Source organism: Pseudoliparis swirei, chromosome 6, assembly GCF_029220125.1.
Source record: "Pseudoliparis swirei isolate HS2019 ecotype Mariana Trench chromosome 6, NWPU_hadal_v1, whole genome shotgun sequence".
Taxonomy (NCBI): Eukaryota; Metazoa; Chordata; class Actinopteri; order Perciformes; family Liparidae; genus Pseudoliparis; species Pseudoliparis swirei.
Window position 1 is genome coordinate 7047542 of NC_079393.1, and position 72089 is coordinate 7119630.

General features: G+C 42.2%; 2 protein-coding genes across 3 annotated transcripts in view; both read left to right on the plus strand.

The window, feature by feature from the left end:
* Positions 1-23304: 23304 nt before the first annotated feature.
* Positions 23305-26881, plus strand: avpr1aa (arginine vasopressin receptor 1Aa). The gene is made up of 2 exons (XM_056416664.1): positions 23305-24603; positions 25288-26881. Exons 1-2 carry the CDS (start codon positions 23652-23654, stop codon positions 25569-25571), a joined length of 1236 nt encoding a protein of 411 aa, XP_056272639.1. The 5' UTR covers positions 23305-23651; the 3' UTR covers positions 25572-26881.
* A 23367-nt stretch (positions 26882-50248) lies between these two features.
* ppm1h (protein phosphatase, Mg2+/Mn2+ dependent, 1H) overlaps positions 50249-72089 on the plus strand; it is a 30186-nt gene continuing 8345 nt past the window's right edge. Inside the window, exons 1-7 of one of the 2 annotated variants that reach the window (XM_056416949.1) lie at positions 50249-50803; positions 56479-56644; positions 58444-58470; positions 59799-60155; positions 65966-66078; positions 66209-66293; positions 66473-66591. In XM_056416949.1, coding sequence (XP_056272924.1) covers positions 50571-50803; positions 56479-56644; positions 58444-58470; positions 59799-60155; positions 65966-66078; positions 66209-66293; positions 66473-66591 — 1100 coding nt within the window. In that variant the 5' untranslated portion in view covers positions 50249-50570. The remainder of the gene's footprint in view (positions 50804-56478; positions 56645-58443; positions 58471-59798; positions 60156-65965; positions 66079-66208; positions 66294-66472; positions 66592-72089) is intronic. The other variant, XM_056416950.1, reaches the window with a different exon arrangement.

Sequence of the window (72089 nt, forward strand, 5' to 3'; positions counted from 1 at the left end):
ATCTGATAACCTATCAACAGCGAGGTCCTGACCACTGATACAGTGTGATGGGCTATAACGACACACCTTACGTGGTGGCGACATTATGTGAACAAACACAGTTGAAACAAAGAAAAAAACACCGTTGAAACAAAGAAATACTACATTAGACAGTTATAGCGTAGTAAAAAAAAATTAAAAAATTAAAAAATGGAAGCAAAAAATATATATATATAAAAAATAAAACAACTGTGGCTCCCCCCTGTGGAGGTGTATGGTATAACACGGCAGCAGTCTACAGCTGTTCAAACAGGATTGTATTTTGTGGTTATTAGAGCACAAGTGATGGCGTTGTTGACATTGTATATAAAAATAAAAACAACTGTGGCTCCCCCCTGTGGATGTGGATGGTATAACACGGCAGAAGTCTACATCTGTTCAAACAGGATTGTGTTTTGTGGTTATTAGAGCACGAGTGATGGTGTTGTTGACATTGCTTCTGCGGACTAACTGTTGTGCAATTCTGCCGAGAGTTACACCGAGGGTATTTACCACATCGATAGTGGTTTTATTCTCGACACGGTAGTAGGCAGACAGACCAACCCCAAGGGCATTGATAGCCTCTAAAAGCTTCGTACTCACGACGGCCGATGCTTTATCCTCAGCCCTGTGACGGGCAGATAGGGCGGAGCCTAAAGTATTGAGTGATGTGTGTAGTGCACTAATCCCCCTGTGTATGTCGGCAGACAGACCAACACCGTGTGCATTGATGGCCTCTAAAAGTGTAGTGTTAAAGTCGGCCACCGTTTTATCCTCAGACCTGTGACGGTCAGATAGGACGGCTCCCAGGTTAATGTGTGATGTGTTTAGCGTACTAATGCCCCCCTGTATGTCGCCAAGCAAACCTCTCAATTCTGTATACTGATTATCGACAACACCTTTGGAACAAACACCCCTCCCATCAAACAGTTGCTCTGGGTAGACGGTGTCTAAAAGATCTTGCACATCGGTTGGTATATCATAGGCATTTAAATATAGATCTTGTGATGCCTGAACCAGTGTTAAATCATAGTCATTTAAACATAGAGCTGTTGATGTATGAACCATAGGTTGTATCACAATCTGTGGGGACGGAGCGTCAAAACCTGAATTTATCGCAATGTCATCGACGAGGATGTCGTTGGGTGTATTGTTGATGAAGCTGCTGCTGCTGCTGCTGCTGCTGATGTCTGTACGGGTAATGGAGGCTTTCACAGATCTGTGGAACAACAACAATAAGTTATTATTATTACATTTTCATTTTGAAAAAAAATAAATAAAAAAAACATGTCAGCAAGATAACTAAAAACACACCTTTTAACGGCTTTCTTGGGGACGGTTTGAATCCACGGCTTTGTCTGTGTAGCAATTGTTGTCGTTGGCTCCTGCGAGGCTTTCACGGATCTGTGGAACAGCAATAATAATAATAAGTTATATTATTACATTTTCATTTTGAAAAAAAAATATATATAATACAATGTCAACAAGATAACTAAAAACACACCTTTTACGGTTTTGAATACACTGCTTTGTCTGTGTAGCAAGTGTTCTCGTCGTTGGCGCCCGAGGTGTTTGTGTCTCAGAAGAGCATGTATTATCAATGGTCTGCGTTTCGACACATAGTGTAGATGCCTCCCTTGATAATGGAATCGCCGCTCTAGGGGTGAAATAGCATATATATTTTATAGACTGTTTATAAACAAATATGACATGTCATTATGTCTACCCATAACAGACCTGTTATTTATCAGCTTCTTCTGCTTCTTCTTCTTTGGCTTTGGTGATGAGAGTGTGTACAATTGAGCACAGCTAAGGGGGTCATCATCTGATGAGGGGGTGGCTGATGCTAGGTCTGGTCTGCTCTGAAAATCCTCTGAGAAAACACATATCTACATCTCTCTCTCTATATATATATATATATATGGCAGTAATAATAACAATAATACAGTAACAGTATATTACCTGATAGCTGTGTGCAGTTGTCCTGACTGTATGCCACTGGATGTGTCAATATTTTAACACCAGCATGTCTCAAAGGAGTCTTTAAAGCCTCTGAGAAAACACATATATATCTACATCTCTACATCTCTATATATATATATATATATACGGAGGTAATAATACAGAAGCAATATATTACCTGATAGCTGTGCACAGATGTCCTGACTGTATGCAACAGGATGTGTCAATATTTTAACACCAGCAGTTCTCATAGGAGTCTTGAAAGCTGAAGAAAACAAGATAATGCCACGTTTTTAACATTTTAATTTTTGCACCATACTACACAATATTAACGTATGGATAATTAGACAGCCATCATGTAATTAAAACAAATACTCACCGACAACCCCAGGTATACCAGCTATTGCCGCAGCTAGTTCTGATGCGTTGTCATTGATCGGTGGGAGGGTCGAACAGCTGTTGCGCACATGTCTTTGGGGGGGATGACTTTACGACTGTGGGCGGTCGCCTACGTTTCAGCCTGTCTAAAACAAGATAAATCATACATATAGACCGTAACAAAACGCTATTAGCCCATATCATCATTACTATAATTATTTAATACTCACTACCGGAACATACAGCAGCTGACGGCAGCATATTTTCGATGTTACCAATATTTATATTAGCCATGATCTGCTAATTAATAAAAACACGGCGTCAGTGTATGTTTTATACTAAAGAGTGATTGAATATATATTTATATAAAGATGAATTACAATCGAAATATTATACAACAGCATAGGGTCCACGTGTGTCCCTGTAGCCCATGGGGATAGCTGCACGGTGGCTAGCGGCTCTAGACTGATGTGCACCGTCCCAGACACACAGACAACGCCATGCGGTACCCTCGCTAGCAAGTTCACAATACTATTATACAACAGCACCGGGGCTAACGACACTAGACTGCTGCTCCCCCGCCATGCGGAACACTATTACAAGCTAAACATTATACAGCAGCCTAGGGACCACGTGTGTTCATATAGCACCGGAGAGGCTAACGGGCCGGAGGTTAACGGCTCTAGACTACTGAGCACGGCACAGAACACGCAACCAGTACCATGCGGAACCATCGCTAGCCAGTACACAACACTATTACAAGCTAAACATTATACACCAGCCTTGGGTCCACGTGTGTTCATATAGCTCCGGAGAGGCTAACGGCTCTAGACTACTGAGCACGGCACTGGACACACAGCCACCATGCGGCACCCTCGCTATCAAGTACACAACCATATTTAAACTCTCTTCACCTGCCTCTGATCACTCCCTCGTTAGTCCCTCATTCCCTTCACCTGGCTCTCACGCCCTTCTCACCTGCAGCCCATCCCCTCATTAGTCCCTCACTATTTAGCTCCCTCACTTCCACTTGTCCTCTGCCAGATTGTTTTGTGTTCTCAGACCAAGCCCTTGAGAGGTCCACTGTTTGTTTGTTTCTTCAGTCTGTTCCATTCTTGACAGAGACTAAGTAAAAGATCTTTAAGAGTATTATCTGTCTCCTGAGTCGTGCATTTGGGTCCACCCTACATCCCGTCGTGACAAGAGGACTTCTGTTGGCCTACCAGAGAGGACTTTTGTGGGGTTACTAAAGAGGACTTTTGTAGGCTTACCAGAGAGGACTTCTGTGGGGTTACCAGAGAGGACTTCTGTGGGGTTACCAGAGAGGACTTCTGTGGGGTTACCAGGAACATCAACAGTCGTCCTCTTGACTCTGAGAGCTTTAACGTGCTGTTAAACTGTTCCACACTGCGCCACTGGAAACACTCGGGTGGATTAGCCACTTCGTGCTGGAGGAATGAGAAAAGTGATTTAGTAACAGAAACTTCTTGTCAGTGTCTCCAGCTGGCTGACGAGGATGTGAAAGTAGAGAAATGAATGGTCTGCATGTGAGTTTCATTTACTCATATTTCAGATATCTAAACCCTTCCATTTTGTAGCTCTCATCTCAACTTGATTTATTTGCATATTCGTCATTTATATAATGTCCACATGTTTAAAAAGAGACATCTCACCTCAATAAATATGTCCTCTTACCTGTCGTGCTATTTAACAATCCTGTTTGTTTTTGTGTGAGTTGCCTAGTTTTTGGGGATACAGTAATTCACCGACCATCATGAGTTCTGGAAAGAGATAGTTGTTGTTGTCACCTTTAGTGCCTTGAGCAGTGCGCTATACGGTACCATTATATGTGAGATTGCAGACCCCTCTACTGCCAATATCTCCAAGGCAAATCTATTTAGTTTGATAAAAGGCACTGGAGGCAAAATAGTGGTCCAATTGTTTGTTCTTAGGACCAAATAATCACGTCTGTGCCTCAGTTCAGCCTCACAGAGCTGCTAACGCGAGTGTCCCATATAGCTTATTGCTGTGAAAGAGAATGAGCGTCTCCTCCGAGGATATTGTGTGATTGCAGAGCAGTTTCCTCTGTGAACCGGATCTCTGGGTCGCCCGAGGGGGTCGGCACTCGGCAGCCAGCTTTTTCTTTCACTGTGACCAGAATGGCTAATCCAGTCCACCTTGTACCGGCATGTTCACTTGTTCTGCTTCATTTTCTGTATCGGCAAAGCATGTATGTGCATGAATCAGAACACATAGATTAGTCTTGTTTTTACAGGCATGAAGAAAAAGCGATGGTGAGCTACCGTGATTGGTTGGGAACATCATCGGGCGAAGAGGGGTCCCGGGGCGCTGTTCGATCCAGATAAAAGAAAGGCCAGTAAAAGGACAGACCTGTGACACTTCTAATGATAAATATTTTAAAAAGTGATTAGGAGCTGAGCCAGTGGATTAAAACATCAGAGTCACCAAAGGCCCAGTGGGAGCTCGAGATGATACGACCGCCTCATGTGTGGGACAGATGTACGAAGAGCAAATGGGGAGGAAAACTTGCTCGGGAGATTGTTTTCCTTTTGCCGAATAGAGAAAGACCAGACGGAAGAGAAACAAACACGGTCTCTGTGTCGACACCATATGTTTCTGAATGGGAGACTTTAAAACTATTGCTTTATTCAGTTAAAGTAGTTGATCCCCCCCCCAACAAAATTCAAAAGATGAACATACACCCTTAAAGATGCTTTAAATGTGTGCCTTACTTTCTAAAGCTATGAACTTTTTTGGAAATTCCCTTTGGAGGTGGTACACCACTTTTTATCTAAATACAAGGCTACAGTGTTTCTTCTTATTCTTATTTTGGAAGCATCCACCAACTCGCAAAATTTATAGTAGAGAAATCTCCAATTGAGACTTCTTCACGAGAGATTTTTGTGGGTTTCCTCTTTCTGACTGTAGAAATCATTAAAGGAACTGATTTAACTGTCGGATTTATTAAGGTTTACCTATTTTGCTTATGGTTAGGGATATATATTTTTTCATATTTTAATTTTTTTGTATGCACTTATTGTACAAAGGTGTCCAGAAATTACAGTACATATGGGGATGTGAAGGTAATGTAAAGGTTGTCAGTGAAGACATTAAAACAATTCGTAGTACTGGAGTGACCAATCAATTCAATTTCAATTCAGTTTATTTGTATAGCCCAATTTCACAAATTACAAATTTGTCTCGGAGTGCTTTACAATCTGTACACATAGACATCCCTGCCCCAAAACCTCACATCGGACCAGGAAAAACTCCCAAATAACCCTTCAGGGGGAAACAAATGGAAGAAACCTTCAGGAGAGCAACAGAGGAGGATCCCTCTCCAGGATGGACAGAACAATAGATGTAATGTGTACAGAAGGACAGATTTAGAGTTTAAATACATTCAATGAATATGACAGAGTGTATGAATAGTTCATAGTAGGCATATTCCACGATGGAGACCTCCACGATCCATCAGGCAGATGGCGGTGGGGAGGAGGAGTGGGCGGAGTCTCAACAGTGGGCGGAGTCTCAACAGGACAGTGGCGTAGTCATGAGCAGGAATTCCACGACCCAGACGATCCATCAGGCAGATAGGATCTATGCCGTCTCATAGGGTCCGATGACCCCATGAGACGTGAAGTCAAAAGGACTCCGGGGAGAAAGCAGAGTTAGTAACGTGTGATTGAGAATCAAAGGCCATATAGGAAGGAACACCACAACAATACATTTTTTATTTTCATATGACACTGAATGTCACTTGCAATGTCCAGACCCTTCCAAAATGTCAAGATATCATGAGAAAAAAAACCTGATTTATAGGATTGAACCAACATCTTTCCGTGCCCTTAACCATACTATATTTACGTTATTCTAGAACGTATGATTTAATAAAGCATTTGCATGGGATGTTCAAAAAACAAACCTTTGACTGGTCCAATATTGATCTTTTTTGTTTGTTTACATGTGATGACATCTTTGATCAACGGGCCACGATCCTTACCGCTAGGAATTCTGGGGAACAAACAGTCCAGCCAGCGTTTCTGAGATTCTTCAACTCCATGTAGGACTCCAACTTTTAACATTTTTCCCTGTATCCAAACCCGGATTAGTTTCATATGAGCGTGCGTATAAATACTTCCAGATGTACTGAGGGAATAAACACTCGGTCATTCTGTTGGTACGCAAAACCAGTCCGATATCGACCTTAGCTATGCAGTCGTAAACACAGTGAGCCAATGGCGCACAATATACAGCGAAAAGGAAAGAGGGAGGACTGTAATTGGGTAAAAGGCCAAGCTGGAGTGCTTTTATGTGTCCTTATCAGCAAGGTGGCCCCAAACTTAAACAAGTCTATTTCTGTTTGCCCTTCAGCTTTCTCTTCAGGGAATGATCGTACGATAATGTTGAGAACACGAACTCGTGAGGTCTTGTCCATACATCTCACAATGAGTCTAGTCTAATTGTTGTGACAGGCCTAATTATAATGCTGCAAGGTTTTTGGTGTGGTAATTTCCCACCAGTTTGCAATCATATAGATGAATGTGCACATCATAATATCCAGAAGTATTGTAGCTCTTGGGTCCGTTTCGCCACTATAAAAAAAAATTGAGATTGAGGCTGAAATTCACATATTTGTAACCTCTGTTACTCCTTTGGAGTCTGACCAAAAGAAAGATACGATAATATGAACTGGTATTCTTATTTAATTTTAATTTTCGAAGGTTACACAATTTTACTTCATGCAGCTATTCAACTATAAGTAAATTGAAACCCTTACACCTGTGTGCCCAATCAATCAATCAAGACAATATATATATATAAATATATAGATCTTTGTGGCTTATTTTTATTCTTATTATTATTACCCCCCAGGGCTACACAGGTGTCTGCATTGGTGGCAATGTATACGCAGTGTGTGTGTGTGTGTGTGTGTGTGTGTATCTGTGTGGGATGCATGGACCCATCTGTTGCCACTAAACATAATAATTGTGAGAAAATAAACACAATCTGGGAGGTTTAATGGAGGTTTAATGGAGGTTTAATAGTGCTCCAGCCCAAATCTATTTTGAGTCTGAACATTTATTTTTAATTTCTAAATGAATCCTTTCCTATAAAAGTAAGGAAAGGATTCAAAATAAACTTAGTCGCAATGATTTCACACAAAACAAAAAAAGAGGGTAGAGTGGGATGTACAAAGAGAGGACTATAATCTCGAAATGATCAAAAGATAATTGATCTATCTCGTCTTTTTGTTGTACGTAACGACTCAATAGTCAAGTTGCCTGCATGCTCCCCAGAGGGTTGGTCTCATTAGGTCACAGTGTGGGGATTCAAAGCAGTGAGAACATTGCTGTCTCGCTCTCCTGATGAATGTTAAGTCGTGTTGATGCCTTTGGAGGTTCCCATAAACTCTTATTAGAGGACATGCATGCACACGCAGGAACCATCACATGAGCGCAGAAAAAAATGACCCACAAGCGCCTCTGAAATGTCAACTCACATAATCTATGTTCATATAAATATAATCGTGTTAATTTAACCCTTTGTAATAGATGTAACCTTTTCATCAGAAAAGCATGAAACGTTGACGAATCATAGTCATGACTCATGAGTGACAAAATTCCAACCTATATATGAGGGGTCACATGCTGCAGAATTAATTAAAAATTCACATTTTGCTTTAAAAAAATCAAATTTATGTTTATTCTTCCTGTTCAACAATATAATTATTCAACACAAACCTTTTAATTAAACAGCCGTAGCTTTTTGACAGCTTTTTCTTTCCTAAATATTTTCCTGGGAAATATGAAAAGGTTGTTTTATTCACGCAGAGAACAACGTGATGGGACCTCAAAACAGACGTTCGCAATAAAAAGTGAAAATGACTCGACCTCATAGCTTCACAGAAGAAAACCTCTCTTTCTTATCCGTCTGCTGCACTAATGTGGCGGCGGGTCAAGCACCCGTATCAGACTATTATTCACTTGAAGGAGCAGCCACTCTAGATTACTGTCGTGGTTTTCCTGTAACAGTTAATCAGATTTAGTACTTAAGTTTGCCCTGGTGAGCTACAGTAAATCTAACATAAGATAAACATTTCAGAGAGATGGCTGTACGCTATATACCACATTTATACTCTTTAGTTTCATTGCTCCTTCCGTCTCTTACATTGCCACACTCACATTTTCTAAGTGGTTTTAAAGTATAAACACTCACATTTGAGATGCTTTTCTCTCTTTAACTCCATATTTCCTATAGAAGAAGCTTTACATTGACGTCCTCATGGGGTTGTGAGGTGCACTAAAGTTGTCGCTCGTAGTGTTGAGTTCCTGTGACTCTCCCTGCGGTAACCATCGTGTGCATTCTCGGTCCCGTTCACATGAATAAAGGAAGGAAAATAACTCTTGATTCTGCTTTAACCCTCCTGTTACCTTTCGGGACAATTTGACCCCATTCAATGTTTAATGTCGGTGTTCTTTGGGGTCAATTTGACCCCAGGCTGTTTTTCACTGTGTCAAACATATAAGAAATATCAACTTTTTTATATATTTAAAGGGCTATTTAGGTTGTCAACAAACAAACATAAAGTACCTCACACTTAAACTTGGAAAACAATATTAATTCTAATAATTTTCTGGAGGTTTTAATTGCTGGGGTCAAATTGACCCCGAGGGTAAAATATGTCAGTAAATATAAAGGTAACAGGAGGGTTAAACATTGAATTTGGTCAAATTGACCCTAAGGTAACAGGAGGGTTAAGTGCATTTTACAACTTCGTGGATCTCATTATAAATATATTTTTGGTGGTAAACAAACTTCCCGATACAAATACACATGAATAGCCTCTATTTTAATTGTTCGGACCTAAAAGTTGTAAAAATTAGTGAATCCAGAATTATTTTACCCTTTTATACGTTCGTGTGAATAAAGAAATGCTCGTAATCAGTGGCGGCTGGTGACATTTTTTTGGGGGGGGCGCAGTTGGGCGGCGCGGTTTAAATAGCACTCCACAATGAGAAGAAAAGAGGTTTTGAGTAGAATATTGTAACAAAGCTTTATTTCAAGAACACAGTGCTCAACACTGTCCACAACAACGAAACAAACGAAACATTGGATTCAGAAAGAGATGCATCACATTGTACATTGGCCCCACTACTTGTAAAGAAATTTAGCCCGCCTCTCTTTCAAGTTGGCAAACAACAACAAAATATGCCCGTGCCAAACCATATACACTGCTTTTAAAGTCCAACAGCATTGCTATCATTGCCAAATGTATTGTAATATCTACAAAGTAACAACATATGTTTAGTTTGCCAGCATTAAAAGCAGTTTTCCCTAAAGTTATTTCACCTAGGTCCTAAAATGGCCTTGTGTAATTAGATACAGTATATTATCATAAATAAAATGTGTGTACGTGCTGATCTGGAGTCAGTTTGGTAGGATTTGGGTATGAATAAATTATTTCATTTAAAATATGGATTTTGATTTAAAGATATTCATGTAATTTGCATGCAAAATAGGTCTACCCGAACCAAGGACAAAAAATTCAACCACAGAACACTTCAAATGTGGCCCGAATCCGCAGGAGAACCGCGGACCTGGCAACTCTGCTCAAAGGGCTGAGCGAACATATCGGTCTCTGATCTGCCGAATAATCAATCGTGCGCACATTTGTGCGCACTAAGATTCCAGTTTCATCCGCCAATGTGAAGCCGGTCATTGCCAAAACGACTGAAATGTTGTATCAATGCCGTACACACACGTTAGACCAGCGCCTCGAAAAGGGAGGGCTTCTCTCCGTGATAATGGCGATATATTATATTTTTTCACATTAACTTAAGTGGTTGTTGACAGGGGCTTACGGTCTCCCACACACATTTAGCGCGTCAACACGGTATATTTACTATTTAAATGATTTGGCATATAATGTTTTTTGACAGGATTTTTTTCTTTTTTTTTCATCTCCAAATTTTAAGAGGGGCGGCGCACTAGCGCCCCCTATGGACGAGCCGCCACTGCTCGTAATACTTATAATACAGAAGATCACCACATTTTCATATGAATTCTCTACTCGGAAGTCAGACATATTTTTTTGTTGCTTCAGTTGTCTTTATTCCGTACATCCTTGATGCATCTGAAATATTTCAGTTTGCACCAAAGTGGTCGACCAACAGACTCACAGATTAGCACAGATTGAGTCACAGTGCCAGAAATACATTTCTTAATGGAGCCTTGAGCAGGGATGTGCACAGGGCCAGGCTGTTGTTGCCCAAGCAACAGCCCAACGTGCCCTGTTTGTCTTATCTGCCGCTTCGGAGGGTGAAAAAAAACACATTTATTTTGGTTGCATACTTTTGTCGGGGTTAAGCCTTAATTTGTTGAGTGGAGTCCCGTCTACGTGAGAGAAATGTCAGAGCACACAGGTCCAGGAAAACAACTAAACAATCTGTTTTCCAAAAGAGAAGAAGGGTGAGGAAGTTGACTTATGTAGTATACTTAATATAACATGAATACATGTCCTTTTCATCATGATTGTGGGTTTCTTATTTTTAGTCTACAAACCTCAAATTGCGCAATGTTATGCCTATTATAAGATCTGGCAAACGTTATTAAATAAATGTGTCAGTAAAAAATTACATTATTAACATCTGAGTGAAGTGGAGTAGACATATAACATTTTTAAAAATTATTACAATAAGTTAAAAATTGCACCCTAGTATGACACATTACACTATTGTTAACATAATATCTCATAACTATATATAATATGTATCATTAAAAACTGCTAAAAAAAATGTAATTCCTAATTAATCTGGACAGTAATACACATATTTTGAGGTACACATTTAAATTGTTTCAATGATTAAGACATGTGCTTGGAGAGTTCCGGAATCTACGGCTTACAGACGGTCCGAGTTCCGTTCCAGAATGTCCGAGTTCCGTCCGGGTTCCAGAAGGTCAGGGTTCTGGAATGTCAGAGTTCCATTCCAGAATGTCCGAGTTCTGTTATGTCAGGGTTCTGGAATTTCAGAGTTCAATTCATATTGGGATCCTTTTCTAAAATAAGATGTTTTCAACATTAATGTATTCTAAATGTGCTAAAAAAAGACTGGAATATTTGAGAGATTACAAAAAAAAGTGTGCGGGAGCAAATGTTGTTCACAGCCATACCGTTCTGATGACGCCTGATCTCGTCAGATCTCGGAAGCTAAGCATTAAATATGATATGATATGATATGAGATTCCTTTATTTGTCCCAAATTGGGGAAATTTCAAAAATCACAGCAGCTGTGCACATCAGAGCATCAATGAAAATAAATACAAAGCACAAAACAATGTGGAGTAAGTCACTTAAATAGAACTTGTTTCTCAAAAAAGAAATCCCTGAGGGAGTTGCTTATGATTTATGGGGTTATTACTATGTTATAATGCACAAAAGATGAGTTTAAGTTTTCTGTGCTTCTAACCAGTCGTGTGCGGTTTCCAAAGAGGTGCAGGACTTACACATTTCCGTGAAGAACAAGGATGCAGAGAGTTGAATGTGACAGAAGCCCAAAACGCCCCCAAACCAACCTCCTCCTGGTGAAGATGTAGTTTTAAAGCAAAGGCAGATCAAAGAAGTATACACAATTAGTCCAGACAAATATAGTTTATTATAGAGAACAAAATGCAATAAAGCAAATAGATTGAAAAGGAATCCGAAATGCTATAAAATCTATGAAAGTGCTCCTAATGGCCCAGGGGGTTCAGACGTCCCCGTCTATGGGAGAGCAGAGCAGACGTCATTAAAAGAGAACAAGCGCATCCGTCTGCTGAGGAAATGTTCTCGAACATCTCTATGACTCATTGAGAATGTGGAACCCTTTGGGTTCAGCCTTGGCTATTTATTTGTCTGTACAAATTATCTACGGCACGGCTTCATTATTTTTAAGAAAGTACAAATATGACCATTCCCCTTTAATGTGGCGAGACCTGTTAAAATGTTCCCAACGAGATCATTTTTGCTATGTTGTTGGTTTGGAAATCACATATTTAGTTTTGGAACGCTGCACATAGAGAAAAATTAACGCTATCCACATCTTTTCAACCCCTGAAGCGCAATCATCTACTTTTTACAAATATGTCAATTTTACAAAATTGGGTGAGAAACAATGCTTCAGAACTCTTTGAGGTCGTTGGAAAGATTGTGTGAGGAGTGGAAAAGTCAGCCACTGATATCTGTAGAATACATATGTGGAGGTAGGGGTCCAGCTTTGGTGCTTTTTATAACAAGTTTTTAATTAGTTTCTACAAACAGTCACTGGATGGAGGTCCTGTCGTAAATAGCAGCTTTGTGAGGGTCATAATATACCGTTTTTATTGAGATTGTGTAATGTCTGTTTGATTATTTTTTGTTTGCGTTTTACAATACTGCATGTCTTTTTTTTTATCTCTGGTGATTGATGGCGTGTGTACAAAGCGCTCGAGACTTGGGTTCAGCCAACAACGGCCCCTTGTTGGATGTTGGCTCTCGGTGTTTTTGTTTCTCCTGCTCCCACACTGTACCCCTCTAGGGGCATAGTCGGGGGGTTGCTTTTTCTTTTTCTCGCCTCTTCCCTCATGTTATGCTATAATTTTCATCCACCCTTTCCAAGATGGCGCCGCGGACGGCGCCTCGGTGTCTTGGTGCGCGATTCTTGCACCTTCCGCCAAAGAAAGTTCCTCGTTTGTTTGTGAAAACATTCTTGGCAATAAACCTGTTTCTGATTCTGATTCTGATTCTGATGAGGTTAGAGAAGATCTTGGTTTCAGTGACCTCCGGTTATCCAACACTTTACTTACACATCTGATCCCGATTTAAAATGATTGTAATTGAAATGATTACCACATCTTTGATCTCTTTTTTACTCCCTGAATAGCAATTTGGATAAAAGTTTTTTTTAAAATCAGCATTAATTTTTGTATTACATCCCCCCCAAAATAAGAAAAAAAGCGACCATAAATGAGATAAATTTGTCTTTTCGACGTACTGCATAAAAAGGGGTGCAGTCGCCGCTAGTGTCTGAAAAGTAACAAGGAAGCCCTAAACAGGTGTTGATTGCCACCTTGTTCGTGATGACTTAAAGCTCTACAAATGGGCTTTAAGAGACGGTCTCAAGTGGCCATTCGAGGAACTACAGTTCATGGCACTTCCTCGTCGGCATCAATTGGTATCAATGTTCATTTGAGTCAAACCCAGGGGTCTCATTCATATTTTCAATTACGCTAGCATAAAGAGAGAGCACACAGAGCCCCAAGGGAAATGGTCTCGAAGGCTGCCGTGCAATATGTTATGTTTGTTCACCAATGCGAACGAAAAAGATTTCAGGGATTCATTTAGACACGCTAAACATTGAATGGGATTAAATCGACCCGGAGCATAACGGGAGAAGGGTTGATAGAGTAAACACAGTGTGTCAAATGCTTCAGATCACTGCTGATGTTTCAATGTCAAACCAAGACTTCGGGGCGTTAAAGAGATAAAGACTTAACACGACTGAAATACACCGTCAGCAAACATTTAGCTGATATGCTTTTGCGACCTGTCAGATTCCTTAATTAACATTTACTCATTTCGTTGATAAGAATCCTAATCACGCAGGTGCAAAACATATATGACGTTGTAAATTAGTACGTGCATAAAAGTCATTTCTCGGCACGGTGGCAAGTTAAAAGAGCAAACCCCCTAAGGAGACCTCAAAGACCTTTTTTAACCTTCTTTTAAGTGGAAGTGCGATGCCTTTTACACGGCAGACCCCGGGGGCCTGATTGCAACATGATTGGGCCTTGGGGGTCGACCTCATCCCAATACATGGAAACACTCAAAGCCAACAGCACAGTAACTACAAGTAAATGCATAGCGACACAGGATTTACAGCACAGAAACACTTCAATAAAGCCAACGGTACATACACAAAACTCACCGCTCTGAAACCACAAATCAAAGACGACACGTTTCAGCCCCCGGACTCAGCATGGTGGCTAAGTGGCTCCGTTGACCTCCTCTTCATTTAGTACTTTGCATTTGAGTGATTTTTAGTGCTGCAGCTAGCAGGATTTTGCGAGGCGTTGGCAGCCGACGTTAATAGCGTCATATATTTTTTAGAATAAATATATATTCTTTTTTTAAGCATCAGCCCTTTTCTTTTTTCTCTGGCCTTTTCTGCAACGGTTTTTCAGTCCTTCGTCACTTACCAATGCAGAAAAGTGCTTTATGCAATTATAAATATATGCTAGCAGTTAAAGTTTTCCTTCCACTCGTTGAATTATTAAAAAATATATATTTCCTTCTCGAGATGGGCAAAGACAAATGTACACACGCTATGAAGCACTATGTTTCTAGAGAAGAGATTTCATTCCAAAAATAATAATAAAAAGATTTTATGAAGGAGACAACATCTACCGTTATCGTGTCTGAAATAGAGAAAACCCCTTCACGTCTTGTTACGACAGCGCCCTCTGGTGGGTCCTCTGGTGGGTCCTCTGGTGGGCCCTCTGGTGGGCCCTCTGGTGGGCCCTCTGGTGGGCCCTCTGGTGGGCCCTCTGGTGGGCCCTCTGGTGGGTCCTCTGGTGGGCCCTCTGGTGGGCCCTCTGGTGGGCCCTCTGGTGGGCCCTCTGGTGGGTCCTCTGGTAGGTCCTCTGGTGGGTCCTCTAGTGGGTCCTCTGGTGGGCCGGTGCCCGTGACTGTTAGTCAATTTACAATTTTGAGATCCAAATCAGATGGGCTGTTCCAACATCGAGTAATTTAATTTTCAGACATTAAGTTGGCCTCGCGCCTAAACAGGTGGTCCGGCCCATCTGGATTTTACCATAATTGCCAGATTGTCCTTCCGAGCCTGGAATATAAAGTTAACCGTCTTTCCTCCTTGCACGACCCTATCGTTCCATTATTTTACTTACACACACACAAAAGATGTCATATAAATGTATATTTACAAAATTTTAAAAAACTACGCTTGGTTTGTAGATATAAATTAATAGAACAATAAGCTCTTTCAAATTCAGACACAGAGGCAAGGAAAGTGGCTTTGAACAAAAGCAGCTGCTCTAAAGTTTTCAGGACATCATCGACATGTTTAGGTTGCATAACTACTATGGACTCGCTACGGATTTGCACGACTATAAAACCTTCATGTCGTGTTTACCGAAGCCCTTATACAGGACTGTCTCAGAAAATTAGAATATTGTGATGAAGTTCTTTATTTTCTGTAATGCAATTTAAAAAACAAAAATTTCATGCATTCTGGATTCATTACAAATCAACTGAAATATTGCAAGCCTTTTATTCTTTAATATTGCTGATTATGGCTTACAGCTTAAGAAAACTCAAATATCCTATCTCTAAATATTAGAATATCATGAAAAAGTATACTAGTAGGGTATTAAACAAATCACTTGAATTGTCTAATTAACTCGAAACACCTGCAAGGGTTTCCTGAGCCTTGACAAACACTCAGCTGTTATAAATCTTTTTTTTTACTTGGTCTGAGGAAATATTAAAATTTTATGAGATAGGATTTTAGAGTTTTCTTAAGCTGTAAGCCATAATCAGCAATATTAAAAGAATAAAAGGCTTGCAATATTTCAGTTGATTTGTAATGAATCCAGAATGCATGACATTTTTGTTTTTTTAATTGCATTACAGAAAATAAAGAACTTTATCACAATATTCTAATTTTCTGAGACAGTCCTGTATATTATCAGCCTCCACGGCCAACAGAGAACACTCCAACCTACACATAATAACGAAGGTATTAAAAGGTATAGCCTCTGCGGCGGCCCTGGTAATTGTCATAACTTCATCCATAGAGTAAACAGATAATTAAGTTTTGTTTGACGTGTCCTCTGGAGGACCGCGAAGGATTTGTGCTTTTATGAGTACTAAAACAGACGGACCTCTGCGAGTCCTGAGGTGTCTTTCTTCCTTTCAGACTTTCTTTCAACAATTTCTCTTTCAGGTGCTCCTTCATGGTGACATACATTTCATAATAGGGAGTCTGGTGAAGAGACCCTTCTCCGTCTGTTAGATTATCTATTGTAATGCATGAGTGGTTGATGTACAGGCCGACTGAAGAAGGGAAGCATGCATCCGATTTGTGAAGAGCGGACATTCTTCTCATGCGTGAGACATTAACAATGTAAAGAAGCCCGCGGGACGTAAAGTTTAATTTCAGAAACTTCCTTTTTGTAGCAGAGCACTCATTGATCATAACCGACGGAGATTGAAATGACCAAAAATAGTGAGTCTCCCTTGGCACGGTACATTATTAATGAGAGAGCTCTCAGGAGTGGACACGGAAGACATTTGAAGAATTGGTTGTGATTTCCACTCGAAATGAAATTGGACTTTAATCAGCATATTTAATTCAAAATGTCCAACGAAGATATTTTGCTATTCATGAAGTTCTCTAATAACCAGGAAGAAGAAAACGAATACTTGATGAAAGAAGAAACCCCTTCAAAGAATCTGCCAGAGAGTCTGAGGATCTCTTACAGAACCTCAAGCCCCCCCCCGAGTAAAAAGGGGAAACATCACGGAAATGATTCAGACCGACTGCTCCGGCTACTGGAGACCAGTGGTGTATAAAGTACCCAAAAGTCATACTTGAGTAAAAGTAAAGATACTTGACTGGAAAATTACTCAAGTAAAAGTAAAAGTCACCTATGAGAATACTACTTGAGTAAAAGTATTAAAGTATCTGATTTTTTTTGTACTTAAGTATCAAAAGTAATTTTCTGATATTAAATGTACTTAAGTATTGAAAGTAAAAGTAAAAGTAAATGCTGTTAATAAAAAAACAAAGGGTTATTTGTTTGGGTGCTGTGGCCGCCATGAACAAGGAGTATGAGCTAGGATGAACTTAGCAATATATGAATACTATGAAATTACTCAAATATAAAAACACGATTAACACAGAAAAAAGCAGAACCAAAAGTAACAACCAGAATCATCACTTTAAAGTGAAAAATGTATTGTTCATCTTCAAAAGAAGTTGATTTTCAAAATGGACAGATTTCAGTGTCGCTCTTCTGGGGCTGAAGACGAGTCCTGCGATGCTGAAGAGCCGTTCACCTGGTGCAGGTAGAGTGTGTCTAGCTTCACAGGCCCTGATGCAGGTAGAGTGTGTCTCGCTTCACAGGCCCTGATGCAGGTAGAGTGTGTCTAGCTTCACAGGCCCTGGTGCAGGTAGAGTGTGTCTAGCTTCACAGGCCCTGATGCAGGTAGAGTGTCTAGCTTCACAGGCCCTGGTGCAGGTAGAGTGTGTCTAGCTTCACAGGCCCTGGTGCAGGTAGAGTGTGTCTAGCTTCACAGGCCCTGATGCAGGTAGAGTGTGTCTAGCTTCACAGGCCCTGATGCAGGTAGAGTGTGTCTAGCTTCACAGGCCCTGATGGTGCAGGTAGAGTGTGTCTAGCTTCACAGACAGCAGCACACAGTTGGGAAGCATTTCAGCAAGTCAACGTGATCCACGCTCCATCCAGCTGTTTGCTGCTGTCATGCGCTTGAGATGACGAAGAAGAAGTCCTCTTCATCAGATGAACTGGACCTGGTGGCATCACATAGCTGCAGGAGGGTTCTTCCATGTGCTGCTTGATGTAGTCCATTCCTGAAATAAAGTGAGAGTATTATAGACATGATAGAATTAATAACACTTCCTAACATGTCATGACCCCAACCTAAAGTTTTGTCCAAAATAGTTTGTTTTAATTTGAAGTTTATACATTTAGTTTCATGCACTGTCCGTGCATCCAGAGTTGATTTGTGAATATGTACTTGTATCTCTGTAGTTAAACACAACAGTCCCAAATCAATATCGTCGCCATTACTGGACCGTCACTCTTATAATATTAATACAAATAATTATAATAATGCTGTAATGATTAGCATTATATTATAGCTAAGACGACTCAAATCAACAAATTCTCACAACTGTCAACACTTCTTCAGCTCATTAACTCGCTAGAGATCCGTCTGCTGCACTCACGCTAATTGTCTCATTTAATTGACGATAGCTAGCGAACGTTAGCCTAACATACAACATGCGTAGGACAATCAGACACCTGCCTCCCCTCTCCTGCCAAAGATATAACTTACTCCAATCCTGAGGACAACACTGCTAGATATCTTAACAGGTTTATGATAATTAAACATTAACGTTGCGGCTCATGGGATTAATCTTAATTTACCTCAATGTGTTTCCTGAGGTTGGTGTGTTTTTGAAGGCCAGTATCTCCGTAGCTTTCGGTCGGCATGAGAGGCACTTCATCCGGTAGGAAGAAACTTTCACTCCGGCAAAAGAAAAGAGTTCGCCCAAATATGGCCACGGACGTTGATCTTGGTCCCCGTGGTTATTCGAGTAGCTTCCATTGCTGCTCCACATGAAATGAGTCGTATCTGTAGCCGCTCGCTCGCTAACATCCTGGGCATCACTGGGAAGAGAAAACACGCGGCAAGGACCACTGATCCCCAACCTGGTGTTCGTGCTGCGTTCAGGTGCGCTGCGGTGTGTTCCACCACAGTCCCCGATGTTTCTCATGATTATATTTTTCCGTAGTAACGAGTAACGATACTGTTTCAGGGGAAATGTATCGGAGTAAAAGTACAAGTTTTCATTGCAAAATGTAGTGAAGTAAAAGTAAAAGTAAACAGAAATATAAGTAGTAAAATAAAGTACAGATACCCAAAAAAACTACTTAAGTAAAGTAACGAAGTACTTCTACTTCGTTACTATACACCACTGCTGGAGACACAACATGCCTTCCCATGATTCCCCCGGCCCCAGACACACCGTCCGCATGTTGAGGATGATGAACAGAGTGTCTTCGCGTCCTGAGAATGATGAGACAATCCGAGCCCGGAGCTTTAATAACCGCACCGGACATCTCTCCAGTGAACATCTTGGAGAAGAAACAAAAAAACAGGAGGCGAGGGGATAAACGTTGGTTCAGTCGAGCGTGAAGGGAGACATCCGTCCTATCCGTCCTTCAACCCCCCAGGACTAAACAAGACTAGATGAATGGGGGTAGGGGAGCGGGTCAGACACATAACGGGGCCCCTCGTGGGAGGAGGCTGGCGTGCTGGTCAACAGAAGCCCCGAAGGCATCACATACTTCCCCTGGTTGTGTTTCTGATGGGAAGATTAACACAGTGGCGGGCCGTCAGGGCCAGCAAGGCCTTCTCTGCTGGCCTAAACATCATCAGAATATATATTTGTTTCTAAATATATTTCCCCACAAATATGTATTCAATTATTTCCCAGAGTAAGAATTATTCTCTTAATTTCATAGCGTTCCTCTTGGTTGCGCTGCTGCCAGCGCCAGGTTGAGATTTGGAGGGCTGGTCTTTATCTTAGATCTTTTATCCAATCATATTCAGCCATCGTGTGTTGCCAGGGGGCTCAAATCTGCCCGTAGGCCTTCAGAATCAACATTGCGGGCGCTGGTAGCTTCAAGTGAATGGGAATGACAATGTTGTGTCAACCAATCAGCTTTAGAGTTGGCTCCTCTAGGCCTTGAAGGCCCCGGAACCGGCACAGGAGCAGCTAGCAGGCGGAGTGCTGCACGTCTTTTGATTGGATTACCAATATTGAGAGGCGGGTCCTATGGGCAGGTAGATGCAGAACCTTAGAACTAGGAAACTGAATTTGATAAAGGAATTAATTCGCGGACTACAAAGCTGTTTTTCAACCCACAATGGCGGAAGGAGGAGAAGATGTCGATTTGGTCGAGCATATACTTGAAATCTGCTTTGGTGCGCGACAATGCCCTGTTTAGTGAACAAACTAGTGCAAGTGACTTTTTCTTCTTTTTTTCTCCGTCCCGATGCGCGCGATTCTGCAGCGCCGAGACGGAGAGCCGAGAAATGACATGCTGTTGTGTAGATACGATCAACATCAGACGGCTGTTTAGTTTAATAAATGAACAAAGACGTGCTATAGAGAAAATGACGGGGGCGGGCCAATTTTTTTTAATGTCATGCGATCTACCAATACTACGCCGCGATCGACGTATTGAGCAGTCCTGGTCTACAGCCATGGCATCATAATGATAGTAATAAGAGGTGGATTAATTCGGGTGGGACTGTGTAGGACCTCACTGAAGGCCCACGGCCTGCCACTGGATTAACAGAGACATGGGATTATTGAGAAAACTTTATTATCCCACTGAGCCGGTTCAACACGGGGCCCCGAGTTTGCACCGTTCACGACGAGGGCCATCGGAAATGAAAAAGACGGGAGCGATCCGGACAGCGATTTCGACGTGAACGCAATAAAGATATCTATCGCCACTGTCGGCACACGGATCACGAGGAGCTTGACAGCTGAGCGGAGAGCCGGGCGGCAATCGTGTGCTTTGGCAAATGGAAAGCGCAATCAGCAATTCACATTGTTTTTGGTCACTCGGAAACTGAGGGCGGCGCTGAACTCAAATGTGTTCTGCTTATTACCTTCGCATTGAAAATGCGGAAGGTTATGTTTTGATCACCGTGTATTTATTTATTTATTACCTTCGCATTGAAAATGCGGAAGGTTATGTTTTGATCGCCGTGTATTTATTTATTTATTTATTTGTATGAGTGTTATTCGCATAACACAAAAAGTATTAAACCGAATCGCATGAAATTCAGTGGGATGATTGGTTGTTATCCGGGGACCATTTGATTAGATTTTGGGATCAATCGGGTCAAAGGTCAAGGTCATGAAAAGGTCAAAATCTTCTTTTTACTATAGCACGGTCAATTTGTATCCAATTGGCATGCAACTAATGCCAACATGTTCATAATTCAATGCCCAATCTAGTGATATGCGAAGGTATGCGCTCTACCGAGTGCCCATTCTAGTTGTTAATTAAATGGGATGTTTGACATCGGGTGTGCAGAATGATGGATGTGCAGAGGTTGAGACTTAAGGCTGAAAGGGGGAATGTGGGACATATGAACATGTAACATACATTTGGGGATCGGGAGTAGCTGATAACCCAGAAACTGTGAAAGAAGACGAATCAGTCAGTTTTTGACCTGACACCGTGTGATTCAACAAGCCATTCTTTAGAATGAACCACGCTCCAGGGGCGTTTGTAGGATTCAAAGAAAGGGGGGGCGAAGCCCAAAGGGAAATGCTATGATTGGTTATGTTTGCACGCGGCACTATTTTTTGTGGGGGCCTCGGATATCCATTGTTAGAGACAGAATTTCAGGGTCATAGTGATATGTTATGCTCACTTGGACTCTATCACTGAGATAAAGATGAATTAGTTCAGTGTCAAATATACCATTCAACGGAAAAAATATATAATAATATATATTAACCCTCCATTTATGTTGCGGGTCAAATTGACCCGTTTCAAAGTTTGAAAATCTAGGAAAATATATAAAGTACTTTTTCTGTATAAAACTTCTTCTGATTACCTTATTTAGTGTAATCAACGAAGAAAAAGAAATATATATATATATATATATATCATGTATTTGCAATCCCCCCCATGCAGATGTATATAACTTGGAGCTGATGTTCAGATCAATTTGACCCGGCAGTGAAAGTTGAGGCTAAAAGTGGTCAGAAGTGTCAAGTTTAGACCATTTCTGTCTTTGTGGGACAGTCTTTCTTATTCCCTCCCACCAAGTTTCATCACACACACACACACACCAAAACACACACCAGCACACACACACCCCAGTTCAAAGCCCCATATATAAAGTTGTACACATTTCAAACTTCCAACAACAGAATCAGGTGTTTGATGTGGGAACCATCGAAAGTGCAGCAGATTTTTCCCACAAGCCAATCACAGTCGAGTGGAGGAGGGGCTTAAAGAGGAGCGTTTCAGACTGAGGGGGAATATACAGATGATCAGACGGACAGAATGAGAACATGTGTGTTTTTTTAGCAATAAAGCATGTAAACATGAGCTAGAAGAAACCTGAAATATAAGCATGAACCTGAAAATGACCAACTTACTTAAGACGTGTTCATTAACACGATTTTGGGATATCACAAATACTTTGGAAGTCAATCATAGTCCAATGAAACGAAGTCCGACGCAATTTACATGTAAGTGTGTGAACACCTGAAACCTCTCCCACACATAGACTAAGAAATTACTTTATATGGAAGTTTCGAAATATTTTTGGAAAAAGAGCTGATGTAATCAAATATGATAAAAGACAAGTAGTTGATGTATGTTTTACAACCGATGGGGATATTTAATAGTTTCCTGGAGATATAAATTAGGGTAAATTAATCCAAAAACAAGAACAAATATGTTCTCACTTTCTTCCCATGTGATATCGCCCAGAGAAAAAAGTTGATGATATGCGATTTCTGCTTAAATCTAGCCATGGTATAAAGAGAGAATGAACATACAGGAAACTCAACTTTGTAAAAGGGAGGATGCTGTCATCCAAACAAACATGACGATTGTTTAAACAAAACTTCTTGAAGCAAGAATAGTCTCAGCGTGAGATTTGAATAACAGATCAGAGCTGGTGAAGCACTTTGGATAAATAATTGTTCAACAGTTTATTATTACTCAGCCAAACAACATCCCAGTGTGTTGGTCAATGCATTGACAATTAAGGAGCTTCATTAGAAATGAGTTAATATGTTTTGGACTCTATGGGGAACTTCAATGCAAACAAACTTTCCCATCACAATGGACCACTTTGTGAGTGGGAGGACCCGAGGTGATGTGGAGGTTGTGTACGTTAGGGTAGGGCTTGGCTGCACGCTGCAAAAAATAGTGTGCCATCATGATGAACTTTTAAAACATGTTCCAAAGCAAGAAGAAGAAGAAAAAACAGTGCTTATTACTTGTATTATTATCATATTTATTTTTGTTATTGCGAGTTATCGGTTCTCGTCTTCACCTATTTGATTGTGTGCTCTATTTAATTCCATGATAACGCATCTTCAAACTAATTAACACTGGAAACATGAAGTAAAAGTACAAGTATAGTACTTCATTTGAGATGGTAACTATTCTGGTCATATCCTAGGACGCACGCGTTTCAGGACTTAGCATTACGCAAAAAATGTAAACTTAAACTTATTTTGTAGGGTTTTATATTTGTTGCAGTGTTCCTCATTGCGCATGCGCCGGCTGAAATCTGATTCGAGTTTAAAAAGCAGTGGCAGCAGCCACGAGCCAGACGGCGGCAGGTGCGTCACTGTGAGCGTCAGGCACCAGATTTGGAGCGGCACCTCGGAGCTCCTCTGGCGCTGAATCCGCTCTAGGGCGCACCGAGGGGCAGCGCCATGCACACCCCGGACTACGCGATGCTCCTGAGCGAAGGGAACCAGTCTCTGCTCTCCGGTTCCTCGGGTGACCCAACGATGGAAGCGCCCGGGAACAACACCGCGCACACGAACGCATCCGACCCGGACGCGCGTAACGAGGAGGTGGCTCAGATCGAGATCATGGTGCTGACCGTCACCTTCGTGGTGGCCGTGATCGGCAACGTGAGCGTCCTGCTGGCGATGTACAACACCAAGAAGAAGATGTCCCGGATGCACCTCTTCATCAAACACCTCAGCCTGGCGGACCTGGTGGTCGCCTTCTTCCAGGTGCTGCCGCAGCTCTGCTGGAAGATCACCTTCCGCTTCTACGGCGCCGACTTCCTCTGCAGGATCGTCAAGCACCTCCAGGTGATGGGCATGTTCGCGTCCACCTACATGATGGTGATGATGACCCTGGACCGTTACATCGCCATCTGCCACCCACTGAAGACCCTCCAGCAGCCCACGCAGCGCTCCTTCATCATGATCGTGTCCACGTGGATGTGCAGCCTGGCGCTGAGCACTCCGCAGTACTTCATCTTCTCCCTGAGCGAGATCCAGAACGGCTCCAACGTGTCCGACTGCTGGGCGCACTTCATCGAGCCGTGGGGCGCCAAGGCGTACGTCACCTGGATCACCGTGGGCATCTTCCTGGTGCCCGTGGTCATCCTGGTGTTGTGCTACGGCTTCATCTGCCACAGCATATGGAAAAACATCAAGTACAAGAAGAGAAAAGCGCCGCCCGGCGCCGCGACGCACAACACCGTGTTCATCGGGAAGAGCTCGGTGAGCAGCATCACCACCATCTCCAGGGCCAAGCTGAGGACCGTGAAAATGACGCTGGTCATAGTTTTGGCGTACATTGTTTGCTGGGCGCCGTTTTTCATCGTGCAGATGTGGTCCGTGTGGGATGAAAACTTCCAGTGGGCCGGTGAGTGCTGAAGCGTTACAACTATGTTATTACTGAATGTAAAACTCGCACAGCTTCGGGAAGGATATGCGATGTGCTGCCTGGAGGAATCGTTGCCAAGAGACACGTGCGCGCTGCTTTTACGCGCGCGTTTATTTGGAATGCAAACCCCAAACCATGATTAAATACAGTAATAATAATAATAATAATAATAATAATAATAATAATAATGATAATAATATTATGCATCATGTGAGACTTCAGAAATAAAAAAGTGCTGCAGAAACGGTATTATTAAAAGTAAATTATAGGGGAGAAGTTAATATATTTTAGAGTGCACTGATATATATATATATATAAGTATATATTATATGCACTTAAGTTTGTTCTTTGTTTTCTACTGTAATTGGGTGATAATGACTCATGCTTAGTTATGTTGCTTCTTGCTGTCGACAGATACGTTCACGAAGGAAATCAAACTTAATCCTCCAAAAAATCTTCAAATTGATTACAGACACTTAAGTCTTTGATCTGTGTGCGTTTGGTGGCTCTCCTTAAAAGGAACATTTTTATTGGTGGGGGGGGGGGGGGGGATTTCTACACCATGATAAATCGACTTGGACGGGCAATTCTGCACCAGATGTTTGGCAGATCAATCACTCCTTTCCTCCTTTCCTCCTTCCTCCCTCTCTCTCTGTCCTCTAGAGTCTGAGAACACAGCAGTGACTCTGTCCGCGCTGCTCGCCAGTCTCAACAGCTGCTGCAACCCGTGGATATACATGATCTTCAGCGGCCACCTCCTCCAGGACTTCGTGCACTGCCTCTCGCGCTGCTTCAAGATGAACACCGACTTCAAGAAGGAGGACTCGGACAGCAGCCTCCGGCGGACCACGCTGCTGACCAAGATGACCAATCGGAGCCCGACGGGCAGTTCGAGCAACTGGAGGGAGCAGGACAACTCCCCAAAGACCTCCATCCAGGCAGAGTGAACACACAGTCAGGCCACTGGGAGTGAACGCCTGTCTAAGAGTGGCATCCCAGAGACCACTCCCATGGGGATTGACTGAAATGCCCCGCCCCCAAACACCAAAAATATTTCTAAATCTTTTCACACGGAAATCCGAGCGATGAAATATGGTGTTGATGGAATCTGAACTGAGGACATAGAAAATGGACACGCCACTTAATTATGGCTACTGGCTGGATTTCTTGCATGCAAACATGGTTTTGGTTTTTTCACGACTTCTTGCGGGGAAAAAAACATTAGAAAAACCCCGGGAGAGGATATGAAATGGCGAATCGTTGCTTCAGATTCATCAAGTTGGTATACCGCCACAGCTGTTCATAAAAAGAAGCCGACAGTTTCTCTCGGTTTTTTTGGGACATAATATTGTTGAATTCAATTGCAATACTTGGAAATCCATCGAGCCCGAACACAGTCCAGATTCACAACGTTATTTATCTTGGAGAAACCTCCTTTTTCAGGAATATTGATGCTTTTACTGGTGGGTATATGTTTCCCCCGCTGTGCTGCCAAACACCCCTTCATGTGAGTGTGTTCCAAGGATAAATTAAAAAAACATATAGGAGCCAGGAGGTGTGTGTGGTGGTTAGAAGGACACTTCCACACCGCTCGTCTTCTGTTTCCAGCTTTTTTTTTTTATGTTCTTCCCTCACATGTCTTTGTTATGTAGAGAAGAAAGAAAAAAAAATTCAGTTTGACCCGATGACCGACAACGCACAAGAAAATAATGATTATGTGGGGTTCAGACTACATCTATTAATCACGCTGTTGCATCATCCACATTTTTATAATTACTTCATGTAGCAGATGGAAGTCCTTTTTCTGATCCCTAAAGAATCCTGATTATTTCTGTCCAGCAGAGGCAAAAGGGGTCTCCTTCAGAATAGCAGGACACACACACACACACACACACACACACACACACATTCCACGTCGACACACTTCCCCGATTCTTTTTCTTTTTTCTTTTTTGGAAGGTTCTGGCTTTTTTGCTAGAACAATCTCCTTCACATCGATGTGCAGCACCGAAACGGTCGTCACCCCCCCCCCCCCCCTCGAGAAGATGCATGTTATGACGCATCAAGACAATTTCTATCTGACTGATAGATATGTGGACATAAAAAGCCACTTAAATATCTGTAAATAAGACTACTGTTATTGCATTGTAATGTAAATATGTTCATGAATTCTATACGTCTGTAATGACTTGTGTACATTGAAAATAATTTAAATATCCTATATGTTGAAATATATATGTTGATGCACTGACTACCACACTGGCTTCGTCTCCCCGTTTTCTCAAAAAGAAATTTTTTCGCTGGCTTCACTCAGTTGCTACACAACCCAAGAAATCTCTGGTGTTATTCTTTGCTGAGAAAGTGAGCAATTTTCAATAACTGTAGCCAATCTAAACAATAATAACCTGCCAACCTCTGGGATTCTGTCATAATTAGGACAGTCACTTAAAACCAATGGGAAGAATAAGTCAATTTAATGCGATTCAACAAGCTGTCCACCCCATGATATACCTTATACTATATGAACACATCAAATAAGAGATGAATTGAAACATACAGTGACTTTAAAACAAAGAAAGGCGGATCTTAAAACAAAAGTAAATAAAAACCCAATCCACATCTGCTCCACACTACTTTAGTAGAACATATTTTCTAGAATGTTGGTGATCTGACATGTAAGAGCTTGGAAAGCTTTTGAATTTAAATGTACTGTGACTTTAAAACAAAGAAAAGCGGATCTCAAAACAATAGTAAATAAAAACCCAATCCACATGTGCTCCACACCACTTTCATAAGAACATATTTTCTATAATTTTGCTGATCTGACGTCTCTGACACTGCGTTATGAGTGCGGCATTACTTTTTATTGTGTACTGTGATACTAGTATGATCTAATTTAGTTTTCACATGATTCTGTTTCCCGCCGACAAAATCCGTTACACATCACACAATCATAATTGTGTAATGAAATAATGCCGTGTTACTTCATCCGGCAAGTCTTGAGTGCATTAATGGATAATTAACAGTTAAAAATAAATTGTGTTATGAGTAATTACAGCATGTATACGCCGGTAATGCACGTTGTGATGAAGAGCTGGCAATAATGACCGGCGTCGCTTAAAGGGATAAAAACCCTCCAAGCCCCCTTCATCCTCTACGGGTCAGTTTATCTCTAACCATCTGACCTCATCACTTGAGGTGTGGTTGTCTTATCAGAAGACGTATGGGGATAAGGGGAGTCCGATGGGAAGTGATGTAACCCCTTTCAATAGGGTAGAGAAAGGTAAGACCTTTACCATGAAGGATGGAGCTGCCCATTGGAAACAATACAAAAAAGGCTGACGATGACGAGCAATCAGGCAATGCCTATCTCTGTGGCTGTGTTGGACATATCTCAAATTCCATGTCCAGCACTTGCTCCGCCTCTTATTAGACATGCCAATCATAACGCAGCGTGCCTCTGCAATAAGGCTGGCGTTGCTCACATGAGTCATCCGAGTCGAGACTGAGCAAATACCTCAGGAGGCAGTGATTGAGTTCCTCCAGAGAGTCAGACTCCAAGTTAGTGAGCCTGAATTTACAGAGATCCAATTGCAAAAAGGCTCATAAAACAAGAAGCATTGCCATCAGGCACGTGCACAGACATTTTGGGGGGCAGGTGCTCAAACCCCAAAAAAAGGGCACCCAATGCCACAAAAATAATTCTGACAGAGTTGAAGCATTAGCAGCAATACACTGATGATGCAATACATCCTCCACCTGCGTTTCCTCTGGCAGCATCAGACCGCTTGCTTACATTTTCTTTATGAATAAAGATGAATTATTATATATAGCAACAGTACACGCGTTCTGATTGGCTAATGGGTCGTCATGCCAGCCACATATTGCCCTCCTCGCTGGTCTGATACGGATCAGTATTGCCCTCTTACGTCATTTTCAAAATGAGCGATATTGATAGACATCAACAGACATCCCTCTGAACAATACCAGAGGCCTTATGATTTTTTTTTCAGTCTGGCCACGCAAATCCTAGACTAGCCCCTGTTAAATAGAACGGAATAAGAATGCACTCTCTCTCTCTTCTCTCTCTTCTCTCTTCACTCTCTCTATTCTCTAAACATAACTAACGTCAGTAAACGGCTGCAAGGCTTTGAAATCACGGATTTCGTGAGTTTTTGTTTGTTTATTTGTTTAGGAAACGTCGGAACAGTACTTGTGACGTCATGTATTCAGCAGCGCTAATGTTGTGGTTGATTTATCACAAAACAACGTCAGGGGACAAACACCGTCATGACCTGTTTGTCTGATGCTGCCGGTCAGAGGAGAAGGAGGTGCAGCCGTTTGGTGGCGCGAGGAGGAGGAGGGAGGAGGGGAGGGAGGGGGGGGGCACGTGAGCTCGTGAGCGCCGCGGAGCATGTCGGGGCGAAGTTCTCAGATAAATGCCCCGTCGGATATTAAAACACATTTGGGGGGACTTGATGACAGAAAGAGTAACTTTTATTCTTAAATACTGATGAATAAATAAAGTGGCTCCAGCAAAAAGGGCACCTTTCTCATCCAGGGCAAAAGGGCTGGTGCTTGAGCACCACTAGGGCTCTATCTGTGCACGTGCCTGATTGCCATAAACGGGGCTCTTATGTAACGCCCTGTTCCGTTTCTCCTGTTTCTCCTCTGTGTCGCCCGTCTCCTGCGTTGTGTGTCTCCTCTGTTTCTCCTCTGTCTTGATTGTTTCATTCCCTTCACCTGCCCCCAGCCACTCCTCTGTCTCCTTGATTGGTTAATTCCTTTCACCTTCCCTCAGCCACTCCTCTGTCTCCTTGATTGGTTAATTCCTTTCACCTTCCCTCAGCCACTCCTCTGTCTCCTTGATTGGTTAATTCCTTTCACCTTCCCTCAGCCACTCCTCTGTCTCCTTGATTGGTTAATTCCCTTCACCTGCCCTCAGCCACTCCTCTGTCTCCTTGATTGGTTAATTCCCTTCACCTGCCCTCAGCCACTCCTGTCTCCCTGATTGCATCATGCCATACACCTGTGTGTACCCCCTATAGATTGTGCCAGTCTTTCCCTCGTCTCCTGTCGGTTTGTTGTCTTTATCTCGGTCTCGTAGTGTCTCTGTTTCGATGTCTCACTCTCAGTCTTTGTTCACATGGTGATTCATAGTATTTTTGTAGTTGCTTTCAAGCCAGAGTTTTTATGTTTTACCTTTTTCCGAAGTAAAGTGTTTTTTTGTTTCACTCAAACCTGGAGTCCAGCCTGTCTCTCTGCACCTGAGCCTCACCGTGACATCTCATGTACCAGTTCCAAACTGCATCTTCTGCACGTAACATAGACGCGGCGGTCCTTTATTTTTCAATACCTCTGGAAGAAGAGAAAAAAAACACAATGACAACAGGAAGTGAGAGAGGTGGGAACAAAAGAAGCAGAAGATGGGAGCTGCACATACCCATGGAGGTCAATGTTCCCAACCTCTGATAAACCACTTCACCCCTCTTCACTCGAGAATAAAACGCCACTTCAAGCTTCTTACTCTGCAAACCCCACTTATTTCCGATTGGTTCAGAATGCCAGGGCTCGAGGAAAGTGTCTCTCGCCTCGCAGTGTTGGACGCCAGATTGCTTAATGGCGAGCTATCCTGTGTATTCAGACGAGAACAAGTATTCTGATTGCGCAATGTGTGTGGGACCAATGCCAAACATGACCCGTGCTTCCTCTCTCAGTGAGTAAACAGCTTCCACACAGGGAAGCGGTCCTGTTCTCAGTCTATCTGGGACTATTGTGTCCACAGCTGGCTTCCCTCCACCCAACACCCTGGACTTTCCTTGAACCAATACAGACCTTCTGATTGGACGGACGGCAAAAACAAAAAAGTACCAAAAAAAAGAAATAAAGAAGTGTGAACGAAGTCACTATTCTGGCAAAAGAAATGTTGATTTCTCTGGTTGAACGTGAAGATGCTGCTCATATCCTTTGGGCTGGATTGGATCCACGTTGATCGGTGGTGACCATGCCGGCCTTTATGAGATCACGTCTTTGATAAAGGATCAAAAAATATAATTTCGAGACTTGGCACGTCCGGCCGATGTGAAGATGAAGTGTGGATCTGGAGAAGATTTACTTCACTAACAACTCTTTTATTTGTAGTGAAATACATCGTCATCAAAACGGGTTTCCTTGGCAGGATCCTGTGAACAATTGTATGTCTCCTATCAACTTCCTTGCTCCACTGTCAGCATAATTCTGATGATTATACTGAATTTATAGCTTCCTACCAGCAAAGGGTGTTATTCCTTGTGATTCTAGATGAGGTCCTCAAAGGGGGGGGGGAGACATACGGGGGGATTTTAATCTAAATAAAGTATATGACTGTAATGTGGTTCACAGGGTGGTAAGGACATACGACTTCCTGTTCTTCAAGAGTGCTACAGTCACCGTGTTTACATGCATTCGAATAACTGGCTTAGTCGGACTGAAATCGAATGATCCGTTTCATGTAAACACCTTTGTTCGACTATGCGGTCCGACTACGATCCGATTAACACCCCTGGATAACTCGATCCGATCCGGTTGATAATTCGACTATCGCGGCATGTAACGGTGAATTGGATTAGGAAATGGACTTCGCGTCTTTGCGCATGCTTGAGATCCCGCCGCCCCCCTCCCTCCCATGTCGTGACCCGGAAGTCGAAAGAGTCGAAAGAGACGATAATGTCACTATTAACATCATGCAAGAATAGTCGAGGGATGTAGCTTCGCCTTGCTCTCTGTTCGCCATCTTTCTCGAAATGTTGATGTTGTTGTTGTTGGTTGTTGTTGGTGGTGGTGAAGAGGTCAAGCGGAAATGGCTGTATCACCATGAGTTGTAATGAAAACAGCGCCACCTATCGTATCGGATATGACATGCTTTCGGCCAATGATTCGAATTACTCACTTGCATGTATATCGGGATGATAGCAGATCCCCCAAAAGATAGCATAGTCCGACTAAAGCAAGATTCGAATTACACCATCATGTAAACGCACTGATTGTGTTTAGGCGCCGATGGCCGAGTTAGTTTTGACTCGTGGTAATTTCACGTGTTTCTGTGACACCGGACTGGTTCTGAACAGCGGGGTGACAAAATAGAGAGCGGCAAGATGCAATTATTGTTCAACCATCGAGATAACAGCGCAGGCCCACTTCTTATCCTGCCTCAACTGGTTCTGAGAAGAAGTCTTTTTTCCACTTTTAACCCATCAACTGTGTGTCCTGGCTTCACAACGCTGTTGGCATTTGCAGCCGTGTCGACCTCTTTTCTCAAAGAGGTCAAAAGGTCGTATTGAGACCTTTATTAATCAAACGTGTGCTTCGATGTTATCGACTTATTTCTGTGCACGTCAAACTAGAAGACCGTGGGGTAAGATCTGAGGCTGCTGGACATATGGACCACTCCTTCATCCCACCTCCATGTGTCATTATAACCACACAGAACATACACAACACCCAATGTGTGACACACACAGACACACACACCCACACAGTATGGGATGCCTTCACAGCCAGAGTGGTTGCCTGGAAACCGAGAGCAGGTTAAATTGGCTCGGTGGATAATGATTGATTAAATGTCACTGCAATAGCTTTCACTGCGTTCCCACAGCTCAGGGAGATCTTGACCCGCTCTGAATTACGGAGACCTTATTTGTGAACAGTTATGTCACCATGTCTAGAGAGATGAGGCGTCGCTCCTGATGCCTTTCCGGCCGGGTGCAGCCTATTCCAGCATCTGACAAGAGGCGAGCTGTTGGGGATTTGATCAGGAGCTCTCATCTTGGGCAGTGAGCAGGAGGTAGAGGCCGAATGTCAACTCCAAAGCTCCATCGTGTCGTGTCCACGGCTTTGAAAAATCAGAAAAAAATGCTAAATGAAAAACAGTTCTGAACTAGAACGGGCACTCGGTAGAGCGCATACCTTCGCATATCACAAGATTGGGCATTGAATTATGAACATTTTGGCATTAGTTGCATGCCAATTGGATAGAAATTGACCGTGCTATGGTAAAAAAAAAATGTGGACCTATCCATGACCTTGACCTTTGACCCGATTGATCCCAAAATCTAATCAAATGGTTCCCGGATAATAACCAATCATCCCACCAAATTTCATGCGATTCACAAATATGTTGACCTTTTCATGACCTTGACCTTGACCTTTGACTCGATCGATCCCAAAATCTAATCAAATGGTCCCCGGATAATAACCAATCATCCCACCAAATTTCATGCGATTCGGTTTAAAACTATTTTTGTTATGCGAATAACATGCATACAAATAAATAAATAAATACACGGCGATCAAAACATAACCTTCCGCATTTTCAATGTGAAGGTAATGACTGGATCTCAGTCAATTTACATCGTGACCTGAGATCATTAAAATAATGCTGGTGGAATGACTGCAGGCCTCCGTTACCGAGTACTCGATCCTGATTGGTCAATCTACGGTCTGTTGTTTCTATAGACCTGCTATACAGAAACAGAGCGTTGCCATGGATGCAAAACCTATCTCTGTACACGACAAGAGGACTTTTTTTTTATCAATAAAATAATTGCTTAATAAATATTTGTGTCCAATTAAGCATCTCTTTAGGGAGCGGCCGTGTAATAAACAGGATTATGGACAGCGAGTCGGCCGTTATTGCAAAGTGGACTGCTGGTCCACGGTGTTGATTTGGGAAATGAGGCCTCAGACTCCAGCTCATATTTATATCCCTATACGCACATACACGTTATACATATACTCCTCATATGAGCATGTATTAGTACAAGATGCCACGCTCGTCTTCTGGGGATCTACTTTATACTAATGTATGAATATTCTGAACTTGAGGCGTAATCATGTCAATGGAGCAATTTGAATTTGGGAAAGTCAACATATTCAGCTAGTACGCTTTTGTATCTCAGACACAATATTTGCCTTGAGGCACTTTAAAGAACCTGATTTAGTTTTGTCTGCGTTAGTGGAATTATTAATAAAGAATATATTGATGCCTGGGCTCATTGAAATCCAAGAGGCTCCGAGTCACCACTTTAAAGTGATATTCCTGCTCTGTGTACATTGATCTCCACTCTTGTTAAGGGCTGTTTGTGTCCTTATGATGATGTGGGCCAATAGGCCAGATAGAGACACAAAAATGAACAAAGTGATGACCAACAAAAGAAACCACATAATTACATGAATATGTATTCGGCGTATGAATAAATATAGAAAAATAAACTCCCAACCACTTTCGCCGACACAGATTGTTTCATTCAACAAAGGCCCTCATGTGACTGTTTAGGGACGTTGAACGCAGCTTGATGCTATGAACTATAAACTGTAGTTTTCCACCATTGACGTTCTGCTTTCACTGAAAGTCATTTCCATCGAACACGCAACCGATTTTTTATTATTCTTTCATTTGGTGCTTTCTCGTGATGGCTCACTATCTTCGTTATCCATCACACATCAGCCGAAGTTTTTGACACATGCTACACATCCCGTTGTGTCGTTATTTCAAAAGCAGTAGCGAGTAAAAAAAAGTAATTAAAACTGATGTCCGAGAAGCAATGTAATAAATAAAGAAACGAGACGTGTGCGATTGGTGAAAACAGCACATGCATGTAAATATAGCCTTGACAACAACTCATGTGTCCTTGTCTTGTGTTTTCCCCCACTGCTAGACACTAAATGTAACTTCTTTTCTTTCTGAGAAAAAGTGTTTTTAACTCCGTAGTGAGGAAGGCAATGACAGAGACGAATAGTCAAAGCATCTTAACACCCACCCCCCGCTAAACCCTCTGATGGGACAGATGGGAATTGGATCTGGACCCTGGACCCCCAGAAAAATCACACACAGCTCAGCTCCAGCAGCAGACATGTTGGTGTTGTGGTATTCCCTCACAGCACATTGTAGAGGAGTTTGGCAATGTGTAAGATACATTGACAAGACACGTGTACAATAGATACACGCAGGAATGTACACTATCATACATACATGGACTTAAACACACACACACACACACACACACACACACACACACACACACGCACACACACACAGAAGGTTCTCAGTCCGTTAGCGACATCTGCTGGTGAGACATGGAAACAACAAGCTGCCTACAAAACCTGATCCAATAGAATCAGTTAAACTGATGTATTTGAACATTTCCACTTCAATATTTTCCAAAATCTCAAAAAGATAAAATAATTACAAGTGATGCGAAAAATAAAAATACATGTTTTTGATGAGATTGTTATGGGAGAGAGCTGTTAAAGAAAAGAAGAGGGTCTACAATAAAGTGCATTAAAGGTGTCAACACTCACACAGAGCTCCAAACTAATGGCAACAGGTGTATTGTATAAACGTCCCTGATTATCAACGACAACCACCTGCCTCACTAGAACCAGACAAGAGGACAACACCCACACAATTACAACAAAACACAGTAGGCCTAAGACTGGAAAACAATAACAACAACAACACACATTATTAAGCTACGACATGCTATAGTTACTTGTACTTAGTCGGCATCCTGGGAGTCTCGTGCACTTTGAAGACCTCCTCAGTCTGCTCACCTGGAGGATGCACCATGAGCATGTTAGCATTCTTGTTCATGATACTTTTGCACTTCCAGCTCAGGACAATAACCAGTTATGGAATATTTTGAGACCATGGTATTTATACATTTACTCAAGTAGAGGATATAAATTCTTCCACCATGATCTTTTACATCTTTAAACAATTGTAAAGTGTATTAAAGGCAGGATTAGAGGCAAATTAGATGTAAATGTAGTGGTACAGTAGGCTACAGCAAAAGAAGCAGTGCAGTAATACTGCTGCAGCACTAATAGCAGTATTATATACACATACATATATACATACACTACCGTTCAAAAGTTTGGGGTCACTTAGAAATGTCTTTATTTTTCAAAGAAAAGCACTGTTTTTCAATAAAGATAATATTAATCAAAAATACAAACTATACATTGTTAATGTGGAAAATTACTATTCTAGGTGGAAATGTCTGGTTTCTAATGAAATATCTCCAGAGGTGTATAGAGGCCCATTTCCATCAACGATCACTCCAGTGTTCTAATGGTACATTGTGTTTGCTAATCGCCTTAGAAGACTAATATCTGATGAGAAAACCCTTGTGCAATTATGTTAGCACAGCTGAAAACAGTTATGCTGGTGATATAAGCTATACAACTGGCCTTCCTTTGAGCTTGAAGTTTGAAGAACAAAATTAATACTTCAAATATTAATCATTATTTCTAACCTTGTCAATGTTCTTGAATATGTTCTATTCAATTTTCAATTCATTTGATGAATAAAAGTGAGTTTTCATGGAAGACACAAAATTGTCTGGATGACCCCAAACATTTGAACGGTAGTGTATATTTCTATATATATATATACAGGACTGTCTCAGAAAATTAGAATATTGTGATAAAGTTCTTTATTTTCTGTAATGCAATTAAAAAAACAAAAATGTCATGCATTCTGGATTCATTACAAATCAACTGAAATATTGCAAGCCTTTTATTCTTTTAATATTTAATAATTTTTTAATTGCATTACAGAAAATAAAGAACTTTATCACAATATTCTAATTTTCTGAGACAGTCCTGTATATATGTGTGTGATAAGTGCAAGAACTGCAGTTCATGAGTCAAAAAGACCAAAGTGTGCGCTGCTGCCGTGGAGATGTGTTGAACGATCTGTCTCTCACAGACAAACACACAGTCACCGACCTTCGTGGTCATCCGAGCTCACACCAGATTATCCTCTGGCATGAGTGTGTGTGGCAGCCGTCTGTGTCCATCTGTGAGTCAGTCGTCGGTTAGACGAGCAGACCGATTACACACACACACACACACACACACACACACACACACACACACACACACACACACACACACACACACACACACACACACACACACACAGGTATGACAAAGACATTGTTTAAGCCATGTAGACTCCGTCATCACCATCATAGTCCTGTGAGTTACAAAGCAGAGCTGGAGGGAGACAATGCAGTGAATGAGGACAACAACAACAACAACAACAACACCTCCAGCATTCAGTAGAATTACAGCGTATATCCTGCAGGACCAACATTTTTAGCAATATAGCAGAATTATGTAATCTGGCGTGGGAGAAGGTCTCAAAACTCACAGTGACATTACAACAACAACAACAAAAGAAGTGGTGGATGAAAGATTACAGCATAACATGAGGGAAGAAGGCGAGAAAACACCAACCCCCGACTATGCCCCTGAAAGAGAGGTACAGTGGGAGCAGGAAAAACACCTTAGCACATAAGCACATACATTTTAGACATGACTTTGCAAACGAGTAGGAAGGGGGGAGGGGAGGTAATCCAACAATGGGTGATCTAAGCCCATCCATTAAAGGCAGAAGGTAACCAGCAACACGATGAAGCAGCCAGCCGGTCCGGGCGCCAACATAGCAGCGCCAGCCACAAAGCCCCGTCCGGGTCCCACTGGGGTGAAAAGCAGGCGAAGGCGGGATGGGGGAGGGGGTAGTGAATGCAATCATAGTATTATTGAAAGTTCAGGTGCGTGTTCTCAGGTATGTCGCCCTCCCCAGGCCCACGCATCAGACAGAGTTCTCAGTCCGCAAGATGAGTACCGTTAAGCCATGGGAGATAGCTCTGAAAGGTCCTGGAGAAAACAACCACAGGTGTCTATGGATAGGGAAGGGAATGAGAGGTTCTCACTTCAGCATCTTCAGGGAGTTGTTGTTCCACGGCCTTGGCCAAGGCACCGCTCTGGCTGAGGGAGCCGAAGCAGATAAGATTGGGATTGTTTGGTCTGCCAGCAGCTACATCCAATTTGCACCTGCTATTCCACCACTTTCCTCCCATTTTTCAAATCGATCCAATTTCGTCGGGCAGCCTTAGGGGCTTTTAACGCTGTCACCGCTTTCCTTAATTTTCCGATAAAACCAGGGCAACGCCAAATCCAAACAGCAGAAATCCTGTAATCATAGTTCCGAATAGGTAGATGTCATCTACGCCCTCCACGGAAAGGCTGCTAGGCACACGACACGTCCATCGGTAACCAGCTGCAACGTCCCGGCAGGACGGGCAGGTTCCCCAAACCCAAGCTTCGTCGAGAAGACGGTGTCAATTGGCGTTGAGAGACCAGTTGATCAGATGATCAGTTGATCGTCCATGGTTTTTAGTTCAAGAGCGATGAGGAGAGTCTCAAGTATAAAACAAGACAAGACATGACGAGAGAAGCCAAGCAGGGAAGGGAAGATCATGGGGAGGAGAGGGAGAGAAAATGCGACCGCCTCCGAAGAGAGCCAAAGACCGTAGCAGTACGGTTTGACACTGTTTCCGTTTTTAAAACAATCATTTCTCCGCGAAAATAAGGAGCAGAAATCAGTTTAAACTTGTGGATGAATTCCTCCTGCTCCTCCTTCCTCCCGTCTCCCCCTCTGATACACAGAGGAACAGAGGGGCGACGTGTCGGGTGACGCGGCGCGGAAAGAACTCGTCACACGAAACCTTCAAACGTGATTGGTCAATCCGTTTGTCTGTCAACATTTCGGGGAAAAAACCAATGAACACCAGTAAATCACAAAGGACCTCCCACCTCACAGGTAGGCTCATTTAGCAGCCTGTCAGTCAGAGAACCAGAGGACATGGCGAGGACAATGAGGCTCATTTCAGAGCTGAGATTGTTCTGGAATGTTTGATGTATAACACGGGGTGTGTCACATGCAAAAACTTAAACGGTGAATTTAATTTATTTTGTAAATGTATAAAATGCCCCAGCCTCCAGATGGTTAACGTGACATATTTGAATGTCAGTCAGTTACCAAGGCCACTGGTTCTGCTGCTGTTCAGTGTTAAAGATGACAGGACCAATGAGGTCTCCATATACTTCTTTTTTACTAATCTGATGTTTCACTGAAGAAACAATTTATCATCACGATATTAAATACCTCGCTGGCACTTTATATGCTTAGGAGCCTCTTTGAAAACACAGCTATATGTGAAGTTTTATGTTTAAAGAGAACACTTTTAACCCTTGTGTTGCCTTGAGGTCATTTATTCGATTAAATAACTAACCTCCCCCGCCTTTGAGTCATTTTGACCAGTTAATGTTTCACCTCCTGTTGCAACACTTCTTTACTAACATATTTTACCCTTTGGGTTCAATTTGGCGTAACAATTAAAACCTCAGAAAATTATTAGAATTAATATTGTTTTCAAGTTTTAGTGTGAGGCACTTTATGTTTGTTTGTTGACTACCGAAAGAACACCGACGGTAAACGTGAATGGGTCCGATTAACGAAGGCGGCGGAGGTGTAATATTGATTCGGGTCAAATATTCCAGAAAAACTAACACAAGGTTAAGCCGGTGATTTCTGTTTTGTTTTGTAAATGTAAAATGAGCCCAGCCTCCAGAGGTTAACGTGACATATTTGGATATCGGTCAGTTATCAAGGCCACTGGTTCTGCTGTGTTCAATGTTAAAGATGTGGGATAATGGGTCTCAATATACTTCTTTTTTTTTTTTACTAATCTGATGTTTCACTGAAGAAACAATTTATCATCCACGATATTAAATACCGCTGGCACTTACATGTATAGAGCCTCTTTGAAAACACAGTTATGTGTGAAGTTTGTGTTTAAAAAGAAGAGAAACACTTTTAACCCTTGTAAGCGGTTGTCGGTCATTTTGACTATTAAACTGATTATTTAACTCTCCTCGCTTTGAGTCATTTTGACCCGATTCAATGTTTCACCCTCCTGTTACCTTTATATTTACTAACATATTTTACCCTTTGGGTTCACATTTGACGCCAGCAATTAAAACCTCCAGAAAATTATTAGAATTATTATTGTTTTTCAAGTTTGTGAGGCACTTTATGTTTGTTTGTTGACTACCGAAAGAACAATCGACATTAAACATTGAATGGGGTCAAATTAACTCAAGGCGGCAGGAGGGTGTGGGGAGCATTGATTCGGCCAAAATGACCAAAACACAAGGGTTAAACGGTGATTTTGATTTTTTTTGTTTTGCAAATGTATAAAATGAGCCCAGCCTCCAGAGGGTTAACGTGATATTTGAATGTCAGTCAGTTATCAAGGCCACTGGTTCTGCTGTGTTCAATGTTAAAATATTTTCTATTATGACAGGAATCAATGGGGTCTCAATATATTTTTTTTTTACTAATCTGATGTTTCACTGAAGAAACAATTTATCATCCACTATATTAAATACCGCTGGCACTTTATAGGTAGAGCCTCTTTGAAAACACAGCTCTGTGTGTGAAGTTTTGTCTTTAAAAGAATGAACTTTTAACTTTTTAACTTTTGGTGGAATTGCGATTAATCGCGATTAATCGCGATTATCATGATTAATTAATCGCAATTTCAAACTGTCACATTAATTAGTTAATTTTAATCGATTGACAGCCCTAATATATATAGATTGTCTTTAGAATATTGTGATAAAGTTCTTTATTTTCTGTAATGCAATTAAAAAAACAAAAATGTCATGCATTCTGGATTCATTACAAATCAACTGAAATATTGCAAGCCTTTTATTCTTTTAATATTTAATACTTTTTTAATTGCATTACAGAAAATAAAGAACTTTATCACAATATTCTAATTTTCTGAGACAGTCCTGTATATATGTGTGTGATAAGTGCAAGAACTGCAGTTCATGAGTCAAAAAGACCAAAGTGTGCGCTGCTGCCGTGGAGATGTGTTGAATCGATCTGTCTCTCACAGACAAACACACAGTCACCGAACCAGATTATCCTAAAGTGATGACCAACAAAAGAAACCACATAATTACATGAATATGTATTCGCGTATGAATAAATATAGAAAAATAAACTCCCAACCACTTCTTGACACAGATTGTTTCATTCAACAAAGGCCCTCATGTGACTGTTTAGGGACGTTGAACGCAGCTTGATGCTATGAACTATAAACTGTAGTTTCCCACCATGTCGTTCTGCTTTCACTGAAAGTCATTTCCATCGAACACGCAACCGATTTTGTATTATTCTTTCATTTGGTGCTTTCTCGTGATGGCTCACTATCTTCGTTATCCATCGCACATCAGCCGAAGTTTTAGACACATGCTACACATCCCGTTGTGTCGTTATTTCAAAAGCAGTAGCGAGTTAAAAAAAAGTAATTAAAACTGATGTCCTATAAGCAATGTAATAAATAAAGAAACGAGACGTGTGCGATTGGTGAAAACAGCACATGCATGTAAATATAGCCTTGACAACAACTCATGTGTCCTTGTCTTGTGTTTTCCCCCACTGCTAGACACTAAATGTAACTTATTTTCTTTCTGAGAAAAGTGTTTTAACTCCGTAGTGAGGAAGGCAATGACAGAGACGAATAGTCAAAGCATCTTAACACCCACCCCCCGCTAAACCCTCTGATGGGACAGATGGGAATTGGATCTGGACCCTGGACCCCCAGAAAAATCACACACAGCTCAGCTCCAGCAGACATGTTGGTGTTGTGGTATTCCTCACAGCACATTGTAGAGGTTTGGCAATGTGTAAGATACATTGACAAGACACGTGTACAATAGATACACGCAGGAATGTACACTATCATACATACATGGACTTAAATACACACACACACACACACACACACACACACACACACACACACACACAGAAGGTTCTCAGTCCGTTAGCGACATCTGCTGGTGAGACATGGAAACAACAAGCTGCCTACAAAACCTGATCCAATAGAATCAGTTAAACTGATGTATTTGAACATTTCCACTTCAATATTTTCCAAAATCTCAAAAAGATAAAATAATTACAAGTGATGCGAAAAATAAAAATACATGTTTTTGATGAGATTGTTATGGGAAGAGCTGTTAAAGAAAGAAGAGGGTCTACAATAAAGTGCATTAAAGGTGTCAACACTCACACAGAGCTCCAAACTAATGGCAACAGGTGTATTGTATAAACGTCCCTGATTATCAACGACAACCACCTGCCTCACTAGAACCAGACAAGAGGACAACACCCACACAATGACAACAAAACACAGTAGGCCTAAGACTGGAAAACAATAACAACAACAACACACATTATTAAGCTACGACATGCTATAGTTACTTGTACTTAGTCGGCATCCTGGGAGTCTCGTGCACTTTGAAGACCTCCTCAGTCTGCTCACCTGGAGGATGCACCATGAGCATGTTAGCATTCTTGTTCATGATACTTTTGCACTTCCAGCTCAGGACAATAACCAGTTATGGAATATTTTGAGATCATGGTATTTATACATTTACTCAAGTAGAGGATATAAATTCTTCCACCATGATCTTTTACATCTTTAAACAATTGTAAAGTGTATTAAAGGCAGGATTAGAGGCAAATTAGATGTAAATGTAGTGGTACAGTAGGCTACAGCAAAAGAAGCAGTGCAGTAATACTGCTGCAGCACAAGTAGCAGTATTATATACACATACATATATACATACACTACCGTTCAAAAGTTTGGGGTCACTTAGAAATGTCTTTATTTTTCAAAGAAAAGCACTGTTTTTCAATAAAGATAATATTAATCAAAAATACAAACTATACATTGTTAATGTGGAAAATTACTATTCTAGGTGGAAATGTCTGGTTTCTAATGAAATATCTCCAGAGGTGTATAGAGGCCCATTTCCATCAACGATCACTCAGTGTTCTAATGGTACATTGTGTTTGCTAATCGCCTTAGAAGACTAATATCTGATGAGAAAACCCTTGTGCAATTATGTTAGCACAGCTGAAAACAGTTATGCTGGTGATATAAGCTATACAACTGGCCTTCCTTTGAGCTTGAAGTTTGAAGAACAAAATTAATACTTCAAATATTAATCATTATTTCTAACCTTGTCAATGTTCTTGAATATGTTCTATTCAATTTTCAATTCATTTGATGAATAAAAGTGAGTTTTCATGGAAGACACAAAATTGTCTGGATGACCCCAAACATTTGAACGGTAGTGTATATTTCTATATATATACAGGACTGTCTCAGAAAATTAGAATATTGTGATAAAGTTCTTTATTTTCTGTAATGCAATTAAAAAAACAAAAATGTCATGCATTCTGGATTCATTACAAATCAACTGAAATATTGCAAGCCTTTTATTCTTTTAATATTTAATAATTTTTTAATTGCATTACAGAAAATAAAGAACTTTATCACAATATTCTAATTTTCTGAGACAGTCCTGTATATATGTGTGTGATAAGTGCAAGAACTGCAGTTCATGAGTCAAAAAGACCAAAGTGTGCGCTGCTGCCGTGGAGATGTGTTGAACGATCTGTCTCTCACAGACAAACACACAGTCACCGACCTTCGTGGTCATCCGAGCTCACACCAGATTATCCTCTGGCATGAGTGTGTGTGGCAGCCGTCTGTGTCCATCTGTGAGTCAGTCGTCGGTTAGACGAGCAGACCGATTACACACACACACACACTCACACACACACACACACACACACACACACACACACACACACACACACACACACACACACACAGGTATGACAAAGACATTGTTTAAGCCATGTAGACTCCGTCATCACCATCATAGTCCTGTGAGTTACAAAGCAGAGCTGGAGGGAGACAATGCAGTGAATGAGGACAACAACAACAACAACAACAACAACAACACCTCCAGCATTCAGTAGAATTACAGCGTATATCCTGCAGGACCAACATTTTTAGCAATATAGCAGAATTATGTAATCTGGCGTGGGAGAAGGTCTCAAAACTCACAGTGACATCACAACAACAACAACAAAAGAAGAGCTCAGGAGCCACAATCATAGCGTCAGGTACACCACACGGTGAAGCCACATAGAGGTGAACGTTGAAAGAAGTTTGCTGGAACAAATGTGATTTGGAACTTCTCGAAGTGGCCTTCTACCACTCGCAGAGTGTTGACATAGTTAATAACACCAGAGGTATGCTCTTGTCACCGTGGTAGCTGCCGGCCAGTTATAAAATTGATTTTCAAGGTACTTTCCATTGTTTTTTAAATGACTCCCTCATAAGTTGAGTTGCTGATGGATGACTGCGTCCAACTCACTCTCTCATATTAGTTGTTCCTCTCTCTGGGACTAAAGCCTTTTGCTGATGTTGCATTTAAATTGTACCGTAGAAAAAAACTTCTGAGATTTTAGGAAGTGTAGTTATTGTGAAAAGGGTTTAAAATGTTCCTTTTTATAAAATCATTTTGTGTTACACTGATAATGAGCTGGACACTTTGGACATTTAAAAGGGCTTAAAGTGACATTATAAGTTACTTTGATTGGTTCACATTGATGTTTTGGGGACATTTTTACTTCTTCTGGTATTTATAACATGGTGTATCTCTCTTAACCCTTGTGTTGCCTTCAGGTCAATTTGACCCGATTCAATGTTTCACCCTCCTGTCGCCTTCGGGTCAATATGACCCGATTCAATGTTTAACCCTCCTGTTACCTTTATATTTACTAACATATTTTACCCTTGAGGTCAATATGACCCCAGCTATTAAAATCTCCAGAAAATTATTAGAATTAATATTGTTTTCCAAGTTTAAGTGTGAGGTACTTTATGTTTGTTTGTTGACTCCCGAAAGAACACCGACATTAAACATTGAATCGGGTCAAATTGACCCGAAGGCGACAGGAGGGTTAAATATTGAATCGGGTCAAAATTGACCCGAAGGCAACACAAGGGTTAAGAAAGATGATCTTTAAATTCCTACATCATGATTATTTTTTCTTAATTAACTTCGCACTGAAAATGCGGAAGGTTTTGTTTTGATCGCCGTGTATTTATTACCTTCGCATTAAAAATGCCGGAAGGTTATGTTTTGATCGCCGTGTATTTATTTATTTATTTATTTATTTGTATGCGTGTTATTCGCAAAACTCAAAAAGTATTGAACCGAATCGCATGAAATTTGGTGGGATCATTGTTTATTATCCGGGGACCAGTTGATTAGATTTTGGGATCGATCGGGTCAAAGGTCAAGGTCAAAGGTCATGAACCGGTCAAATCTTCTTGAATCACATGGAATTTGGTGGGATGATTGGTTATTATCCGGGGACCATTTGATTAGATTTTGGGATCAATCAGGTCAAAGGTCAAGGTCATGGAAAGGTCAAAATCTTTTTTTTACCATAGCACGATACATTTGTGTCCAATTGGCATGCAACTAATGCCAAAATGTTCATAATTCAATGCCCAATCTTGTGATATGTGAAGGTATGCGCTCTACCGAGTGCCCGTTCTAGTTTATTTATTTATTTATGCGTGTTATTTGCATAACAAAAAAAGTTTTAAACCGAATCGCATGAAATTTGGAGGGATGATTGGTTATTATCCGGGGACCATTTGATTAGATTTTGGGATCAATCGGGTCAAAGGTCAAGGTCAATGTCATGGATAGGTCAAAATCTTCTTGAATCGCATGAAATTTGGTGGGATGATTGGTTATTATCCGGGGACCATTTGATTAGATTTTGGGATCAATCGGGTCAAAGGTCAAGGTCAATGTCATGGATAGGTCAAAATCTTCTTTTTACCATAGCGCGGTCAATTTCTATCCAATTGGCATGCAACTAATGCCAAAATGTTCATAATTCAATGCCCAATCTTGTGATATGCGAAGGTATGCGCTCTACCGAGTGCCCATTCTAGTTTTAGTTGTTTTTAGTTTTCAGCCTCTATCAGCATGGCTCTGTCGTTGTGTCCAACGAAAGTAAACAACATGGTTAAAAGTTGACATCAAACAGAGTATGTGGACACTGAAGCGAGCAAGCTCTGGCATTTCCTAAAACAATTTTACAGACAACATCATCTCCTAAATTAGGTCAGTGAATCTCTTTGCTGGCAAACTCATGAATTATTGATTGGATAAAGTGTGCCAATTTGGCAACTCCGCTTTCATTGGAGTTCATTCCTCTTCACAAGAGACATCCTGTATCATGAGCTCTCGGCTTTTAATGGGCACGTAAACTTGTGTTGGGGAACATAAATCAGGCAGTAGCCGATCAGACAGTGTATATCTGAATGTCTCTCATGCAAACGATATTTCACGTGAATCACATATTCATTTTACATGTGGAAAAATGCACATTACTGGAACATGTGCTTCAGGATATTTACCTTCTGAAAAATGAACCTGATAGAGGCACACTAGATTTCTAGATATTTCACGTCAAATGTAATCTAATAATATATATGTTTACCCATATTTATATTAATATATTTTATTTATACTTTATTGTGTATGATTATATGCCTGTGCATCTACGTGTAGTGTGCACATCTTTTACTTTTCATCTGCATATCAAGAAGAAAAAAAAATGTGATCACAAAAAAAAAAATATATATATATATGTATACATATATATATAAATAAATTCACATGTAAAATAAATGTGGGTTGTTCATTGCTTGATCAACTGCCTTACTGTATAATTATGTATGGTTTTCAGACGTTTAACATGTGAAGTATACTATTAATATAGTATTATATAGAAGGAATGAAGCAGTTGCTGGGTGGGTCGGGGCAGAATAGGCCTAACAGCAATGTTTCGCTGTTAATCTGGTTTATAATAGAAAATAAGTAACTCTCACATGAATGGAAGATTATGAGAAGTCACATAGGCAGAGATTGTGGATAAAAGTTCACGTAACAGCGTAATTATTAGTGTCTTTAATCAGCTACGCTTGTGATTAGGATGCTATGTGAACTCTGATCAGACGTCTGTATGCCAACTTTCCGTAGACTCGAGCAGCATCTGGATCCAGGGGTTGTTGACAGCAGCAGACTTTCCACATTGCAACATTTTTTGTACTAAAAGGTTTTGAATAAATTCCCAGAGGAGTCCAACAGGGCCAATTTGCGGCAATCTTTCAATCATTAAAAGTAGTGCAAGTTTTTTTTTTTTAAACGTCACCTCTCATCGCTGCAGCTCCTCGAACAGAAAGAAGCCTGTGAGTCAGATCTGAGGGGTTGGCTGGTACGCAGGCGGCGGTATCGTATAACATATCATTTTGTGCTGGTTTGCTTCTCCCAAAAAACGTGCGTTTGTGAGTCCAGAACTAACCGAGAAAAAAAAGTTTAAAACAAAGAGTATGCCCAAAAGTGATGTTACACAAATATGGCCAGATGTGTCATAAGTGAGGTCACATTTCTAGTTTTAACTGAATTATTGCGGCAGACGTCAACTTTCTGTTTATATCAGGACAAAAAAAAGTGGATTCTCTGTGTTGAATGAATTAAAAAATATATACTTGTTACTAGTGTCCATCAGACAGTGAGAGGAAATGAGACGACTACAATCAGATCACACATTCAATTCAATTCAGTTTATTTGTATAGCCCAATTTCACAAATTACAAATTTGTCTCGGAGTGCTTTACAATCTGTACACATAGACATCCCTGCCCCAAAACCTCACATCAGACCAGGAAAAACTCCCAAATAACCCTTCAGGGGGAAACAAATGGAAGAAACCTTCAGGAGAGCAACAGAGGAGGATCCCTCTCCAGGATGGACAGAACAATAGATGTAATGTGTACAGAAGGACAGATTTAGAGTTTAAATACATTCAATGAATATGACAGAGTGTATGAATAGTTCATAGTAGGCATATTCCACGATGGAGACCTCCACGATCCATCAGGCAGATGGCGGTGGGGAGGAGGAGTGGGCGGAGTCTCAACAGTGGGCGGAGTCTCAACAGGACAGTGGCGTCTTCAGGAGCAGGAATTCCATGACCCAGACCTCGATGATCCATCAGGCAGATAGGATCTATGCCGTCTCATAGGGTCCGATGACCCCATCGAGGTTTATAGGAATGCTCGGCTCCACAGAGCTGTGACTCTCTGTCAGCCTGGCTACAGTGCTGAAGAGAAACCTGGGGTTGTTCTTATTTTTCTCTATTACTGATGAGTAATAGGCTGCTCTGGCATTACGGAGGGCCTTCTTATAAGTTTTAAGACTATCTCGCCAAACTAAGCGGGATTCTTCCAGATTAGTTGAACGCCATATGCTTTCAAGCTTTCGTGACGTTTGCTTCAGTTTAAACCTCCTCTTCCTCACTGTCTTCTTCTTCAGCGGGGGCTCGAGTCCAGTGTCATTCTCAGAGAGCCTGTGGCACTGTCAACAAGATGATCAATCTGGGACGGACTAAAGTTAGACCAGGAGTCCTCTGTTATATTGAGACGTGGTATCGAATCAAATGCAGAAGGAATTAGACATCTGGTGTAGAAACTTTTGACTAACGGAGTACACGTAGTATAAATTCAAAAGTCATGAAGTTGTGGTCCGACAGACGAGGATACTGTGGGAAGATGTTCAACTGCTCAATGTCACATAAGTAAGAACAAGATCAAGCTGTGGCCAAAGCTGTGAGTGGGTTTCTGTACTCTCTGACAGAAGCAACAAGGAGATGAATGCAGCACTAAGGCAATCATTATCAACATCCACATGGATATTAAAATCTCCTACAATAATAACTTTATCAGTTTTAAGAACCAAACTTGATATAAATTCTGAGAATTCAGATATAAACTCTGAATATGGACCTGGTGGCCGGTACAGAATCACAAATAGAATTGGCTGTAGTGTTTTCCAGGTTGGATGTGAAAGACTAAGAACAAGGCTTTCAAATGAGGTGTAGTGTAATTTTGGTTGAGGATTAATTAATAGGCTCGATTCAAAGATGGCTGCTACTCCACCTCCTCGACCGGTGCCTCGAGGAATGTGAGTATTAATATGACTTGGAGGAGTCGATTCATTCAGGCAGACATATTCTTCATGGCTCAGCCAGGTTTCAGTTAGGCAACATAAATCAATGTGATTATCTGATATTAAATCATTTAGTAACACAGCTTTAGATGACAGAGATCGAATATTTAGGAGACCACATTTAATAGTCCTGTTTTGTTGCACTGCTGAAATAATGGTGTTAACTTGTATAAGGTTATTGTGTCCGACTCCTCTTCTGCTTACTTTTGATTTATTTAATTGAAGTGGCCGTGGGACAGACACAGTCTCTACTCTAAAGTCATGGGTGGGTAACTGCTCGAATGGAAGAGCAGAGAAGGGTGTTAAACTACAACTCTGCTCCCGGTTCCTGATCTGAACCCTGGGTTGTCATGGATTAAGTCCGGTGATCAACTTGGTCATATTCGCAGAAATGAGACGTGCTCCGTCCAACGTGGGATGGATGCCGTCTCTCCTCATCAGATCAGGTTTTCCCCAGAAAGTCTTCCAGTTGTCTACGTAGCCCACATCTTTTCTCTTTTCCTTCAGACTTTGATAGCACTCTCATATCTCTACAGAGAATATGAAGTCACCTCCAGTAGTCGGCAAGATCCCCGTAAAGAAAAACACGTGTCGTTGTCAAACAGTGGCTTTTGTATGGATTACAACTAATCTAAGAAGATGATTTTGTAGGATGAAGATTGTTTTAAACCATACTGGGTAAACTGGGGATTTCACGGTCGACAGACAGATTACTGACATACACCGCTTTCATTCAAGCAAACAGATTCACTCGAAAAAGGACGACTGACTCGCTGTTTGTCTTTTAGGGTGAAGAGACGACACGCTGATGGAGTGATGCCCACTCACGGTCAAAGAGCAGAGAAACTACGCAGCTCGTTGGTCTGACTCCTGCCTTCTCTGCCCAAAATAATGAGAACCAGGCAGCTTGCATGTATATCAAATATTACATTTCTCTGGACTGTCTGGATATTTATAAAGAGAAAAAAACTCTAAATACTGGAGACAGATTTGTAGAATAATGATAAAATGTGAGATGTTTTAGAACTACAAAAAGTGCATTTTACTTATTATATAATGTTATATGTTTAGAAGGGTTTCCCTGACTACATCTGTGTCTGTTTGTGCTCTCATGCATGTAACAAATTGAGCATTTATTTCATACATGTTGCAGCATTCATGTTCAAATCTGAATCATGGTATCGAAACCTTTAGTGAGCTGTGCAACGTATTTTCGTAGCTCTTCACTTGTCAGACTAATTGAACTAAAGCTTGTTACTGTGAGCAAATTATTACACGCCATCCTGCAGTCTACACGTCTCAGTGGATGACATTTTTGGCAAAGCAAAGAAAATATTGGTGCATATCCTTGAGATGTTTTTATTGTACTTTTAATAGGATGTATTACTTACTTTTAATGTGCTGTACTGTAGCTTATTCACATTGTGTGTATTGTGTGTTCTTCTTTCCACATGCACTGTTGTCGTGCGTCTTATCCTGTACTGTTTGTCATTGTTTTATGTTTATTATGGTCTGTCAGGGGGCTACAGATGCAAATTAGCTGCAATCTGCTACATGGTGACATTTATGTTTGTATGCCTTTTTAAATAAAGATAATAATAATAATGTGCAACATGACCATTTTTTTTTTAATGAAAGAATTTCCTGAGGAGGTGGGCGTGTCCACGCCAGCGCACCCAAATCCCGGAGGTATTTCGTCACTGCGGGATTACGCACCTTTGACCTCTCCAGCACTGTCAACAAGTAAGCGGCTCACGGAGGAGACGCACGCGCGACCGAATCCACCGGCAGCAACCGGTTCGTCACGTGACCAGCGTGCAAGCTCCTCGCTGCTGTCTCTGTCTCTCTCTCTCTCCCTCTCCCTCTTCTATTTCCGCGTTCAAGCGCTGGTCCTTGAATGCGCCTCCGCCGCGGCCGCTCCGCGTCCACCAGCTTTCAACGCCGCGAAACTGCGTCGCCGGTGCGGGTGAGATCAACCGCGCGTCGTGGAGGGGTGGAGGGGGGAGACTCGCGCAATCGCATCGCCTGGACCCCGCGCGTCGCCGCGCCGCTGCAGCAGCAGCAGCAGCATCAGGAGGACCATCATGCTCACGCGGGTGAAATCGGCCGTGTCCAATTTTATGGGAGGCGTGATGGCCGGCGGCTCCAACGGGGATCACCCCGGCGGCTCCGAGCTGCCGCTGAAGTACCCGTACGGCAGACCGGAGTTCCTGGGACTGTCCGCGGACGAGATCGAGTGCTCGGCGGATCACATCGCGAGACCGATCCTCATCCTGAAGGAGAGCAAGCGGCTGCCGTGGTCCACTGGCTACGCAGAGTGAGTCATAAAAACCCGTACGCGTCCATCTTTGCTGGCACAACACACAAGAGCATCCTTTTTGTTCCTTTTTTTTCTTTTTGAGATCATGCACTCGTCAAGGTGTAAACATGAGCATCAATCTGCTTTAATTCGGATTATTATGATGGAAGGATTCATATATGTGGTGGAAATTAGAAATAGGCCACAGCAGCTGGCTTTTCCCGATGTCTTCCTTCAGTGATAAACATCACATTTTCCTAATCGGACGTAAACAAACAGATAAGGTCGCTATGGAGGCCATAACTAAGTGTTTTATTATTGTGATGATGCAACAATACCGTCATCTTATTGTAGCTGCAGACTCATAGTGTCTCTGTGTGTGTGTTTTTCTTTTTTTTTTACAAAATGAGATCATCAAGCTGCACCCTCAAATCGAATTTACTTTGAATTAATTTAATTTAATTGAGAAATAACGTGACTTGTGTGAGGGCTGGTCAGGGAAGCTCTCAATAGGGAGAATTAGTCACCATGTTTGTTTCGTTGCTAGTGTCTGCACAGCAACAGCCTACAGCTCTCACTCTCAGTAAAGCCGGTAAAACTTGACCGACCGTGTACTTTAAGATGCATAAGACGCACAATAAAACGAGACGCACAACAATCCCTTGTGTAGATCAGGTTTGAGGTGTTCCTGCTCGTGGATTCCGAGTCATCCTCCTCTTCCTCCTCCTTCTTCTTAACAACTGGGACCAGATTCACAACCTGAGTTCATCTGTTGTGTTATTCACATCACAGTGTGTTATGTTTGGGTGCCCCTCACAGTCCACTTGGCTCCGCCTCCTGCCGAGGCATCAATGAACTGTGTGTGTTAAATCCTAAAGAGGGCATATTGTAAACGGCGTAAAGCAGCTTGACTCGTGAAAAGCAAAGTGGTTCCTTAGCTGCGGCTGCAGAATGAACAAAATAAAAGGCAGAACGTGACAAAATGCAGACTTGCTGGAATATTTCCCCCCCAAAGGCAATAATACAACAGGGGAGGCAGCCGGAGCGACTGTGTTTGCATACGGGTGAGAGCGGCCTGGAACGAGACCTTATGCAAATAAAAAGCTTCACGTGGTTAAAGTTTGACGTTGACTCAAAAAAGTAGGACAAACACTTTGCTCTCATCACCGAGAGCACGGAGTCACAATCGCACTCCCACGTTGGAGAGTCTGGGGGTGATCGGGTGGTTGGCGAGGCCGTCTCTTAGCCGTACAGGTCACAGGTCAGTCCTATCTTGTGAGTGTGTGTGTGTGTGTGTGTCCACAAAGAAGAGTTGCTCCGTTTTCCTTCCATGGAGCCTCCTCATCATCACGCCTGTTTCCCGGAGCTTACTCTCTTCCTCGGTGATGTGAGACGTTAAGTGGGAGCCGTGCGTGCACACGCTCCCCCGTAAACTCGTTGCATCTCGTGTTTCGACTTTGCCGGCGTCCTGCTGTGAACCCGACGACGTGCCACGTGATGCCCACTCCCCTCCCTCCCAGTCGCTCTCACTCCCTCAGGGCGATGGAGTGAGCTGCACGGGTTGACACTAAAGAGAGAGATCAGGGCTGCAACTGAGAGTTGATTTATTTTCCTTATCCACAGATCATTCGCGATAAAAACTAGAATCGGCACTCGGTAGAGCGCATACCTTCGCATATCACAAGATTGGGCATTGAATTATGAACATGTTGGCATTAGTTGCATGCCAATTGGATAAAAATTGACCGCGCTATGGTAAAAAGAAGATGTTGACCTATCCTTGACCTTGACCTTTGACCCGATTGATCCAAAAATCTAATCAAATGGTCCCCGGATAATAACCACTCATCCCACCAAATTTCATGCGATCCAAGAAGATGTTGACCTTGACCTTTGACCCGATCGATCCCAAAATCTAATCAAATGGTCCCCGGATAATAACCAATCATCCCACCAAATTTCATGCGATTCGGTTTCAAACTTTTTTTGTTATGCGAATAACACGCATACAAATAAATAAATAAATACATGGCGATCAAAACATAACCTTTCTCCCTGAGTTCAAGTGGAGATGGAGTCCTTAAAATTGTTGTTGGTACTTTTCTATTCATAGACTTATTTGACTAATTGACTGTTTGAGTGCACGATGGATCGATCCGGTCTCCGCCTGGAGAAGAAAGCCTCTGGAAGGGTTTGATTCTCACCCACCGCCCTCCGCGATGCTTTCCTCATGCTAATCTGCATGAATAATTTTAAATCTGAAGACGGAAAAGAAAGGAAACCACCACCCGCTTCTATGTAGGCCGCATACATTTAGTCAAGATGATCATCCGTGTATATATATATTACGATTAAAACTAATTTTTATGTATTCGGGTTTTTGGTTTCGCCATACTTAAACTGAAGAGCTCATTCAACAGTGTGTGTGTGTGTGTGTGTGTCAGATGACTGTGGGTTAGCTGTCGGCTCCCTGTGGTGACGGGAAGATAATTCCAGCATCACGAGAGGGATCCTGACCGCCCGTCTCCGGGTGGGCAGCTGTCGGGTCCAGTGAGCGTCATCGTTTGAACGGATCAGTGAGTTCTGCTCGCCCCCCCCCCCCCCCCCCCGTGCACTGGGCTCGCTGCTGGGCTGTTCTATGCGTCTGAAGCCTTCAGTCCACTTAAATGGGGCACAGTCACCATTAGAATACCTTTTTTTAATTTTAATAATGTGATCACATTTGTGGTCTGTACATCGTAAAGTTACTCGCTTACATCACCAAATTCCGAATTTGTTTGCACTTTAAGTTAGTCACTCCCACTTTGAACGTTGCCTCACTCCGGGTCCCTGTCCTCTGAATTCTATTGGTGCAGTCAAAATGAAGAAGTGATGGATTAATCACCCAAGTATTAGATCGACTGATGATGACTACTTAACCTGCTCCTCTCTAGGGTTTATTCTTCTATTTTTTTTTTATGCAGGTTCATTCATAATACCACTTTTAGTTGTTTTTTTCAGCCTTTTCCTGATATCTTTCCACTGCAATGATATTGTAATATCAACGCTAGGCGTGTTTTCATAACGTCCCTTCAGCGACCTGGTGGCGTTGGATGAGGCGTCGTGTTTGGAGCGAAGCGTGAAGTCAAGTGGTGGAAAAAAAGAAAGAAGCCACCCGTTGGTTCACAGCTCTGACGGAGTCATTAAGGTCAGGAGGTCGTCTCAGACGGGAAGAAGTGGAACGAGGTGAGCCGACATGACGGCCCTGCTCTCGCACACTACCCGTGCCTCGGGGTCTGGGCGGCGTCTCCTCTCGCATCGAGAGAGCCTTTAATCATGTGACCGTCCAGGGTCACGTGACCCCGCGGGGCTTTGGTCTCAGACACGCATGATGGCGTCTGTCATCAGATAACGTTCGCTTATCGCATACTAACAGAACATTTTCCAGACCATGCGATCATTTCTGATTTTAAAAGCTTCTGTGGAAACTCAAACGGTGACATGAAGTGGACTGGATATGGTGTGGAAAATGTGTTCATTTTGGTGTTGGAATTAACAATAAAACAGATAAACTTGGTTTTAAATCTCAAGTATTTCTCTGTACAATACAGCAATCCAGAATATGTATATTTAAACCGTTTAAATTGACTATTTTAAGGCAAAATAAGCAACAGCTTAAGTATACGAGAGCGTGCCATAATTAGATTTCAGAGTGACTCGCCAATTAAAATCAATCTCACTGAGTGAAGGTCTGCCCTGTCGGTATCCGGCCGGCCTGACGTCCCACAGTGTTTTCTCAGCTGGAGACGCAGTTCATCTCCAATTAGGACCAATTAGGATTACATAAGAGCCACCCACGGGGGGGGGGGGGGAGTAATCACCACCGGCTCTCACGTCAACATGTAGCAAATTATAACGTCTCAATTATTTGAGGTATGACTCTCAGAGACGACGCTGAACGCGTAATAACTGTGCTATAACTATAATTTACCTTTTTATGACGAGTCTGTCGCAATTTTGCAATCACACACACACACACACACACACACACACACGCCTTTAACAGAAAAACATGTTTAGATTTCACATTTTTGTCCCCGCTCTAATTTGTATATGATACCACATGCACAGTTTGAATCGGGCCGCCGTAGACTTCACATCTCCCACGTTGTGGCTAAGTCCAGGATGGAGTATTGTGCAGCTCGCAGCAGCTTCCACCGTCTGCCAGGTGTTGTGTAATGTCGTATAACGCAGTATTTCCGAATATTTCAGTATATTTCTGTCCTCTCACCTACGTGCGTGGCTCTCGAATGGAAATGTGTATTTAAAGAGTGCATTTGCTGACTATATCTCACACTGACTCCTAAGATATAATCTCTTGCACATAAATTGAGTTGGGGAAAGGGTTTATATGTAATATATGGATTAAAGGTCACCGCTTGGAGGATATTGCTAAGGAGGATATTCTAGCCCTTGTATAACCTGCAGCTGTGTATCACGTTTCACCAGCGACATTCAGGAAATGTGCTTTCTTCCCGGAGTGATGCATCCAAGACGCCGGTTACCCGACATTTTTTAGTTTCTGATAGAAGGAAGAACTTAAAGCGATGTGGAAATGACGACAGACCCCCCCCCCTCCCCGAGGCGTTGTCTCCCTCCCTCTCGGATACTAATGATGTATTTTTTTCATGTGCACTGCCGTTCAAAAGGTTTTCTTATTTCCTTTGATTAAAAAACAAACACAATCTGTATAATTCAGACACCAAATTGAAGATAAATAACTAAAATTTTCAACAGAGGTGAAGTCCCCACAGTGTTGCATGCCAGGGGAGAAAACTCTTCCTCTAAATACCCTTTTTTAATGTTTGTTATTTGTTTACCAGTCCAGAAAAGTGTTATCAAACCACAATTGGACTCTAAATATAGTGGGAACTTGTGTTTGTTTGTTTGTTTGTTGTGCCCTCTGCTCCTAGATTAAATGGGTTAAAACTGATTTTTCAGTCCAGTATGTTCAGCTGATATTCTCTGATCCATATCCAATACCCTAATTAACCCTAAACTAAAATGTATTTATTTTAATTTTACAATCTTTGTACAGCTTTGCTAAAACATCTAGCTGTTAATGTTTCAGCTTGTAATTGTACACTTTCTTTCAATCATTTTATTTTAAGTTTTTACAAGTTACACCAGACAACCAAAAACAACAACGAATATATACAAATTACATAACAGCATAACAACCAACTATACGGAAAATATAGCACAAACATGAATATTAAACTGTTCCTAATTTAAAATCGTATTACAAATGACGGTTGGTTTCTTCTCTTCTTATATAGCTGAAGCTCAGAGGGCTTCGTCTCTTTCTCTTCCATCAAAATCATTTCATCAAAATAACTTTTTCCCAAAGAAGACTTTCTACGACCGAGAAGCTTGGACGACCCTTAAAAAATATCGAGTGGCAGATCATAAACTTACGTTGGTGTGTATTGTATTTATTATTCAAACGCCTGTATAGTGCACCCATCATGGCACGACTGGATTTAAGGATTTCTTTCAAACAAATACTAGTTCATTTATATGGTCTCCATTATTGTATTGTCAAAATTTTCTTTTGTAATTAATAAAAAAATAAGTCTTTTATTCTCAGGTGTTCTGTTAGTAATGCGTGGCTTAACTTCCTTGTTTTATGTCCTTTTTTTCCCCACATTTAGGGTGATCAATGCCGGGAAAAGCACCTTGAATGAGGACCAGGCCTGCTGTGAGGTGCTGGTGGTGAAGAGGAGACCAGCGGGCTGCTCCACGCCCAACCGGACCCCGACGACCCGCAGGAGGTCTTCCCTCCCCACCGGAGAGGGCCAAGGCCCCCGGGAGAGCCCGGTGAGTCGAACGGAGACGATATGCAGAATATGTCATGGATCCACATCAACGCGATCCACCGGGCTTCACACACACACACACACACACATACACACACACACACACACACACACAAGGTAGTGTCGGTAACAATATGGCCGTCCGCACAACTGCTTACTACATAACAAACCACACGACCACGCAACCGCTACGCAGAACCCACACGGCACAATTCAGTCACAGGAAACATGTCGTAGAAATATATATTTTTGTTTTTACCGTTTTTAGGTTTTCTAAACTACACAATATTTGCATTTCCTACCATTTGCATCAACCCCTCTTAATGAGGAACCAACCCGGGGGTCGATGGCAATTTAACAGGAGACGCCAAAATAATCTATATTTGTGAAGAGGAAAAAGAAAAAAAATTATTAGTGAAAACTCCTACTAGTGAGATATTAACAAGTGTTTTAATGATTGCAAGTGAGTAAAAAAAATGTCTTTACATTTCATTTGCGAACAAACGCTAATCCTGAGCCATCTTTTTGATAACGTGTCACAGACTGGATGCTTCCACATTGTTAGTAATCCTTGTTGTTGTTATTGTGTATTTTATTCAGTCAATCATTGCAATACAATACCATATTATTCTATATAATATACAAAACAGAAAGACTGAAAAGGTAGAAGCAAAAAAATGCTTATATTTCTATCCTAAATTATTATAATCAAATAAATCTGAAAATGAATATGAAATAAAGAAAAATAATAAATAAAATAAAAAAAGATGTATATGTGAATAAATAAAAAGAAAAAATATATATATATATTACATCTTCCGTATAATGCCTCGCTTGCGTCCGGCGCCGCGTCCTTCACCCGCCGCCGCAGCTCTCGACACAAAAAAAAAAAAAAAAGATTTGCAGACAAACGCACACACAGGCTTCAACGTCAACCGTGTGTCCTTCTGCCCGTCCAGTACATCGTGTACAGGTAAAATGAAACTGCTGCAAACATTTCTCCTCCTCAGCCCACCGGCTCTCTGCTCAGGCCGAGCCGCAGCCCACAGCGAGCTCATGCAAGGACCTCGTGACTCACTGCTGCGGCGATGAGTCGCGTAGAGCCTTCGTAGTTCTTCTCTGCTTCACAGGCTCCTGTTGTACAACCCGCCCGCACTATATTTAGAAAATCATCACCTTAGTGTGTGCAGAAACACATGCCAGCTCTGATCTACACCCGGTGATCAAAACAATGCATTATACGCCCTGCAGGTCAAAGCAGCCCTCCGTTTTTCCACTTTACAGACTTTTTATATGATGAAATGTGTGCAATAGCAAGTAAATCTCCACACTTTCATGTTATTTGACCTCATGTTGGATCAAAAAGACGAGGGTCCGACCGCGTTCCCCTCTGAACACCTACGTACAGCACGGGGTGAATGTTCGATGCGATGGCGTCAACGGAGTGGAGCTCTTCGCCCGTGGAGTTTGTGCAGTGGCTGAATCACACCGGGACTGACGGGGGTCCCACCTGGTCCGGAACAAAGATTTCTCTTCTTCTGGGTCACTGAGACGACACACACACCGGAGGTTCCCCAACCTTCTCGCGCTGCGACCCTTTACACAGCGTCTATTCATCAGGAGGCCGACTAAATGTCACGTGTTGTTCCCGCTTAGCTTTTAGTTTAGAGTGCTTAAGAAGTAAAACTGTCCAGTGTATTTTAAAAAAACATAAAAATAAACACGGATAAGAGAAAAGCTACATTGAGCTGACCTTTTTTTTCTTTCTCTTTTCTTATTTCCTATTTGTGGAATGTGCAGTCTCTTGAGGTTGAGGGATCCCTCCAGGTAAGGAACCATCAGCAGACATGTCATTACGCATTTTTTAATTCTGATAATAAGGAGTTAAGTGCATCCATTTCGAGATCTTTATTAAATCTTGACATTTGATTGGCTCATATCTACTTCCGTCTGATTGTTAGAGAAACCGTTGAAGACGGTCATGAATAAGACACCATGTGGACGTTGATTATTTCACCTTTCTTTTAAAATGTTATACGTGATATTTTATTTTTTATTAGGTATTTTTACAGAAATACAACCTTCAAAAGTAAGAATGCATAATAGTAATAAAACCTAAAACTTAACCATGCATCTGGCTAATAAGGAAACACAAAAATAAAAATGTTAAAGCAGGAAACACTTCACCAACATTGTCAGTCGATCATAAATTCGCTCCAACAAACAGATATTTATAAATATCAAATGTATTCACAAATTTAAATGTATTTACAAACATATAGATATACACTACCGTTCAAAAGTTTGGGGTCATCCAGACAATTTCGTGTCTTCCATGAAAACTCACTTTTTTTTTTTTTGAAATGAAAGAAAATATAGTCAAGACATTGACAAGGTTAGAAATAATGATTAATATTTGAAGTATTAATTTTGTTCTTCAAACTTCAAGCTCAAAGGAAGGCCAGTTATACAGCTTATATCACCAGCATAACTGTTTTCAGCTGTGCTAACATAATTGAACAAGGTTTTTTTCTATCACATTATTAGTCTTCTCGATTAGCAAAAACAAACATGTACCGAGAACACTGGAGTGATAGTTGATGGAAATGGGCCTCTATACACCTCTGGAGATATTTCATTAGAAACCAGACGTTTCCACCTAGAATAGTCATTTACCACATTAACAATGTATATAGGTATTTTGATTAATGTTATCTTTATTGAAAAACAGTGCTTTTCTTTGAAAAAATAGAACATTTCTAAGGACCCCAAACTTTTGAACGGTGAAAAAACAGCTTTTTTCTTTGAAAAATAAAGACATTTCTAAGTGACCCCAAACTTTTGAACGGTCGTGTATATTCTAGTACAACATATATTCAAAGAGTTTTATTCACAGCGAATCTTTAGTTTTAAACTTTTATATATGGGTTGCATCTTGGTGGATTATTTCACTTTTTTGTGGACTACAGGTGACGATAAAGACTTAAATACAATCCATGGCTGGTGTTTTCAGCTGACACACACACACTAGATGATGAATGGATGTTTAGTCTCTAGTCTAGAAGCTCCGAGAACTCCTCTGTTCACATGAGATCTCCCACGGATGCAGATATTGAGCCGATGGATTAACGTGTCTGCCTCCCGTCTGAATCCAGGACAGCTCCGAGAGCCTCACCTTCCACTACTGGGCCATGTTCGACGGCCACGCCGGCTCCGGGGCGGCCGTCGTGGCCTCCCGCCTGCTGCATCACCACATCGCCCTGCACCTTCAGGAGGTGATGGAGATCGTCTGCGGTCCGAACCTGCCGCCGCCCACGTGTTTCGGCGAGGAGCCGATCAACCACCACCTGACCCCGACGTCCCAGCGCGCCCTCACCAGGGCCGCGTCGCTCCGCGGCGCCGCCGGCGCCCCCGGCTCGCCCAGCACCCCGCCCACGCGCTTCTTCGTCGAGAAGAAGGTTTCCCACGAGAGCCTGGTGGTCGGCGCCATCGAGAACGCCTTCAAAGACATGGTAAGGGGCGTGAGCATCACACACCGCGGGAAACATGTGGCCCTTCATGTTGTTGGTGTCCTGCTACTTCAGTTAGTGATGTCATCTAATCCCCAGAATAACGCCGGGCATCCCCCTTTTTAGATCGCCCAAAGCTTTTGCCTCCATTGCTGGTTACCTTCGCATTGAAAATGCGGAAGGTTTTGTTTTGATCGCCGTGTATTTATTTGTATGCGTGTTATTCGCCTAACTCAAAAATGAAATTTGGTGGGATGATTGGTTATTATCCGGGGACCATTTGATTAGATTTTGGGATCGATCGGGTCAAAGGTCAAGGTCATGGATAGGTCAAAATCTTCTTGAATCGCATGAAATTTGGTGGGATGTTTGGTTATTATCCGGGGACCATTTGATTAGATTTTGGGATTAATCGGGTCAAAGGTCAAGGTCATGGATAGGTCAAAATCTTTTTTTTACCATAGCACGGTCAATTTCTATCCAAGTGGCATGCAACTAATGCCAAAATGTTCATCATTCAATGCCCAATCTTGTGATATGCGATCTACCGAGTGCCCGTTCTAGTTTTCTGTGTATTTGGAGGGAAAAAAAGGGCCAGACATGCCCCTTTTTTCACAATGAAAAAAATTAAAACACTTTTCCGGCGGCCTCGCTTGGAAGCAACGATAAGCTGGAAAAACTAAAGACGCAAAAATGTATCTTACATGCTTTTGCCATTTCCTTTATCCACATTTCCACATCATAACATAGTTTGATAATAACTGCACAGTTGTATAGACCGTTGTGACAAATTGTCCACCGAATTCTTAAACTCGGTAAAATGACACAACAAACAAAATGCGTGACGGCGTTATCGGCTCTCACCACCGTGTGAGAGCAGCGATGTGATGATGATGATGGTGTGAATAAACAGAACACAGACACACTGACACGCCGTGCTGCTCGCCACTCTTTATAGATCCAACCGCCTGAATTCCACCAGATTAATGCATTTAGCTTAAAAAGTTACAACACTTTCTTTGGGGGGAGCACGCCCCCATGACCCCCCTAGAGGGTCCGGGGGCGAGCTCCACAGTCTTGCGGGAAAGACGACGATAAAACACCCAAAAAATAAAAACATAATGCTCCAGCGTTGTTCCACCTACAACTCGACAAAACACAGTATAATAATTATAAATTCGAGCCTCACCCACTTATTATTGTCCCGTAAAAATTGCCAGCTGAACAGTTCAGAGGCCCGAACATATTCAGTTTTTCGAGATAACAAACTATTCACAATTTAGAAACTAGAAACAGTATTTTTTTTCTCATTTTGGTTTTTAAAAAGAAGAAGAAAAAGACTACCAAAAAAAATGAAAATAGCTGATTTGACAATTGATTTATAAACTAAAATACAAACGTATGCAATTCATAGTGTATGAATGAATAGAAGTAAACGAATAAATACAAATTAAGCAATACACACAAAATAAAACTATTAAACATTTAGTTTTTTCATAATTAATATCTATTCGACTGCTACTTTTGTGTCGGACCACAGACCCCGTCTGTGATGACCTCTGCTGTGACCCTCCTGGTCTCCAGAAACCAGACTAGCACTGACTCCTCTCCCAGTAACACGTGACCACGGTCAACACACAGCGGCAGTGTAGAGTAACGTCACTTGAGGAGGTTCATCTAGAACACAGGTGTCAAACACAAGGCCTGCGGGCCAAATCCGGCCCGCCATGTCATTTTATGTGGCCCCCTGACGGCTTGAAAGACACGCAATCTCCTTTTCTTAAAGAAATTTAAGAAAAATATCCCGTGCTTTTATTTTGAAGGTTTCAAATTAAATGGATTTACGTTGTTATATTGGAGACATTTTCTTCTGTACAATATTTCTACTCAAATAAACAATAATCAAATACAAAAAAGAGTTATTTAACAATATGTTCGTTATGTTTCAGGTACACTGGCCCTTTAAGAGGTGGCCGTGAAGCGGATGTGGCCCACGGTGAACATGAGTTTGAAGCCCCTGATCTAGAATCTTAATAGAGGGAAGTGCAGCTCAATCGAATCAGGAAATACAATCCCACAGGGCTCCTGTGTTTCCACCTCTTCACCACTAGAGGGCGGTGTGCGATTACATATTCCTCCCAAACGCCACTGCCATAAAAAGGTGATATAAGAATATTGGGGCACTTACTGCATGTGTAGGTGTAATGAATGATTATAGAAGGATCAGTTAATTAATTCAGAAACCTATTGTGAATTCATGGTTATAATGATGATGGGATTTTTGCTTTACGAGTTGTGAACTACAGTTGCACATTGTTACGTCACAATGAAATAAGCGTGCCGTCAATCAGCAGAAAGCATCTGGATTAATAGATTACTGATATTAGGATCCACTTTCAACAATAAATAATAGTGTCTGCGTCTAGTTATCTCTCTCTCTCGGTCTTAAAGGGGAATCGCACCCGAAGTCCACCGTTCCAACCAGTTGCACTCCCGCTGTATAAACCTCCCCGATGCTCGCGGCTCCCGAAGCTCTCTAATGGTCTCAAATTGTTCTTCGCAGAGTTTTTTTTTTTTTACTCCCCCAGTCCATTGCTCCGTGTCTCACTAATTGTAATTAGAGCCCGCGAGGCGACACACACCGGCGTAACCACCTGGAAAAACAGCGTCTGCTTTCCTCCACGGCTGCCATTTTTTATTTCAATAATTATTTTTGCTGGGAGAAACTGAAAACTAAAAAACTGTCACTTCTACTTGTTGCTGAGTAATGACCGAAAAGTCGATCTTGGCAGCATCTCCCCCCCCCCCCCAAAGCCCCCTTGTCTTATTTGTATTTTTTTAATGAAGCTCATTCTTTAAGAAAATGGGAAGTGTCAAGAGAATCCTGGGCAGGTCGGGTTACTCTCTAAATCTCCCGCCTGAGAGTTCACTGAGTCTCTCTGTATCTTATCAGCGGGATCCGCCTTTCATTTTGTGTGTGTGTGTGTGTGTGTGTGTGTGTGTGTGTGTGTGTGTGTGTGTGTGTGTGTGTGTGTGTGTGTGTGTGTGTGTGTGTGTGTGTGTGTGTGTGTGTGTGTGTGTGTGTGTGTGTGTGTGTGTGTGTGTGTGTGTGTGTGTGTGTGCTACTGAAGCCCCGATAAACACTCGGGGGTGTAAACATCAAACGCAACATGTACAAAGGCGGTCGGTGGGCTGGTTTCAGAGAGTCGGGGAGAGGAGCCCACCGTGAGACCGTCTTCAGTGTGTGTGTGTGTGTGCAGGCTGCCACTTGTGAATATCCTATGCCTCCTCACTTTATGATTATCAGCATTTCAATATTTTTGGGGGGAAATGTGCTTATTGGCTTCTATTCAGCAGGCGGTGAGCTGAGCTTAGCCCAGAGACTGTAAACTGGGAACCAGTGAGCCGGCCCAGTCCATGTGGAGCTCAGCGGGTCGCGTCTCGCCGGTCCTCTGATTTGAAGGACGACCCCGCCCCGCCGGTCGTAATCTCGTCTGATTTTAATTTGAGGCGAGAAACTTGAATAAATACAATAGTTCGAAGAGGATGTTTTCACAGCGATGTAAAAAATAAAAATTTGAGGAAATTGATTAGTTTAACTTGCTACACTAGCTAAGAGCAGTTTATATTTCAGAATTAAAACTACTAATCCCCCCCTCCCCTCCCCTCTATTCATTGGTTAATGGGCCAATAGTTTCCATTTCAGAATCAATTTCAGAGTAAGCCAAGAGCTTAATGTGAGGAGACTAAATATAGAAATCTATGCAAGTTAGCGATACGCTCTTTTTCTTTTCTTTAAAAAAAAAAAAACTGTCCCCACACAAGTTATTGGCATGAAAGGAAACATAATAACAGTTGCAGCCGCTGCTCGGCTGCTACCTCACCTCAGTAGAGTCCAGCTCGCAGGTCAGCGCTAGTCTGGAGAAAAAAATAATATATATATATATATATATATACATACGTATATAAATATATAATATAATTTTTTTCTTCCTTCGCTCTACCTGTCTTCTCTCTGTTGTTTTTCATTTGTCCCGCCCCTTTTCCCACCTTTGACCAATGAGCACAGGTCACACCGACTGATACTTGAAGAGACTAACGGATTTGTTTACCACACGGTTGACCTTCAATATTGTTCAGAACTCCATTCTTCCATTTTGTGTGTATATATATATATATTGATGAGTTGATTTGAGTTGTAGCTCCAGATGAGATATTTGAGTGGTGATGGACGATGTGGTCACATGATGTCATGTGGGACTCGTGTGAAATTCGCTCATTCCTGATTCGTCAGTCCTATCTCTCGTGGCGTCGTTTTTTTTCTTTCTTCTTCTTTCCAGGAAACAATGACAAGTTTAATTTGAAGAAGTGCAGAAACCTTTTTTTTCCCTCTTCGCCTGCGGGTCACTGAGCCGTCACTCGTCTGGAGGAAGGCGTTTCTGTTTATGAAGACGTTTTCATTATTGAACATTTTGCCTGCAGCACACAGCGAGGATAAATATGTACGGCTCGCTGTGGACTCATAATTCAATTAGGGGTGAAGGACACATTCGTATGCACACACACACACACACACACACACACACCATCCTCCATCCTCCCTGACTCTTGAGAAATGTGTGCAGCAGCCACAGTGGTATGTAATGTGTGTGTGTGTGTGTGTGTGTTTGTTCTGAAACTGGACAGGAAGATGGAGTGCAGGTATTCAGGAACACACATATGCACCCAAACACACACACACACACACAGCAGTTCTGTCTCACACAAGCTTACTAAGTCATACGGAAACATCCGGTCGCATGTGTATTTAAATTAATTTATTTATTTATATATATAAATATATGTACATGTATATATATGTATGTGTGTGTATAATATAGATATATATATATATATATATATATGTACATGTATGTATTTATGTATGTGTGTGTATATATATATATAAACAAACACCATCCACTGCTGTCTCCTGTCAGGGATACACAGACTCTGCGCACACACACACACACACACACAGACTCTGCGCACACACACACACACACACACACACACACACAGTTTTAATCTGACGGAGGCTTGCATGACGGCCTTCCCGCAAATGTGTTCGCCAGCGTTTCTCCTCCCACTCAGTGAGTCGATGGCGATGTAGCGACGGAGGGAAGCGGAGGAGGAGGACGAGGAGGCGCCGCAGGGGTCGTGCATCGTCTCCGGGACGACTTCCTGTTTCTGCTTTGCCATTTAAAGGCCCCTCGGGAGCCGTTAGCATCAACAGTAGCCGCGGGGGAGCGCGCACGGGCTGAACCACGTGTGAGCAGCTCGGTTAGGAGTTGAAGTTGGCCTTTTGATTAATTTTCTGACGGGTTGATTATTCATCTAATTAATGAATTGATACAGTAGCATGGGGTCTTTTTTTAATCTTTTTTTTTTGTTGAGGGGGGGTTTAATTAGCACCGAATGAATCTGGGCTAATTAACCGGTGTCGTAACCAGCGGCCGCTCCAAACTTTCCCTCCGATCCCTTTTGGGTTTCCATTACGCTTTATTGCTCCTTGACTTATGACGCTATTGACGAATGAGTTAATTACGCTGCTATAATTAATAATAGCATAACGGTGAGTTTTAAGTACCAGGGTAAGGTTTTACTCTGCATCAGGTTCTCGGTTAAATACTTTGTGGCGCAGCGTGACGGGAGGAAGAAGTTATTTTTGAAGGCTACGATGATTTAAAAAGATGCTAATGTGCAGATGATGAGTTTGGATGATGTGCTCTAGATATAAATGTGTGTGTGTGTGTGTGTGTGTGTGTGTGTAGGACGTGCAGATCGAGAAGGAGAAGGCCGTCTTCAACGTCTCGGGCGGCTGCACCGCTCTGGCCGTCGTCTTTTTGCTCGGGAAGCTCTATGTCGGGAACGCCGGTGACAGCAGGTGAGACGCTCAGGCGGACAAAACGAGTGCACCTTTTTTTTGCAATGACGTCTTTTATTTGCGTTTTTTTTTTTTTTTTTTGCAACCGTTTCCCAGTTTGAATAAACAGAGATGTATTCCACTCCCTCAGAGCCATCATCATCCGGGCCGGGGAGGTCATCCCCATGTCGACAGAGTTCACGCCGGAGTCGGAGCGACAGCGGCTGCAGTTCCTGGTGAGAAGGAATCTTTTCTTTCAGCCGTCAGATATTTGGGGAGCTGGCCTCCCCCCCCCCCCCCGCCCCCCCTCTCTCTCTCACCGCCTGCGCTCATTGCCGGCTCCATAGCCTGTGCAATTGTTTCTCCTCTCCCCCGGGTGTGTCAATCTTCCTCTTGTTTCTTTCCATATCTGAAGGCCTACATGCAGCCCCACTTATTAGGGAACGAGTTTACACATCTGGAATTCCCGAGGCGAGTCCAGAGGAAGGAGGTCGGGAAGAGGATGCTGTACCGTGACTTCACCATGTCGGGGTGGTGCGTGAGCTTTTTTTGATTACATTTGTTTTAATTCATCCCGTAACATCAAATACGATACACGAGTCACCGTGAGGATAACACACAAAAATAATTTGTTTAAAATGCACACAAAAAACCATGTTGACATCCTTAAACTTCAAAGTAATCATCATTCTGCCTCGCAGAAACATCACTTGCTGGTATTTTGTGCGTTTGAGTGATTTTTTGTTGATAATGTACCCTTTATGTAAATAATAATAATAATGCATTAGATTTATATAGCGCTGTTCAAGGTACTCAAAGACATAATTAGAATGGGCACTCGGTAGAGCGCATACCTTCGCATATCACAAGATTGGGCATTGAATTATGAACATTTTGGCATTAGTTGCATGCCAATTGGATACAAATTGACCGAGCTATGGTAAAAAGAAGATTTTGACCTTTTCATGACCTTGACCTTTGACCCGATTGATCCCAAAATCTCATCAAATGGTCCCCGGATAATAACCAATCATCCCACCAAATTCCATGCGATTCAAGAAGATGTTGACCTTTTCATGACCTTGACCTTGACCTTTGACCCGATTGATCCCAAAATCTCATCAAATGGTCCCCGGATAATAACCAATCATCCCACCAAATTTCATGCGATTCGGTTTAAAACTTTTTTTGTTATGCGAGGAACACTCATACAAATAAATAAATAAATACACGGCGATCAAAACATAACCTTCCGCATTTTCTATGCGAAGGTAATTACAACTGGAATTTCTACACATTAAAAGCAGTTCCACACCAAAAAAGTGTGGAAACCTGTAAAGGACAGAAAGCTGGAATCAGATTCATAGTCAAACTTACTTGATCAGATTATTCTAGATTTAAAAAACGAGATTCTAAGATTTTAGACTAAAATGGGGCAATCTCCCTCCCATATTATTATGGTATTAAAGCCATTCTAACGCTCCGCTGACACGAGGAGCGCCTTGCCGCCGCGGCCTTGACACGCCGACTCGTGTGCGCCTGAGAGGGAGGCGAGCAGGAATGTGTGGGCGCATTAAGGACAGCTCTTTATCTGACTGGAGAAGAGAGGGATGAAACCAGTCCACGGGGTCGAGTAACAGAGTGTGAGGAGGAAGAAAAGAGCCGGCATGTGAGGACTGAAGTACTAATGGAAAGGTGGAGGGGAGATGAAAGAAAGGGTTGAAGTGAGGGAGGGAGAGAGAGCATAATGCAGCGTTTAAGTGTAAACTGTGTTTTCCCTTTTCTAGGAAAACATGTGACTTTAAGGACAAACACACACCGCTACTGAGGTCACCTGAGGTCACATTATTATTGGCTGCATTCTCCACAAACAAAGTTCAGCATTCAGCTGTAAGTTTAAAGCACACATTATTTGTGCACGAATTCCACTTTGTGTTTAGCCACAATAAAAAAAAAACTCCATATTAAGTAAGTGTTTTTACTCAAGTAATATGTTTGCAGATATATCTGACATACTCAATATGTAGATCTCCTGCTACTTCTTCTCCGTATGACGATTAAATATTGTACTTTTTTCGAGGCCTCCTTCCGAAGCCACTCCCCCAAAATGATCCTGATAATAAATATGTGAAATAACCTCAACAACTATTTAACATTAAGATAAAGCAACAAATCCACTGAGTTACGTTTAGGGAAAACATCATGGTTAGGCTTTTTTATTTATTTATTTTATAAAAGATCTGTAAACATCGCAATAACTTTTCTTTAACAAGATCTTTTCATTCTCTTTACCTTCGCATTGAAAATGCAGAAGGTTATGTTTTGATCGCCGTGTATTTATTTATTTATTTATTTGCGTGTTCCTCGCATAACTCAAAAAGTATTAAACCGAATCGCATGAAATTTGGTGGGATCATTTGTTATTATCCGGGGACCATTTGATTAGATTTTGGGATCGATCGGGTCAAAGGTCATGGTCAAGGTCATGAAAAGGTCAACATCTTCTTTTTACCATAGCTCGGTCAATTTATATCCAATTGGCATGCAACTAATGCCAAAATGTTCATAACTCACTGCCCGATCTTGTGATATGTGAAGGTATGCGCTCTACCGAGTGTCCGTTCTAGTTTCATTTCTGTGTTTATTTGAACAGGGTCCGTACACATCAATCCACCCAGGGGTGAATGTCTCATTCTTAGCTATCAGGCCTCATTTCAACCGTAGTCCTTGTGGCCAGATGTTACAAGCCTTCACTAAGGGAGAGAAAGGTTATCACAGAAACATCATGAAAAGCAATAAACATACAGGTTACGATCACAAACACTGGCCTCATCATAAAATAATTTTAAAAAACGTCCTAAAAAGCAATAAGTAGACACACACTCACTGAGGAGGGCGTCACGACTCGCGCTCGCTGGTTGAAAGTCCTGCGTTTTGCTTTTTGCTTTTCTTTCTTCGTCGGAGCATTTTATTTATTGATTGCTGTCGGTGTGTCAAGAGAATTTCACCTCGTGTAAAAAAAATATATCAAAAGAGGTTACACTGACACATGACCTACCCTACAGCTTCAAGCTGCAGCACTTGAGTACCTGCACTTGACTACGTACCCCTGCTGCTTTAAGCTCTGGTTATAAAGTTATTTAAAAATGTAACCTCTTCATTCTGGACACGTTTTTTAAATTGTGTCTACCTCCTCGTAGAACATGTGTCACACACACACACACACACACACACACACACACACACACACACACACCGAGGAGAGAGGAACCGGGAGGTTCAGCAGATGTAGGTCAGTCAGAACTCTCGCCCGGACTCAAAGTCCGGGTCCTGAATTAAACCGCTGTCATCCGGCGGGGCGGAGCCTCTGACGAGCGTGGGCGGTAACATCATCGTGTCATGGCGTATAGGTGCACTTGAGACGCTCTAGAGCTACAAAGGAGCTTTTTTTTCTCCGATTTTTTTGTATTCATGTCTCTGCAGCTTTCTGATACACTCTCCTGTCAGTGTGTGTGTGTGTGGGTGTGTGTGTGTGTGTGTACACCAGCATCCAATTCCCTCAAAGGCATCAGTGATCAAGGCCACGCTCTAATGAAGGCATACAGGCCCGCAGCCCACCTCTCTCCGTCTTCCTCCCTCGCTTCCTTTGCCTCATCCCTCTCCTCTCGGCCAGTTGGCCGCTTCCCCCGCGACACACACACACACACACACACACACACACACTGTAATGGCAGGCGCCGTCCAGGGTGGACAGGCGCTGCTGTTATGGAGTGATGGATGGGGAGCGGTCGGCCGTGGACAATTGCTTCAGAGACGGAGAGAAATGTAAGCTAGAGAGAAGAGGGGAGGGCGAGAGAGAGAGAGAGAGAGATGGTGCTGAGGCCTCATGGGAGGGCAAATATAAGAGACAATGGACGTCGGTCCAGCCGTCTGTCTCCGGCGCCCACGAGGGTGTCTCTTCTCCTCCTGGTCCTGTGGACAATGACCGGTCTCCCTCCTCCCCTCTCATCTTCCCTTTCTCCTCCGTTACGCTTCCTTTCCGATACGACCGACGCGACTTGGAGAGCGTCGCTCGTCGCTCGGCTCCAGCCTCGCTTTTTTTTCGCTCCCGGAAGAGTCCCCTCGCGCTCAATCTGCGAAAAAATAAATAAAATAAAAAGCCCCTCAAGGTTGGCCAAAAAAAAAAAAGACGTTTGTCAGATGCATCGAACTTTCCGATTCATCCGCCCGGTGACACGGCAACAGCCTGTGTGTGTGTGTGTGTGTGTGTGTGTGTGTGTGTGTGTGTGTGTGTGTGTGTGTGTGTGTGTGTGTGTGTGTGTGTGTGTGTGTGTGTGTGTGTGTGTGTGTGTGTGTGTGTGTGTGTGTGTGTGTGTGTGTGTGTGTGTGTGTGTGTGTGTGTGTGTGTGTGGAGATGGATCAGCATGCCGAGCACAAGCTGCTAATGATTTCTCTGGCATCCCTCATAGCACCGAGCGGAGGTGACATCACTCTTTGCTCCCACCTGTCTGCCTGTCTCTCGTCACCTGCAGAGAGAATGATACCCCGCCCCCCCTCCACTGCATCCCTCTCTTCCTCTCCTCTCCCATCCCCCTCTCTCTCTCTCCCTCCCTCACTCGGTCACACTCTGCAACGTATCAGGCGACCCGAACAGCCCTCGGATGTGAAAGCGCTCAGTGTTGTGGTCAAACAGAGCGGCCCCTTGAGCACCCCCCCCCCCCCCCCCACAGGATTAATGTGCATCCCTCTCTTTCTGTCACAAGCTCGTTCTCTCGGGCGTGACGGGACGGATCGGCTGTAAACACGAGTCTCCGGAGGGAGAGCGTCCCCGTTTTCATCTTAATGCCTCTTTTGAAACAATGACATAATAACGAGCGTCTGGTTGCGTTGTGAAGGTTAAATACTCAAACGGGAGAAGTTTTGAAGTTAATGCGGCAAGATAAAAAGGTGTTTTTAAAGCAGATGGCGAGATCCGCGCCCGTTCGATTAGATCCTTTTTCGTTAACTCAGTTCAAGTTGTTCCATCTTTTTTTTTTTTTTATCTTTTCTTTTCTCCACATGAATATTGCAAACACGAGGGAGAGGAGACTCTTCTACAGCTCGCCGCTCCTGAAGAGTCCGCGTTCCTGTAACGGTCCTCGCTCTGCTCACTGTTTTTTTTTAAAGGAGGAGAAGAAGAAGAAGGAGAAAAAAAAGTGCTGAGTGCAGCAGTATAGTGCTCGCCTAAGGTGGAAACATATGGTCTCTGAGTGGAACCAGCAGTCATGTAAAAAGCATCCAGGTCCCTGATAATCTGCTACGCAGCAGCTGGCATACATTGGATAAGGTGTGTGTGTGTGTGTGTCACATGATATTTGCAAATGACTCTTTATTTATAATCGGACCAGTTGTTCGTCGTTTCTTTCACATCAAAAGCTTCAAAACTTCCTTTTTCTCTCCTCCAGTCTCAAATAAAAGACTAAGCTGTATTTCTAAACGCTCTCTGATCCAGGTGAGGAGGCCGGCTTTTTATTCCGAGCGTGAGCTGCGGAGGGAAAGCTCTGCGCTGGCAGCTCTTCTGGAAATCGGCTCACATGTGTCGTGTTTCTGGTGCTGTACGGCAACACGGTTCAACTGGACTGGGCCGTGTGAGCCAGACTGGTTTCTGAGCTGCAGTAATAGAGGGGAAAGTGTCTCTTAATTAAGACGTGGCATGAATACATACAGCATGAGACGCTCTTCTTCTTCTTCCTCGTACTGCAGCGCGCCGTCTGAAGACTAAATTATTCATCGGTCGGAAGTTTAAACACAGCTCTGAGAGCAGGGGAATGTAAACGTGGGTGCTCTTGCCTCATTTACATCCAGACACACACACACACACACACAAAGTCTCCCACCGTAAACCAGGAGTGTCTCATCCTCGCACAGACGTCCCTTTATTTGTAAATGATGCTCGGGGCTCCGTGTGATGATGTCTGGGTGGATTTTTCTTCTTCTTCTTCTTCTTTCTTCTCTCTTCCTTCCCCAGCATACTCTTTCTCACTCTAGTGAGG

Bases quoted from the DNA above. Each gene is read 5' to 3' on its own strand.
- avpr1aa (XM_056416664.1), top strand. From the start codon at position 23,652: ATGCACACCCCGGACTACGCGATGCTCCTGAGCGAAGGGAACCAGTCT. The intron at 24,604-25,287 runs GTGAGTGCTGAA...TCTGTCCTCTAG, and splicing joins TGAAAACTTCCAGTGGGCCG to AGTCTGAGAACACAGCAGTG.